Source organism: Mirounga leonina, unplaced genomic scaffold, assembly GCF_011800145.1.
Source record: "Mirounga leonina isolate KUSES-001 unplaced genomic scaffold, KU_Mleo_1.0 Mir_129, whole genome shotgun sequence".
NCBI lineage: Eukaryota > Metazoa > Chordata > Mammalia > Carnivora > Phocidae > Mirounga > Mirounga leonina.
Window position 1 is genome coordinate 61,304,330 of NW_023270323.1, and position 65,315 is coordinate 61,369,644.

The window sequence follows — 65,315 nt, forward strand, 5'->3', positions numbered from 1 at the left end:
TCTCTCGCTGTCTCTGTCAAAAAATAAATAAAAATTAAAAAAAAAAAATAGGGAGAAAACCTAGGTCATCTGGGTGGACCCAATGTAATCACAAGGGTCCTTAAAAATGCAGGATGGATGCAGAAGTCAGTGTCAGAGCTGTGTGATGGGAAAAGCATTCAACCTCTTGTCGCTGGCTTTGTAGATGGGAGGAAGAGGGCTTCAAGTCAAGGAATGTGTGAGGCCTCTAGAAACCGGCAATGGTAGGAAAACAGACTCTGCCCTAGAGCCTCCAGAAAGGAATGCGGTCCTGCTCACCCCGTGATTCTAGCCCCGTGAAACCTGCATCAGACTTCAAACCTGCAGAACTTTTAACATAACGGATCTGTATTGGTTTTGTCACTGAAGTTTCTGGCCATTTATTACAGCAGCAATAGAAAACTAACACAGATCCTTGAGACTTTCCAACAGTATGGTGTTTGCCATAGGGTTTTTGTGGATTTGTTGTCTGTTTGCTCTTGTATTCCTTCCAGTTTATTTCTGAAGTGTATTTTTAACTCTCATATTTGCTCTGAGCCCTGTCAGCTCTCATTTTATTTCCTTCTGTTGCTTGCTATCTAATCTGAGCTTTTCCAATATTGATGTTACAGCCTTCTTTCTTAAGCTTCTATCATTCCTTGAATTTCTTCATAATTTTTAAAAATATTAGATCACAGATTTCCTCTGCTTTGCAAATGTTTTCGGGTATCTTTGCTTTCTGTGGGTATGTTACACAGGTCGTTATCCTTCTCTTAGAGCACAGTGTAAGATGTGGGTTGTGTTTAAGTGAGAAGGATTTCCCTGTCTTTTTAGAAGATTCCTGTGTAGGAGGTGAGGTAGGCCAGAATTGTTTCCTAATTTTGTGGTTCGAGGCTTCTCTCTGCTGCAGTTACTACGCAGGGTTGGAGAACATGGTTTTCTGTGTACCGCGTTAGTACTTTCCATATTCGGTCTCCTTGGGTCCCCTCTTCCACCCGTGTCCGAACCTTCTCTCCTGTACCTGTTCCCGCGCAGTCCTTCCTTTGCCAATGTGTGCTCCACACCCATCATTTCCCTCAGGCCAGGCCCACGTGCTCCCCGGGGCTACTTCTGAGAACTCTGCAGACCAGGTCGCCCTAGCACTCTCGTACCTTTCTGCGGGCTCCTATTCCCAGCTGCCAGCCGAATGCTCAACAGACCTGTCCGTTTCCCCACCACTAGTCCCCTTACTTTGCTTCTGCTCACTTCTCTAAAACCTCTGTTCCCCTGTGATCTTACTGCTATTGATGGTTTTAGCCCAAACTGCTCAGATTCTGGGATTCACAGGGTTACTTACCACCTAATTTTAGTGAAGATGGTGTCACGGTGTTTTCTTCTTTTGTTATAACATAGCACCTGGGGGTTTGGGGAGATTATAAAACCACCTGCTGTTGCTACCATGGCGCCTCCTAAAAGTGATTTTTTATTTTAAAATGATTTGTATTTTTCTATTATAATGCCCAGAATAGGGCAGACTATGCTACAGCAACACATAAATTCCAGACTTCCGTGACTCAACACAAGCACTTGTTTCTTGCTCACGTCAGTCGGCGCGCTCTCCTGGTGGTTCCCTAAGCCGTGACCGACAGGCCCCGGCCGCGTGCATTCCGTGAATTCTTTGTATATATGCCAACAGGAAGAGAAGAGGTGGTCAATCATGGCCACTGCAGGTGAAGGCAGTGAGTTTTACTGCCAGATCCAGAAGTCACGTCAATCACTCGTCCCCACGTGTCATTGGCCCTGGACGAACTGCAACAGAGGCTGGGCAGAGGTAGAGCAACACTTTGTCAGTCTTTGCCACAACCCTGTACCGTTGCCCAAGCACCTGGGAGAAAAGACGGACTATCAAACGTAAGACCCTGCCTAGCTCTTCATGCGTCTGTAAGAGGGTTTCGGATGTAATGTGATTAAAGAACACTCGCTATCTGTTTTTAATAAGGCTTTAATTCCATCAGTACAGAACTTTAAATAAAAAAATTGTGACTCAAACTGTTTTCAAGTCTGCAAAAAACCTTCCACAGGTTTTCCACAGCCTCCAACTGCTGACAAATTCGGAGGAGAATAAGAAAGCATATAATTAAACAAAAGTAAAATGTCTCCAATTATAAAGGTTCCAGTTACATATGGCTTTTAGAATTTTAAAGAATTAAACTATACCACTAACATACGAGGGAAATGGTGGTTTGGCATCATTCATAAACATAAATGTGTTCACAAATATTCTAAATATTCAATATATGTACTTCAGGAGAACCGTGACCTTAAGCAATGATTAGTCTACCAAGTTTGACACTATAAATATACTCATTGAAAAAAATTAACACAATATTTAAATAAGAATCAAGTTCATGAAAATTTACAAAATATAACCAATGTACTCTGACTTATGATCATATCTTAAATATTTCAACTTTACTCTTCTAGCCTGATGAGGCCATTTAAAAAATAGTTCCACACTATTTTTAACTTCAGGATATAAAACAGTAGGAATTTACTAAGTTTTCCATTATAAAAATTAATATAGCAATTCTCAAAATACTAAAAAAACCATTTTATGAAAGCAGTACTCACATCGTAACTACTTATTTCTTTAAGAACACATCTTCAAAAGGCACATTTTAATCACTAGTATTTATCTGAAGATGGTAGTTGAGTTTTGAATTTCCAGTCAGTTTCCCATGCTCTCAGCATGAAGACGGCAGGAGGTCGGGAGAGGCAGGGGACCACGGTGTCTAGGGGGCGTGTACTGAGACAGCAGTGTTCTTATTCGCCATATCCAGAGACCAGGAGAAAGAGGTGAAGGAAGGGGGATCTGCAGACCTGTCTTCTGTCCTAATTTAACCTTCATGAAATATTTTTTACATGAAAATATTTAATTAAAAAAAAAAATCACAAGACAGAAAGCTAAAAAACCAAAAGGCCCAGAACTCAAACTGCCAGTTTAGTTTGAGTGGTAATGTTACTTGTTTGGGGCCTGAAGAAAAGAATGAAGCTTCTGGTTCCTTGTAATCAAATCTTTGGACTGGGCTCGTCTCAATTTAAATCACTTGGTAAGTTAAAGGTGCTACAAAGTCCTAGGATGTCTGGTATACTGATTTTCAAAATCAAATTATAAATGACTTTACGGTTATCTTTGTCATGTTCCCCGTTAGTTAGGGCTGATATTTTAAAGTTGACTGTTAATTAAACTAACACTGGTAATTTCAAGTACCCTACAATATGACTTATTTTTAAGGACTTACGCCCTAGAACCCCAAAATGCAATCCAATATACACTTTGAGGTATGGTTTACTTTTCAGTGAAGTTAATACCAACTGAACTACTAAAGTGAGTAAGATCAGTACTCTAAAGTACTAACTCATTAAGTAACTGATCCCATGCAAGAAACAAAAGGAACTTTTAATGCTATTTTGGAATTTCAAAATATTGGAGATCTGCCTTAATTTCATGTTAGTCCCCTCCAGTCTCAGTTGAGTGTTTCCATTTTTTTTTTTTTTTAAAGAAGGGGGAATATCTTTAGATTTGTTTCCTTACTATAACAAAATAATTGAGCAAAAATATTCTGAAGTACAGAAAATAAAATGGTCACTTTTTACTCAACCAAAATATAACTTTCTGGTCCCTAACAATGGTCACTTTAGGGACTTATTCAAGTTCTAAAATAGCAGCTTTTTCAATTAAGGCAACATTGCTCTATTCTTACCTGTTTTTCTATTAACCACTTATTAAAGTCTGTAAGAGCAGTTTCACCCTCGAAGGCCTTTTATAATGTAAGAAGAGTGAACATGAACATCCTTCTCAATGTTTAAAAAGAATATTAAAAGTTATTCAAAGTCAACAAATGCCTTATTTTTCTACTTGGAATTCCAAAGTAGTTACAGTCATTTCAGAACGTATAAACTATGAAATTACCTTTTAAACTAACATCAACAACATAAAATACAATTTTTCTACAAAAATACAATATAGAAGATTTATCACTGCTTCCCTGAAATAGAAATTTAATATTTGGACCAAAAAAACTGTAAACTTTTGATTACATTCAAAAGATAACCTTTTAAAAAGACTTACATTATTTGAGGTTTTGGCAATGGGAGCTCTGAACAGCAGATCTGCATTACTGTATTGTTTTAACGACATTGTGTCAAACGGTTTGTTTCTTTTACTCTTACATCTGCTACCAGGAGGAAAAGAATGGCTTCCTGCAGTGGACAGTCTGGGTGAACGCACTGCTCAGATGGACGATCCGACCCTGACTTCCACCCTGACTGCGCTCCACGAGCACACACGGCATCTGCACCAACTGCACAGGACTCTTCCCGTCTTTCAGTGCCTGGGTAAGATTTAAGATCTGTGCGAAGAAGAGATATTTTCACTAGTTCAAGTAAGATAAAAAACCTTCCCTCAGTTCACTGACATGATTTTAACCATTTATTCATAACTACAATTTTTATTTCATCCATTTATGCCCAACAGACCGAGTAAAGTAAATGGCTCCACATTCTCCATTTGACATAGAAGCTAAACGAAGACTGGTCTAAGTTGTCTGCTTGTTCCATAATTTGGCTATTGTTGATAGTGCTGCTATAAACATCAGGGGGCATGTAACCCTTCAAATCAGTATTTTTGTATTCTTTGTGTAAATTCCTATTAGTGCAATTGCTGGGTCGTAGGGTAGTTCTATTTTTAACTTTTTGAGGAACCTCCGTACTGTTTTCCAGAGTGGCTGCACCAGCTTGCATTCCCACCAGCAGTGTACGGAAGGAGCCCAAATGGCCACCACTGATGAATGGGTAAAGAAGATGTGGAATATATATATATATATATATATATATATATATATATATATATATATATAATATACAATGGATTATTACTCAGCCACAAGAAAAAATGAAATTTGCCATTTTCAATGATGTGGATGGAGCTAGAGAGTATTACGCTAAGCAAAATAAGTCAGAGAAAGATAAATACCATATGATTTCACTCATATGTGGAATTCATGAAACAAAACAATCATGGGGGAAAAAAAGAGAGAGGCAAACCAAGAAACAGACTCTTAACTATAGAGAACTGATAGTTACCAGAGGGGAAGTGGGTGGGGGGACGAGGGAAATAGGGGATGGGATTAAAGAGGGCACTTGTGATGAGCACCAAGTGTTGTATGGAAGTGTTGAATCACTCAATCGTATACCTGAAACAAATATTACACTGTATGTTAGCTGGAATTTAATAAAAACTTAAAAAAAAAATAGTCTGCTTTTAACTACATACTTGCCTTATCCACTCATCCAACAAAAAAATTATTGCATGCCTACTACGTGCTAGGCTCTAAGTGCTGGGGCTACAACAGGAAAAAACCAAACAAAACCCCTGCTTCCATAAGGCTTACATTTTAGCAGGGGGAGGAGTCACGAAGCATGAATCAGTAAATTATACCAAGTATATTACAGGGTAAAAGTGTGATGGGAAAGCATGAGGCAAGGCCAGGGGGTTAAAGATTTAGGGAAGGTAGCCATTTAAAATAAAGTTTCATTTAAGAGTTTACTCTTAAATAGAAAAGATAAAACTAGGAAGAATAAAATATATTACATTCCATGTTTAAACATACTCTCAGAATTGCTACTTGACCACATAAATAAGGTTATGAAATTCAATGCATAGCTTACTCTACTCTGTTCAGATAAAATAAAATTTTAATAATTCATTTTCTTTTTTTCCTGCATATCAGGTAAAAAACTCCCTTTGTTATGTACTTTAGAAACAAAGATGTCTCCTTCAGGTATTTGAAAATATTTAATATACAGATAGTATATATTTTAATGGTTCTTGTAAAGATTATTTAATAGTGATAGCATAAAGGTTTCAACATAAAGCCATACTAATAAATAAAATTCAAATACTGTGAATAGTATAAAACTGGACAGTTTAGATCCTAGAAAATCTGAAGTATTTAACACCTCAGGGAAATAAATCTTTACTAGCTACAGTAGTTTTACTCACTGTATTTAGGATCCCTTTTAAGTTCTTCCCTTAAAATCTTCTAGGCTGGCTATACTTGGATAACAAGACACAAAGAATTCATGAAATTCACATTTATAAGCATTGTTTTTATCATGAAAATAAATGTGGGCACATTTATTAGTTTCTTCTTCTGGTTAGTTTCTTCTTCTGGTTTTAAAAATTCTATTCTAAAAATGTTAGTCTAAACACACTAATTTAAGTAATATCTAATATTTTCCTGACTCTAAAGACATGACTGTTGTAGAGAATCTGGAAAATAGAATTGTATAAAGAAAATGAAAGTCATTCTACAAGCTTAACAATTTTTAAATATATAATAGCAAAAATTACTCAATCCTAAAACTATCCTAAATATTAATGTTTCTTTGAAAGCTGAGAAGACACTTGATGATCTTGGATTTACTTATTAAAGAAACATCTATGGTGCATGCACTGTGTTGGGGCAGAGAGAAGACTGAACAGGAGAAAAAAACCCATATGAGCCCTTAAAGTACACACATTCTAGAAACAAACAGCCATACGAACAAATAACTAGAATAAAAAGCAATGAACACTTTAACAACAGTGGACCTATGCCCTGACTTAAAATCTGACCCCCTCTCCTAGATATCACCCATTTTTTTCATTTCTGAAAGAATAAATATATTATTATATATTTAAATCAGAGAAGACTATTTTTAGAAATAGACTAAGCACTGCAGGCAAGGAGAAACACTCTAGTCTCCATCGATGCCACATTTGAGAACTGGGTAGGGATGTGATGGTTAGGCCAAAGGCAGATGATATAAACTCACAGACTTCCACATACAGACTTTTGTTCTTCTTTAGACTGGTTCACTGGTCCTCAAATTTTGGTGGGTATAAGAATTACTGCACTATGTAAAACCACACCTATTTTCTGGTTGATTTTAAGTGATAGTAAGCAATAGTAATATGCCCAACATGCTGTTTTAACATCGGATTTTTGAGTCAAGGCTGACACCAGTGTATTTCCAGGGAGTGCTGCAGAAAACAGAACTCTGAGCCTAGGAAGATAGGGCTGGAGCTTGAAGGAAAACCGTCCTCCAGAGGAAGAAGAAAAGGCAACTGAGGAGTGGTAAGAAGGCACATGAGGGCGCCACTGGGAAATGGGAAACGGGAGGGAAGGATGGCTAGGAGTGGCCAGGCTTAGGGGAAGCCACCACTGCCGAGAGATAAGGCAGGTGCATGGGATGGATGCAGGAAGAGTGCCAAAGGTCCCGTGGCCTGTGCTCTAAGTCGGCACTGGAACCAATGCACACCCAGGAGTCATGGAGTCGTAAGTCACAGGAGACGTGATCAGATGTGCTTTTAGAGAGATGGTTCTGGACTACTGTGAAAGACAGGAGAAGAGGTCAGGATACCACTTACAAGATCATTAAATCCAGAGAAGAGATGGGAAGGGTCGCAGGCAGAGGCAATGCCTAAATGCAGCTGATGTGCCAGACGAAGAGCTCCTTATTTTACAGACTTAACATGTTACTTAACCCCGTTGAGCCAAGTTTCCTCCACATAAAACGCAGAGAACTATGGAGAGCTGCTGTAAGGATAAGTGATACCAAACATCACAGGGGTAAAGTACTCAGGAGCTACTCAAGTGTTCGTTTTCTTTTCTTCAACATCAATTATTACTGAATCTGCAAGTGAGCTTCTGGTTTAAAAGTCACTGAATAGGTGTTCACTGTGTATTCCTAGGGCAGTTTTATTTATTATTTCTGCCATTTTTTCAGACCACATGTAAAATACATTTCACATAAATATGTCCCAAAGTCCAGTGTTCCCAACAGGCACAGTAATAGTAATACGCCCGGCAGAGATAGAACACAAAATGAATGACCTTAGACTCTTAACGACAGAGAACCAACTGAGGGTTGATGGAGGGATGTGGGTGGGGAATGGGCTAGATGGGTGATGGGTATGAAGGTGCACACTTGTGACGAGCACTGGGTGTTGTCTGTCAGTGATGAATCACCACACTCTATTTCTGAAACTAATATTGCACTACATATTAACTAACTAGAATTTAAATAAAAACTTGAAACATAAAAAATAATAAAACAAAATGAACGGTCTTACTGACCCTGATCATGACCTACTGTATTTTTTTTTCTTAAAGATTTTATTTATTTATTTGACAGAGAGAGAGAGAGAGAGAACAAGTAGGCAGAGAGGCAGGCAGAGGGAGAGGGAGAAGCAGGCTCCCCGCCGAGCAGGGAGCCCGATGCGGGGCTCGATCCCAGGACCCTGGGACCATGACCCGAGCCGAAGGCAGCGGCTTAACCGACTGAACCACCCAGATGCTCCATGACCTACTGTATTTAAAGTAACATTCAAAATCTTTAACTTTAATAAACATTACCAGTCCCAGACTTAAAAAAAAAAAAAAAAAGCCTTCATATAAGTTCTTAGTTCCAGTCCACATCTTTATGAGAAGAATTAGAACATGTCACTGATTATGTGTGCAAAACTAAAAACTTAACCATAAACTAGGGCAAAAGATTTGGTTGTACCAAAGCACAAATCTGAAGTTAAGTGGAAAACTGGAGGGCAAAGAGGTTTAAAGAAAATTATAAACAATAGAAATAAAATAAGTATTTTGATTTATTTAAGGAACCGGCTGAATAATGATTTTGTTACTGGGAACACAGGTTGCTGTTATTTGTTTTTGTCTGTTAGGCTTCTGTTTCAAAACACTGATTTACTTTAGGACATAAAATACTATCTAACTTTCCAAACAAACTTTTTTTAAAAAACAGTTAAAACCAAAAAGCTATATACATATAATCATGTACATGGTCAGGGTACCTTATTCTTTTTGGCTATCAGAAAGACAAAACCAAATAAAATTTAAAAAAACCAAAACAAAATCAAATTAAAACATATAGCCAAGGTATCATTTTATCTTTTTCTTTCCCCAGATCTTGAGCTTGTCATTTTTACATATTATACACATTTGTGTAATACCTTAACTCATTTGTGAATGAGACATGAATAAATAAACTTAAAATAGCAGGTAGCCTCTGGTCTAGCTTTGCGACAGACCTCAGAACTGGAATGCCCCCATATCTTGTCAGACAAGCATTTTAAAATTTATATTTAAATTCCTCGGGTACTGGCTTTAATCTATAATTAAAGCTGACACAATTATTTACAGCTTTTCCTTAAAAAGAATTCCTAAGATATATCTTTAGGGATAAGAGAATTCTTGAAGATGGAGCATACTGATAAATCAATTTTGTTTCAAGCGAAAGGGTCAACTTAGGGGATAATTATCTATGCCAGAAAACTTAGCTCAACTATAGTTTGGGATGGTAACACTCTTCAACATAATTATAACCACCGATCACTTGAGCCCTTCATACCTGCCTGAATTACCTCACTCACCTCCCTGCAAGGCTCCCTGGCTTCAGCCGCCTCTTCTGCTGAGCAAATCTACACCTCACTGTCCAGCCTCACCTTCTGCAGTGATCCTTAATCTTTGGGTTACAGACTCCTTTTGCTGACATATAAATCCTATTGCCTGTCCCCCACCCTAAAATGCACATATAAACAGAATTTAGCAGAAGTTCAGGGAGTTCACAAAAGCAATCCAGGAGGTGTCCTCTCTAGAAATATTGTCTCATCACACAACATTTCTGAATGGTAGTCTCTCACGGTTCTAATCCCTTCCACATGGAATCTGTATTCTGGCACTTACGGCCTCCAAGATCTGGCTATAGCCTACTTCTCCAGCCATTTCGCTTACTATTTAAAACTTATGATTCCAGCAAAGGACTGCATACATACAATGGAGCACAGAGAGGTGTATGAAGTAATAATCCATCTCTTTTCCCTGACTCCTGGCCTTGTCATCACAGCACATGCTCCAGGAAAGAAGGAACTGGGTCTTGCTCATGGTTTTATTTCAATCACTAGAACACTTTCTGCCACTAGTTCTGTCAATAAATGTTTGGTGAATGAATGATTTTCTAATTTAATTATATATATTTGTTAAAATTATATAATGTATTAGTACAAAAACTAGACTTCTTTGCCCCAGGTATGCATGCAGCAAACAGCTACCTTAAATTAAATGTGTACTTTAGGAAGAAAAAGTTAATTAGTAAGTCACTAAAAGACAATGTTTGCAGTAATTTATTTGTTTACAATATTTACAAAATTATTTACATTAATTTATTTTCATGTCAAGTCTTCCTTTTGGAATCTAAATACTACTAATAGAGTGGAAGGACCAGACATTATCAGTAGGTCAGCCAGCCTACAGGTCCACACCAGCAGACCTAACACCTTATATTCCTAAGTAAAGGAGGTAAGGAGGGACAGGACTGAGTTACAATCAGTATTTTTATGCCTCAATCAGTGCTCAACCTTGGTGATGTGATGATTCACTGACTGCTCCAGGAAAGGCCAAACACGTTCTATGAGAAAGACAATCAACAGGCAACGGAACTTGGTATTGAAACATCCAAGCAAGTAGATTTGAGGAGGAAAAATATAGTAACACTCGGGAAAACAGTTATCAAAATGAGGACAAAGAATTCACAGGAGGGGAAACTGGCTAACAAACAATAAACAAAAAGGTAAAAAAAATATCTAATTTAGAACACAAGGAAAGCCGCTACTGAAATCCACTTCATTTTTAATCACATGAGCTATTTTGGTTCAGCATAAAAGAACTGCCTCTTTGGGTCACCATGGAGAAAAAAGTTAACAACTGTTTCAAAGAGATTTTTTTCTTAATGAACAAGATCATAAAAAGGTTAACTTACCTGACCCCTCATCACAGACATCTGACTTTCAAAAGTGGCTTTGTTAAATCTTCTGTCAGTCTTTCATGGAACAGAAAAAAAACCCCACATTATTATAATTCCAAAAATCAAGATCTTTGAAACAAATATTTCAAAAGAAATGTACTCTTCAACTTAGCACATAAGGCCATTTTGAAGCCTTCCTAATAGATAAAATAATGTTTAAAGAGTATTTTTCCTTGATTTATTTTTGGATGCCTCTAGAATGACAAGAATAGTTTATTTATACTCCAACTGGTTCCAAAAGGATTTAAAATGACCTTCCAGCCAATGGGTTTAGGCTTTTTTGAGAAGATTCAATCTTAGCAGCTCACCAAGCATTTATTATAAATTATAGGGTACTTCTGTAAAAAATCAACTTTTGAAGAAAACAACTTGTCAAGTTTTAATACAACCTCACGTCAGAGAACACTCATAATCAGTGTAACTTCACAAATTTATGCTCCTGTAAGGTAAAACTGTTAATTCCTTTTTAAGTCAGGTTCTACTGCAAGTAGTGATACCAGAAGCAGTAAATTGCAAATTAGCTCTATTAAGAAAATCTCCTCTAAGATTTATTTCATTTTCCGCAATTAACTAAAAATTTACCTTAAAAAGTTCATGAAGATCTTCACATAAATCTTGCACAAAGTTCATGTCAGAAATATATGGTAGAATTAAGTTTCTTATTTCTTCAGAAAAAGGAACTTTTGCTTGAGGAAGCCAAGCCCAGTGAAATGGATCTAACAAAAGAGAGAGAGAGAGAAAGAAGTTATCAGAGAATGATCATCCCGATTCCAAGTTTGGTTGGTTAATTTAGACGGTAAAGCACAATCACTTCTTAGCCTTTTGGCTAAGGTCAAGTGTGGATGGTAAAGCACAGGGAGGTATTACTGGTACTAATTAATTAGGTTCCTGAGTTTTAAATAGTAAAGGGTAAGAATTTCAATAATGAGTCTATCTCAAACAGCCCTACATCAAAAATATATCTGAATCTCTGGTTCCTGAGTTTGGAAATTACGGGACACCTATAATTTATTCACAGCCCCAGATCAAATACCATGGCTGACGTTTCCCTGCCCTCTTACTCACAAATCATCAGGAATTGACCACTTGCATACGCACGTAAACATATGATGTTCGAAAATTTTAAGTCATTAGTAGGTAAATAGGTAAGTGGCTTTAAGGGATCAAAGATCCATTACTCCAGGCTAATTCTAGTTTTCTCCTAAGAAGACCGTTAAATATATGCAGTACTAGGATTAGAAAGATTTGTAAAGCAGTAGAATCTTCTAGAGAGGGTGCATATTCAGATTCCTGCAAGAAAGTGTAAGGCTTGTAACAATATGATCAACCACAAAACCACTGTGGGTTCATATGATGACGACCTCCAGCTTTGATGGCTCCTACCACTTAGAAAGCCCTAAGGAAAAAATCTATATCTACAGTCATTCCTTCTTACTTCTCTTTTACTATATCCTTGTACACTGTGGGAAGTACACTGTCCATTCCTCTGGCCCACATCTCCCTGAAGCTATATCCAATTTCCTTTTCCCTGACCAATCACATAAAAGCCCTATTCCAAGCCTGCTTTTACTTCCAATCCCTATCCCTCAATTTCTATTATCACCATTCAAATTCTCTCATTTAGGGGCACCTGGGTGGCTTAGTTGGTTGAGCATCTGACTTGCGATTTCAGCGCAGGTCATGATCTCAGGGTTGTGGGATTAAGCCATGCATCAGGCTCTGCACTCAGCGCAGAGTTGGCTTTCCCTTTCCCTCTGCCCCTCCCCTGCTCAAGTGCACTCTTTCCTTAAATAAAAAACAAAACAAACAAAAAACCTCTCTCCCCTAAGACCACCAGTCATTTCATAAGAGTCTCTCCAAAGGCCCATTTGTTCTCATGCTACTTATCAAGTAGTACTGTTCTTGATCATCTCCCTCTGTAAAATTCTCTGTGTGGCTTTGGAAATACTACTCTCTCAAAGTGTACCTTCTATCTTTTAAGCCACTTCTCTTGTTTGCTGGCTCTTCCTCTCGTCTTCAATGCCACCATTCCCCCTTTCTCTCCTTCATTTGCTAAGCATTCATGAAACATTTACTGAGTATTTGTATATCTCATATTGTCCTAGTGATGGTATTTGTTCACCATGACCTCCCTGGGCAGTAACCACTACCACAGCTTCCACTACCACGGTGACAATTTAAAACTATATCCTCAATATCAATTCCTTATTTAAGTTCCAGATCCTTAATTCTCATCTGCATACTTGGCAAAATTTCCCAGATGTATTGTAGGCACCGTAAACTTAACACTTTTAAAATACGATTTGCATATAAATTCCAAACTATTAGAGGAAAAAAAACAATGAAACAAAGACATCTTAAGTCAGTTCAACAAAAGATAGGAAAGGGAAAAAAAAACAACTGGAATTTATGGTCGATAGAAAAAACCAAGATGGCAGGAAAAGTTCAAACACATCAGTAATTTATTGAGACTTTAACTAGAGTTGAGTATACCTATTAAAAGAATCTCAGATTGGGTAAAAAAAATATCCAGTTAGGTGTTGTTTATAAGTCATATACTTAAAACAAAATGATGGAAGTAAAAAATAAAAGTATAGAATAATACCAGGTAAATGCTAATAAAAAGAAATGAGGTGTAGCAATGTAACAACAGATAAAATAAGAAAAGTAAAAAACACTGAGGGATAAAGTGGGATATATTTCACACTAATAAAAGAACAAGCCACCAGCAAGATAAAATGCTGAGCCTTTATGTACGTGAATACACAGCAAAAAACGTATAGAAATGCAATAAGAAATTGCCGGAGTCAATCACAGTGAACTTCAACTCTCTCAAAAATTAATAGATCAAAAAAAATTATGATTTGACTAACAACTAACAAACTTTAATTAATAGACAGATGCAGAACTTTGTGTCCAAACACATTCTTTCAAGTGCCTTCAAACTGGCCATCTTCAAGATTATAAAGGAATTACTAACAAATTTCAAAGAGAATTCATGCAGCTGCATTCACAGATCACAAAGCAATAAAACTTGAAAATGAAAATGGCGATTCTTTTTTTTTTTAATCAATTGACACAGAAAATCTAAAACCAAACAAAATCTTCCTAAGTTACTCCCACCAAAGGGTAAGTCTCACAGTATGAATATGCAGAGCAGAACAACAGAGCAGCCCCTATCTAATCTATGGCTCAGCCAAAAGGATACCTACAGAAAAATATATAGGCAAGCAAAATAGGATGAACACAACAGAAGAAAAGAGTAACGATGGAAAACACAAATCAATGAAAGAGAAAAAGCAAACAAAATGAAAACCTGATCAATACAAGGCCAATTATACGAAAACAATGAATCGTGGATCACTACATCAAAAACTAATGATGTATTGTATGGTGACTAACATAATAAAATTAAAAAAAAAAAAGAGGCCAATTATCTTAAAAAAAAAAAAGTAGAAAATAAATAAGTGTAAAAAGGCCAATGCTTTACAAGTCTGTGGCAAGCCTAATGATAAAAAAAAAAAAAAGCCCACTAATAAACAGTAGGAATTTAAAAAGGCACAGTCATACATACAGAGATTATTTATTTTTTACTTATTTTTTAAAGTAAGCTCCACACCCAGCATGGAGCCCAATGCAGGACTCAAACTCACGACCCTGAGATCAAAACCTGAGCTCAGGTCAAGAGTTGAATGCTTAAATCAACTGAGCCACCCAGGTGCCTCGATAAAAGACATTATTTTAAAAATATATTACATATATTTCAGAAATATAAAAAAATTTAAAAACTAGTACAATGAACTCTTATATTTTGAATAATCTAACTATTCCCAAATTTTTACAGAACGTGTTTCACCTATCCCTGTTTTCCCTCCCCCTAAATATTTTAAGGCAAATTAGATACCATTTCCTTTCACACCTAAATACTTAATATACATACAGGGGATTTTTTTTTTAATTATAAGACAATTCTATAAAAAACTTTGTACCCATAAATCTAGATCTCAAGATGTCATGAACAATTTTAAGCAAAGTAAAAATGTCAAAAATTAGCTCAAGAAGATGTAGCAAACCAGACCAGTAACCACAGGAGACTGAAAAGGTAGATAAAACACTACTCACTTGGAAGGGGGTAGGTAAGTCTAAACTGTTTTGTAAGTGAATACTACCCAACACATTAAAGTTAAATTCTACCCAAATATTAAAATAGATGATTCCCAATTTGTTAATATTTAAAAACTTATTCTAGAAGACTAACACAAGCCAAAAAACCAAAACCAGACCCAGTCATTCAAAGCTAAGCAAACAATACATGGCAAGGCCCACGCAATACACATTTCTGCATCCCCAGACTCTAGACCAGAGCCCTAATCAATGGTTATCCTTCACCCAGGTTTTCTTCTCCTTTTTTGATATCTGTAATTTTTGTTCCCTTCTTATTCTGGAAAAGGGTAATTACAGAATCTATAGGTGGTTCTAAATACTCACATGTTCTCCATTCATCAGGATGCTTAAAAGGAAATGCCAGACCATTATCAATTGCAGCTATTTTAATAAGTGATTCTTTATTATCAATCCACTGCGTTTCCTAAAGAAGAAAAAAATGGTCTGCCGATAAAAAATTTGTATGAATATTTCCAAAAGATCAAGTATTAAATAAATTTTTAAAAATTACTAAGGTTTAAAGACATTTTATTTGAAGAGTCTATAAAAATAAAAAATAGGTTGCCAGAAAATATAAATTTTTACCCTCAAAAGGAAGAAACTGTCTTATAAATCAGTAAGAATTTCATAATCACTGTTTTTTTTTTTTAATTTGTTATTATAAATTTAGATAGTAATGGTTTCATTTTATTTCCTCTTTGGGGAAGAGGACCTGGAAATGCTAAGACTTAACAGTATGTTGTTCCAGGTAATTTATTGCTATATGCACTGCTTAAATGTATGACATTTGCAAAATACTGGTATTTTTAAGAGAACAAAGCTAACTTATTAAAAATTTAGTCTTTCCTAGGGTCCCCTAGGATTAATTAGTCCAAATACAAAATGTTTCTAAATAAAATTACCCAAAGACCAAATATAATAAGGTCCAGTAGAAGGAATCTCAAGATGCTATTCATGACAGAATGTAGGCCATTCCTAACTTCTACATTTTCCCATAGCTGAAACAAAGACCTTGAGAGCAAGAGGGTTTTCATGTTAAGGGGTATGTAAAGATAGATGGCTGCCAACATATTAAGTGGCCAACATAAAAGCAAAAGGTGAAAAAGATAAAATTAAAAGTATTAGCATGAAGGTCTGTTTGATATATGTCTGGTTTTTTTCTTTTAGTTTATATCAAATATCTGACCTCAATGAAAATGCACAAAATACTTAAAAGAATGAAGTTTTCAGTAAAATCTAATTGCTTAAGATATACCAATAAAATATATTTAGAAACTATTTTGAATGTGTATATTTATGTGTGTATTTTAAACCCATTTCTGCTACAATTGCCATTTCTTTTTTTTCTATTTACAATGTCACTGAGGTATAATTTACACACAATAAACTTCACATATTAAAGTATTCAATTTGATAAGCATTTGCAGATGTGAAACATTCACCAAAAGTTTCCTGGTGTCCTTTGCAGTCCCTCCCTCCCTCTGCCCCACCTGCAGGCAACCATGGTCTGCTTTCTGTCACCAGGGATTAGTTTGCAGTTTCTAGATTTTTATATAAGTGGAATCAGACAGTGTGTTCCCTTTGTGTGTAGCTTCTTTCACTCAGCAGGATTTTGAGATTCATCTGCATTATTGAGTAGTCTTAAGACTCAGAAAGAAACGAATTACTAAAATATAAACATGCTGACCAAAAATACCAGAAGCCTTTATTTTTATTACATAAAGGCAAAATAAATCTAGTGGTTCTACAACAAAGTCCACAAGTTCTAAAAAAAAGTTTTAAAAAAATACAACATAAAAGCTACATAGAGATTTAGAAAAATAGAATTTAAAAAATGCAATGTAAACAGAGGAAGAAAAGAAGATGAGAAAAACGGAAAAAGGAGATAAAATCAAGGATCTAAGTGAAGGAAATGAAGAATAACATAAAATTTAAGGAATCTTTTACAGAAATTGATTGTGTGTGTATGTGTATAATTTTGAAATTTCCTTACCTTAATTTCCTTTCCCTGTTTCTGCTTTTCATATTTGATTAACCAATTATCATTTCCCCTGTCTTTCAAGACAAAACAAATCTGTTACTTCATTTTTTATGGGTATCAGAGCTTAATAGAAAAAGGAATAATCTAGTCGCCTTTTGATTTTTAAGACCATGACTGGTTATCTGTGGCCTATGTTTACATATTAAAAGCTCTAATTTAACACATACAAACTAAAAAATACTTACAAATGTTAGCTAGCACTTTTTGAGAGTTTACTCTGTGCCAGGCATTGTTGTAAGTACTTAACATGTACTAATTCATTTAATCCTTACAACCACTTTGTGAGGTATGTATAATTATTATCAAGAACTATCAAATCAGGGTGCCTGGGTGGCTCAGTCGGTTAAGTGTCTGCCTTCTGCTCAGGTCATGATCTCAGGGCCCTGGCATGAGCCCCACATCGGGCTCTCAGCTCAGTGGAGAATCTGCTTCTCCCTCTCCCTCTGCTCCTCTCCCCTGCTCAGTGCCTGCTCTCTCTCCCTCTCAAATAAATAAATAAATCTTAAAAAAAAAAAAAAAAAAAGAACTATTAAATCAAGTTTGTTAAAATCAAGGATAACTTCTCTTCATCTTAGGAAGAAAAAACATCTACCTCTATTGCCAGGCAAATTTCTGGGTAGATTCTCACCTAATGTCTATATAGAAGTTCTCTAGTCTCTACATCAATTTTAACATTAATCCAGGACCATATTAATTAAAAAGGTAACTCTGGAAAAGTATAATAATGCTTTTTCAGAAACCAATATAAATGAGCAAGCATTTTGAGCCAGGGGTTCTCAAACTTCAGAGTGCATCAGAATTATCTGGAGGACATGTTAAAACAGACCGGTGGCCGCCCTTTGCAGAGTTTCTGCTTTAGTAGGGCTGGGGTGCACTCCTCTGAGAAGATGTAAATGTAACAAGTCCCCATATAATGCTGACCCAGTCGGTCCAGGGAACCACATTTGGGAACCACTGTTTCAGATTATCTACATCATTGCTCCCTTCTAGAACAGAAAAAATTAAGAGTATAATGTATTTATAGACTATACCAACAGTTCCCTAACATCAAAATAAGCATCTAAAGTAATTTACACAATCAAGTTTTAATTATTCATATTACACAGATAACATTTCTGGCTTTGTCCTACTGCCCAGAAATCCCCCGGTAGGGACAGGAACTGACCTCTATCACGGGGGCAGGAGCCTGCTAGGAGTTAGGATCTCCAGTACAGGATTAACTTTTTGCCCAGGGGAGTTAGTACTACATCTCTGTTTTCCAAGGCAGGTAGAGAAAAAGTAGCCTCAAGACTTCTGCATCAAGAGTTGAATACGGGGACATCTGGGTGGCTTAGTCAGTTGGGCAGCTGCCTTCAGCTCAGGTCATGATCTCAAGTGTCCTGGGATCCGGCCCAGAATCAGGCTCCCTGCTCAGCGGGGGAGAGTGTGCTTCTCCCTCTCCCTCTGCCCTTTCCCCTGCTTTGCTCTTTCTCTCTCTCAAATAAATTAAAAAAAAACAGAGTTGAATACAGTTTGCAAGCCAACAAGATTTGAGTGAACGAATAAGAGAACTTCAATACCTGTATTTCTGATGATGTAATCCAAAATAACTAATCTTTCAAATTGTGACTGAAATTCTTTTCTAATATTCTCAGGCAAAGGGTCAGCTTCAAATTTCCTAAGCCAATATTCAGCCTCCTTGTAACCTTCAACAAATAACTGAAAGGAACCAATCTATAATTTTAAGAACTATAGTTAGAAAAGAAAGTACAAGAAAAAAGGGATTACTTTTTCAATTTCTCAGTAGTATCATCATAAAATATGCTATATAAACACGGTAAGAAAAACAAAAGAGTTAACACTAATTTAGATAAGCCACATTTATCAAAACCATTTTTATACACTAATTTTAAATAATCACACAAAGAATACATAGCAAATTAAAAATGTTCAACCCTAGGCTTTTGAGGAGCATAGAGACTATTTTAGGATAATTAAAAAAGAAAATGCCTCTCAAGGTGATAATCTCAACTCAGAAAGCTGTTTTCTAAAAATATTCATTAAAATGACTTTAATTATGGAAACCAAATAGTACACCTCTCCTGGTCATTTTAATAACAGTGCAATTTTTTCTTACTGAAGAAATACTTCAGGATTTTTTCTTTACAACATAAAATACAGAATATAGCCTTATTTTAAAAAAGAATGCATTCTTTGCCTTTGCAGATTACAGATCCTGTCATAAATTTTAAATAACTAATCAATCATAAACTCTAGAGTGGTTTTTAAGAAAATCCTTTCCTTGAAAATATGTCCATTTTAAAATGCATTTCTGTCACTAAAATTACTACATGCATGTATGTACAGCACAGGACATACAGGTCACCTAGTTGGTCTCATAAATACAAACTACCATAAAGAAAATCTATTTCTTATCTTAATACTATGTTCTTGTTGTTGGCATGAGATTTTAACTATTTCTAAAAGGTTTTCTTTAAAGCACTTATAATTAAGTCCTAGTAGTCATAAATATGCAAATAATAATATCCTTCTTTAGTCACACTTAATTTCAGCATATCCAAGGAATAACAGGCCTTGTAAAAATTTTCAAACTTCCTGCTTACCTGGAGTACAATTTTAAAAACAATTTATGTTAGGCATGAATTTTTATTCAAATTCTTTTATCTAGACAAATGCATTGCAACCACAAAAGAAAATCACAAATATATTAAAAAAAAAAAAAAAAGCCTAAAGTTTTTCTAGAATGCTTTCCCATTAATCCTCCCCACTCTTGCTTAGCTAGCTGCTAATCATTCCTGAGGTTTATTTAAAAGTGGTAAGAAAGAATAAAATCTAGTATGTAGCCAGTAACATAATTACTACCACTTACTACACTGTGTGCCGGGTACCATACCAAGGACTTGACATGAATTTCTTCATTTAATCTCACAGCCCCAGGAGGTAGTTTTTCTCACCCCTGTTTTATAGAGCCTAGGGCTTAGAGAGTAGGGGACTTGCTCAAGGTCTCAGAGCTAACTGGTAGAGAGGCTGGGAGGGAAACCCAGGTCTGGTTCTTGACCTGTGCATTTAGCCTTTACTTTAAAAAGCCATAGGTGCAAACTCCTCTTGGAAACACTCCTTAGCCATCCAAACCGAGTGAGACAACCCAAAATCTCCGACCTTCCTGCATTTAACCATCCTAACAGCTTTATCATATTGCACTGAGATGGCTTATTCACTATAAGCTCTTTGAGTATGAAAAACCCATTTTATTTACTATTATATCTGCGCCTACAGCACACACTGCTCAGGTAATACATGCTGAATTGCCCCCCAAAATAAAACTTAGCACAGTAATTTACCTTAGGAGGGAGTCCTATCCGATGGAATTTTCTACCTACTTTTGGCACTTTCTCTAAAGCATACTTTTTGCCTCTAGATTTTGCACGGTCAATTGCACTGTAGTTAAATGTCTCACTGACAAGCCAAACCACCTGGAAACATACAGTTTTAGAAAAATGGTTATCAGAATTTGCATTATAGTATTTCTACTCATATACTACATGAAATGTACTCTAAAACTGTAAATTAGCAGAGTTTAACCCTATACTAAATGTCTCAGAGAATCTAAAACAGAAAGGCTTAAGGATTTTGCAAACTCAGTTAAATGGCATATATTTCTGGAAGGGACAGTCTAAAACTGGCCAGTGGAAGCAAGAAGTAATTGTCCAGAGATGTAGAATTAGGAACGAATATTCTGAGGAAGTCTTCAAGTAAAAATTTATAAAGGCTAAAAAGAAAAAAAATAGTCTTTTGGCGCATTAGTTATCTCTACCTTCAAGAGAGTATCTAGAACCTCGATATTTTTCTGCTCTCTAAATGTTAGTTTTTTTCCCTCTTGACAGCACCATCGAAGCTTGTATGAGCAAGGGATATTATTCCCCTTGGACACTTTGTGGATCTCCACTAGAATCAATTTATTAGTTACTCATGACTCTGGATTACCAAAACAAGGGCTCAACTTTAGGCTCTGTCGTTAGAAATATTACTAAAGTGTTCACAGAGAAGTAGACTACAAATTAGAAGTACATAATTAAAAACAATTTCTCCTTTACCTTTGTTTTAGGTACAATGCCCAGATGAAGCTTTTCATCCACAAGGGAGGCTCCAGCTTCAGAAAGGTATCCCTGATTAGGAAGCAGGCAGCCTCTACCAAAGCAGCAAGGGCAGCAGACCTTATGAACATATTTGGTCCATTTCGGATTCAGTTGGCCATAAGGCTCTTCTGATTTGGGTTTAAACACACCAATAATTTTCTATATAAAAAAGTAGAAATTTTGTTAGATTTTTAATATAGAGAGACAATAATCCATAAAATGCATTTTGAGAAATCTTTTTGTATTTCTTCCCACCGGATTTGGGCATTACCCTTACATATTAAGAGGTTCAGTTTTAATTATATTTTTATATTCATTCTCATCCAATAATCTAAAATCAATAATCCTTTGGGCTAGTAGTTTTCAAACTGTGCTCTGAGAAACACTAGGGAAGGTGAGAGTGGAGATGAGAGAGGGCTCTAGGACCCCATGCCACTTAACTAGATCAACTCTGACTTCATCTGTTTTGTTACTGGACTTCCAAGTTATGAAAGGGTTACACTGATTTACAATGTTTGAAAACCCACTGCTCTAGGTCAAACGATGTTATTATTCATTATTTATTAAATATCAAAATTATATGTTTATTTGTTTATCATCTACTTTCTCATTAGATGTACATTCTAAAGGACAGAGACTTTCCTTGTTAGGGCTATATCCCAAGTACTCAGAACAGTGCCTGGTACACAGTAGGAGTTCAAGCATTTGTTAAATGATTTAATAAATCCAATGATAAAAAGTAGTCTCTAAAATACAAAGGTAATGACAGCTATATGTGAACATCTATGCTGTGAGACTCTCCTACCCTAATCGTTCTCCATTTTTTTTTTATGAATCAATTTTAAATAAATTCTCTCCTCTTAAAAAAATTGCTCATGGATGTCTAAAGTCTATAATCTTTATTACTGGTCTGATAAAATATATTCATATTAAATTTAGAGGGTGAAGTATCCTTAGACAAAATTTAAAATTTTAAGTATATAATTGCTATATAATGTAATAAAGTCTAAGTCACTAGTAAAAAAGTCAACAAGAACAAATTACAAAATCATACTTGGAATTAGGCTGATAGATTGACATTACCTACATATACATTTAAAACTCAAAAAAGACTTTGTTTTTTAAAATATATCTTTGATATTTGCAAAAAATATTAGGATGAAATCATAATCTTTTTTACTCCTGAAAAAAGAACTGCTGGCTATGTAACATTCAGAAAGCTTTCAGAGATAATAATATAGATTTCTGAAAAATTCTAGACTAAATGGAACAAAGTCCCATATCAACTTCTCTCTTCCGCCCTAGAATTATACTTTGGTTCATTTCACTATGTCACATTCCAATGCCTTCAATCTTCAGACTGCCCAGGCTCCTCTGGCATAATGCAGGAAAAAATACTCCTAGGGCAAAATAAGCCTTTGAAAAAGATCTGGAAAAGACATTAAATACGTTTTGAAAGTTTAAATTTCTACTTTGGTTGGCTAATCTAGTTACTGTAAAGTAAGGACTTAGGAATATAAACTCAACAAATCCTTTGCTGAATATGAGTATTCCATAAATGCTTGAAACCAAGTATTAAAATAGTAGGACAGCAAACTATAACTTAAAATGAAGAGCTTTATTTCTAAATAGTAGAGTGCTTTAGTTAAAAATAACAAAAACCTGATCTTTATTTTTGAAAAGGGTGCAATCAGATTTATTAGGAAAATATCTTCAGAACCTTACAGTGATTTCACATTCAAATTAGTGTTTTCCAAAATTTCTGTTATGTACACTACAGATCTGTGAAATTCTCACCCTCTTAGGATCCTTCACAAAGTAACTTCCACTTGAACCTTGAGAGATTCTTTCTGGGAAAACTCCAAATTCTATTGCTTGCTCTGCTTTCAACACAATATCAGCAAATTCAGGATCATCCAAGAATGTATTCAATGCTGAAGAATCAACAATTATTGCATTAAAAAAAAATCAATGTTAATATAGAACATGAAGAAAAAAGAAAGGCCAGCTATGAGAATGCTCATGACAGGGACCTGTAATACTGGGTTAGGTTATTAGCATTAGGATATTAAGGTACAGAAAAAAAATGTAATCAAGCATTGTATGGGTTGCTTGGATCCTTCCTTTTTTTCCCCTAACCCTACTTCCCTTTAAACTTCAAGTAATGACACATGAAAAACAAAATCCCTATTTGTTGAAATAATTACACTAATGAATATCTCACATTACTCTGAATTCCTCTCTTCCAGTGATTTTGTTCTCCAGCCTATCTCAACTTCCAACTGCACAGTCATACCTCAGATCTGTCATTACTAATACCTGCAACCTCTCCATACCTTTCAATTTCAAGCACCTTCTATCTCCTAGTTCATTCCCTCTGGTACCCTGAATCCAAAAATTCTTCCACCCCGCCTAGGGCTTACAAAGCACTGATCTACCATGTTGTCAACTGATCTTTGTGTCCTTATGTCCCTCCTTGGCCAGCTTAAATTATGGTCAGTCATCACATAATCACTCTTCCTTTCCTCCCTCCCCTCATCATGGTCACCTGGAAAAATATCAGTCCTGGTTAAACTCAACTGTCTGCGAAGTATGCCTAGGCCCGGAGAGCTAAACTCGACTAGACAAACATACACAAACACAATGCCCGATGGCTCACTTTAATTTAAATTCATCACCAGAAATCTCAGGTGGGCCCTTCATGGTGCCTGGGAAGCATACCACATTCCTGTTATGGACAGACTGTCCTCCCAAAATATGTTGAAGCCCTAATTCCCAATGGAATTGCATTGGGAGACGGAGTCTTTGGGAGGTAATTATGTTTAGATGAGGTCATGAGGGTAGGGCCCCCACGACAGGATGAGTGCCAAGGGCATGCTCTCTCTCGCCCTGTGTCACATGAGGATACAGCGAGAAGGTGGCCATCTGCAAGCCAGGAAGCCAGCCCTGATCATGCCAGCACTCTCATCTTGGACTTCTCAGTCTCTGGAACTGTTAGAAATAAGTTGTTTAAACCACTTCGTCTATGATATTTTGTTCTAGCACAACTCCCGGTATATAGTCTCTCCCACTGTTCTGGGCAACTCTCACACCCTCCCCTCTTCTCAAATTTCCAACACCTCCTCTCTCTCAGATGAGCCTTATGATATGCAATCAGAAAAAACTATCATCAGCCCTCTGCACCACATCTGCCCACGACATCCTCTGCCTTCCACCTAGTACTATATAGATGAACCACCTAAGTTCCAAGATTAGCTCATTCACTTTGTGTACCAGACCCTATCTCTTCCTGACGACTCCTGGGCATTTCTTCAGCAGTCCTTCCCTACATCAATATTTCCCTCTTTATTGGATCATTTCCATCACCATACAAACCATGCTATAATTCTTCTCATCCTAAATCTAACTCCCACAATACTCCTAGATGTTTCTTCACTTTCTTTGACCCTCTCTATAGCAGAAGGCCTCTATAGTTATTTATATTTACCATCTCCAAATTTTCTTCCCTGATTTTCTCTTAAACCCATTTAAATCAGGCTTCTGTCCCAACCATTCCATTGATAAAAATTTGTTGGGGTATGTAGTCGTCCATATTGCTAAATCTAACCTTAGAACTTACCTTTCTTGCCCAACTCCAACATATGACCCTGTTGGTCACTCCCTCCTCCTTCACTTGGCTTCCAGGATCCCCCTTCTCCAGGTTTTCCCACTTCATTGGCTCCTCTTTTTCAGTCTCTTTGCTGGCTCATTTTTATCTCCCTGACAGGCTGACTTTGCAACACCTCAGATTCAGTTCATGGTCCTCTTCTCTTCTTCATCAACACTGATGACTCCCAAATTTATATTTCAAGCCTGGACTTCTGCCCTGAACTCCAAACTACTATACTCAACATCTCTACTTGGACGTTTAATGGACAGCTCAAACTTTACTCCCCAAAATTCAATTCTTATCTTCGTCACCCCTCCTGACTGCTTCCCTCCCAGGTTTCCCTATTTCAGTTGTTGGCAACTCCAAATCTTTCAGCTGCTCAGGCCAAAAACCTTGGAATCATCCATGATCTTATACTCTCACCTCCAACATCCAAGCCATAAGCAGGTTGCCTGGCTCTACCTTACATAAACACCCAGAATCCAACCATCTCCATTCTTCTAATGTGATTCAAGTGACCATCAACTCTCACCTGGATAATTATAAGTCTTTCACCCATGCCTTCTCTATACTCGACAGAGAAGCTATAGCAGTAATCCTTTTAAAACTTGTCAGATCTGGGGTGCCTGGGTGGCTCAGTTGGTTAAGCGCCTGCCTCCGCTCAGGTCATGATCTCAGGGTCCTGGCATTGAGACCCAGTTGGGCTCCCTGCTCAGCGGGGAGTCTGCTTCTCCCTCTCCCTTTGTCCCCCCACCCCCATCCCCTGGCTCATGCTCACTCTCTCAAATAAATAAAATCTTTTAAAAAAAACCCAATGTCAGATCGTGTCACTCTTTTGTATAAAACAGCCCAATGGTTTCCCATCTCACTAAAAGTCCAGTCTTTATAATGGCCCCAAGGCCCTATACAATCCTCCCCAACTTCCACTTTATTTTCCTGTTTAGCACTTATCACCTAATACATAATTTACTTTGTGAGTTATAAGAAGACAAGGATTTCTTTCACTGCTGTATGCCCAGAACTTTTATAGTTCTTGGAACATAACAGGCACTCAATACACACTTGCAGAATGAATTAACAATTAATCATTTAAAGTGACAGACAAGGCAAAAATTATTCATACTTTGGAAGGTATTTAAAGGCTATTACATGCATTCAACATTATGAAAATTCAAAACATAAATTTACCTTAATTTAAAATTTGCCTTAATTTAGGCAGAAATAAAATGGTTATTTATTTTTAAAAGTATGTGCTAATGGGGCACCTGGGTGGCTCAGTCTTGAAGGTCTGCCTTCAGCTTGGGTCTGGGATCGAGCCCCGCGTCAGGCTCCCTGCTTGGTGAGAAGCCTGCTTCTCCCTCTCCCACTACCCCTGCTTGTGTTCCCTCTCTCGCTGTATCTGTCAATTCAATAAATAAAATATTTTTTTAAAAAAAGTATGTGCTAAGAAAAATACTACAAAAAGGGCAATTGGGCATATTTAACTTACTTAAAAGAAGAATAAATAATCCAAGTATTGTAGTTATGTCAATACAATTGATATGCTAATTCCTAATCATTCTCATTTACCCCATGAAAGTAATTAAGAATGGAGGAACTTTATCTTTCTTTATTCACGGTATATCCCTGGCACCTGGATGAGGGATCAGCATTTAGTGGGTACTTAATATATATTTAATTGAATAAATGCAGTATTGTTTATGTACTCCCTTTCGGTCTCCTCTAAAATGTGATGATCTTCTACTCAAGTTCCAGTCCTATATGAGCTCCTCACTTTTCCTAAGATATCCAGCACATCCTCTCAACAGAGGATTTGCCTATGCTATTCCCCATGTATATTCCAAGCTTCCTCCCCAGGGCTAATTCTTATTGATCCTTGAACTCCATCTCCTCACTTGTAACACTAAAAAAAAAAAAAAAAAGATCTAAGTTCCAGAAGGGCACAGATCTTTGTTTTGCTCTCTGGTATACTCCAAGTGCTTAAAAACAGTGCCTGGTACATAGTGGGCCCTCGATAAATCTGACAATTATTTATTAACAAACTATCCCCTTGACCACACGTAAGGGTTATCACTGGTCCTTTAGTAACCAGACTTAAAAACGGAATAAGAGAATCCATTTTATAAACCTTTTATATAGGTATGTGTGATAATTATCAAGTTCTCATTTTAATAAATAAGCCAAAATGAGCCCCTACTCACTTACCCACTGACCGGAATAGTCTCTAAAAAGAAAAGTGGTTAGCTCACTAGTTTGGTGATCGGAACCCTGCCCTTGAGAGTTCCAGGGCCAGCCATTTTTCAGGTATCAAATTGGATACTATTTCCTCTGCTAAGTGTTCCTTGGTCCCTAAATCCAGGGCACAGTTCAATGGAACCCTCAGTTTTCCCCATCCAAATATACCGGCCGTTGGAATGGTTTTAATTGACCATTTCCACTATTAGGCTATAAAGCTATGTGGGGACAAGGATAGTGACTGAACATGCATCTGATACCTGGTCACTACTGTTTCCCCAAGGCCTCAATTTCCACGGGCACCCAGCAGGCACTCAAGCATTTGAGAATGATGTATCTCGGCAATAAATGGAAAACAAAGAGTAGGTATCTTCTCATTACTGGCTGAAGAATGACCTCTTGACAGGGAGAAGTGGCTGCTCACTCACTATCTTTCAAAAGCTCAGCTATGGAGAACTGTCAAGACACACAGGGCATCTACTCTTCTCATGTCTTCCTCTAAATTCAGCCAGCTTATCAGTGTCTAGAATACGGATCCAGCAATACTGATAGCACCACCCGTTAGAATTTTCTTCTATTAAAATGGGCTTCAGGGAAGTTACAAGAAATGTTCCTATGAAACTCATCACTTTTATTACAAAGATACTATTCATCATATAGTCTCTTCTCCAAAAGATACATGACAGGTTTCCCTTTGTCTGTTTTGATTCAAATCATTAGTTTAACTTTATGGGCACATTGATTGTGCTCTTCTCAAGTTGCCTCCTCAGGAACTTCAAAGAACAGATTTTTGGGCTGCCTGCATCAAGCGTCTAATGTGCATTTTGTGACTCTTATTCCAACCTCCATCTTATTTATTTCATCACCTTATTTCCCACTCACCTCTCTCTTCCTTACTTTTAAGTGATGTTATTTTGTTCATACATTTATAAGGCACCATGAATCATTAAAAGGCTTATAAATACACACTTCCTTTTACTTTGGTAGTTCTTTGTGTATTCTAACACCATTCTCTAATTGTAGGTTCTCCAACAAAACTGTTAAGTGCTCCTGGTTTGTATTAACTGGGACCTTGAGAAGTCACTTCATTTCTCTGTGCTTCCTTAAAATGAGAATAACAAATAGTCACTTCATGGGGTTAGTTATGAATCAATATAAGTGAAGCTCATAGAACTATGCCCTACACATATTGCTACGTAGGGTATTAACTATTATCACTGATTAAAATGACAACTAGAACAAGGAATGCCACTAATCTTTCTACTTTGATAATGACCCAACACCACTATGTTTATGCTGGGTCTAGACTTTGTCAGTGTCTTGCTCAAGTGAAGGTTACAGACATTCTTCCACTGGTAGAGTACATAAAGCTCCTATTTACATAAACAAAATAGTTAAGCATAAATGCATTTGCATTAAGCATAAGATAAATGATGTTAATATCAATCTAAAGGTAGGAATTTCTTAGAACTAGAGAGGTGGCTTCATGGAAATTGGGTGGTAAAGGGCAAAGAAAGTTAATGGACTCATTAAAAAATAACTTAAAAATCTAGTTATATTATTCAAAAACTAACTTTTTGGAGACTGGTTTGAAATTTTTAAAATACTTTTTACAATTCAAAAACTATTTTTAAATCCATTAAAAATCCATTTTAATTAAATCCATTAGTAACCACAAGTAACAGTTATTTTATAATACTTGGGATCTACAGCAAAATGGAAAAGTACAGGGCATAAAAAGAAGAACTAGGCTCAGTTCTGGCTTTATCACTTCCTGTATACTTGACTTTGGCTCACCGCAGAAGTTCTATGACCGACTAGTCATTACAGTTTTATTCATTTTCAATCCTCACAACATGGATGAGGGTGAGTAACAACCTGTTGTGTTGCTGTGAGAATTAATGAACTATACAAAAAGAGATCTTAGCAAACTGTAAACTGTGATACAAATAAATTATTACCACTTAAAAAGGGAGGAATGCTCTTTAGTAACCCATTTGTATTCTGAGCACTATATTCTATTCCACTGTTACTTTTTCTAGCCTTAATACTTTTTTTTTTTTTTTAACAAAACCTCACTTTCACAGAACAAACACACTCAAGGTTTTAGGGTCTTTTAAAACCTAGCTACACAGGTAACTCGAGGGTAGAAAAAAGCAAGCTAGCCACACAGATCTTCGTTACTTTACAGAAGCGATTCTAGGTAGTACAGAAACAAATTACGCAGCTAGGTGAATGTGGGTCCATTTGCGATCCTCATGTTTGTTCTGTTCAATGTTGTACTGTCCATGCACCTGTTAGCTAACATAATGGCATAATGCATGGCAGACCAGTCTGCTAAAGCTTTATTCATGAAACACTTGAAGGGGAAAGTTTGGTTCTCTGGGGCCTCTTCGATTTACCTGCCTGAGAGGATGTTTGAATGTAAGTTCAACTACGACTTGAATAATCTATTCTATCCCAAATTCCTTAAATTGTAGGAGCTCCATTACTGTACTGGTAGCAGGACATGTACAATCTAAAAACTCCAGGAAAACTAAGCAGCATTAATTAAAGTGACACTGTCTGTGGCTTTTCTTTAAGCCATCACATTTGGACTTCTACTACAGGCACAGCGCACACACCATCTCCCTTAAACCATCCCAACCGCCAACAAACAGATGTTATCCTAAGTTTACAGACTAGCCCGTCTCATCTCCAGCTAGGATTCATACAATTCCACCCTATTTTACTATCAAAGTAGCCTACCTCGACTCAACTTGCCAAAAAACTTACTTTATCAACAAATACCCACGCTTGCAAGAGCATGCCTACACTTTTACTAGTTTTCAACATCATATCGTATCAGTTACCCTCTTTTCCACCTGAGGCTACCAGTCCACCTCTTACAGTATAAGAACAGAAATGACTCAAGAAAGAAAACTTCGCAACAGAGTTGGCAGCTAGAGAAATTCAACTGCCTCTGCCCCCTCTGGCTAACGTCACAATAACACTCACCAGAAAAAGTTTTGAAAACGCGTCCCAATGGCACCTAGATACTCTTGCTGGGCATCTCTCTGCTGTCACCCACCTGCCTTGCAAATTCACAACCCGGGGAACTTTCCTGATAGTTCAGGGTTCTTAATCCAAACCTCAAGCCCAAACTTGAGCAAACAACCGACGTCATTTTATCGTGCTAAGTTTTCCTCAGGGTCTGATTTCAACAGTTTAGGCTTACTCTTAGGGGAGGCCCCAAGGATCAGTTCCGAGACAACCACAGGCCTTGGGTGACGTGGCCAGTGCCCCCTGGAAAAGGTGCGAGGAAACCGGGGAGCAGAGAGAAAGGCAAGGGCTCCGAGGTTCGACCGGCGACGCGCCCCCTGGCCGGTGCTCTGGAGGGGAGGGTTGCCCGGCTGGCTGCCTTTCCTCCCAGGCAAGTGCTGGTGCGGGACAGAGATGGGACCCCGGAGGGGCTGGACTGCGGGGTGGTGGTAAGGGCCGGGTCGCACCTGCACCTCGGGGGCGTTTCCGTTTCGGGCGGGTGGGCGAGCTCCGGAGGCCACTCACGCTCCCGGAGGGCCCGCTGGGCGCGTCCCAGGACGGGAGCAGCCGTTCCTTGTCTCCAGCCTCGCGAGGGGAGGCCGCGCTCTCCTCGCCCGCAGCCTCCACGAGCCTGACGGCGCTCCCCGGGGCGCCCTTAGGTGGCTGGGCCCAGGCGATCCGAGGCAGCAGCGGTTCCCGCTCCTCGTCGTCCTCCTCTTCCAGGCTCCCGCCGCCGTCCGCCGACGCCAGCCGCCCGGGCTCGGAGGACTCCGCCATGGCCTGCCTCCCTCTGTGCCCTCGGCGTTGAGACCGGCTCAGAGAGGCGAGCTGCCCGCCTGTGGCCTCGGCATCGCGGGGGACCGCAGCCGCTGGGGCAGGTCGAGGACACCTCACAGGCGTACCACCCCGCTCCGCGCCAGCCGGGCGGTTGTCCCCGCGCAGCCGCCAGTCGCGCCCCACCTCGCGCCAACCCTGCGCCTGCGCGGAAGGGCGGGGGCGGTGGTGGGCGGGGCGCGGGGCGGGGCCGTCACCTGCGGCGGCGGGAGCGGGAAGACGCGCGGCGGGGTGGATGGCCAGGAGGAGCGCCTGCGTTAGCGTTAATTTACCTCAGCCCAGGAGCCGCCGTCCAATCTAAATCAGTTTCCCCTCCACCGCAGAATTCCTTCATGGAGTTTACCACAATTCATAGCGACACATTTATTTCTGTGACTAACATTTGTTACCCCCACTATAAGCCCGCGAGAGTAGAGACCTTGTCTTTTGTTCAGACATCCTGGACATTGGTTGGTTGTATACTCTTTTTTCCCCCGACTAATTTAGCGAGAAGTTTATCATTTAAAAATTTTTTTTCCAAAAAGCTGTCTTTTGGTTCCAATGATTTTGTTTTCTAGTTCATTGACTTTTGAGTTTTATTATTTCCTTCTTGCTACTTAATTTCTATTTGATTTCCTCTTCTTTTGCTAGCTGCTTAGAGTAGAAGAGTGTACTATTGATTTTGGACCTTTCTATTTTTAAAAAATATAACTATTTAAAGCTATGCTGGGTTGCCTGGGTGGCTCAGTCATTAAGCGTCTGCCTTTGGCTCAGGTCGGGGTCACAGGGTCCTGGGATTGAGCCCCACATCGGGCTCCCTGCTCATCAGGAAGCCTGCTTCTCCCTCTCCCACTCCCCCTGCTTGTGTTCCTTTTCTCGCCATGTCTCTATCCATCAAATTAATAAATCTTTTTAAAAAAAAAAGGCTATGCCTTGCCCTCTAAGCACTGCTTTATCTGCATTCACAATTTTTGCTATTGTGTTTTCGTTTTCATCATTTCAAAATAGTTTTTTATTTCCCTTATGATTTCTTCTTAGACTCACTTCTTTGAAGTGTGTGTGTAATTTCCAAATATTTACGGGCTATTCTAGAAATTAGTAATTATTTCTAATTTAATTATGTTGTGACCAGAGAAGATACACCAAGATTTAAACTTTTTTCGAAATTTATTGAGATATTTCATAACCTAGCATATTACCTACATTAGTGAACATTCTATGTGCTCTTTAAAAAGAATGTGTATGCTGCGGCTGAGTGGTTCTATAACTATCAATTGTTTCTATAAATATCAATTCAGTATTGATAGTGTCATACCCATTAGCTATATCCTTATGGATTTTTTAAAAAAGATTTTATTTATTTATTTGAGAGAGACAGAGGGAGAGAAGGGGGAGGAGCAGAGGGAGAGGGACAGGCAGACTCCAGCCTGAGCACAAGTCCCACGTGGGGCTCAATCCCAGAACTCTGAGATCGTGACCTGAGCCAAAATCAAGAGTCAGATGCTTAACTGACTGAGCCACCCAGGCGCCCCTATCCTTATGGATTTTTACATTTAGTTGTTCTGTCACTGACTGTGATAAGGGTTACACTCTATGATTGTAGATTTGTCTATTTCTTCTTTTAGTTTCATAAAGTTTTGCTTTATATATTTTTGAAGTTGTTATTAGGCGCATACACAGGATTTTTATGTCTTCAGTTGGGTTTTAATTTCTACCTGATGATTTGATTTGACCCTGTCCTTTCTTTCCTTCCTTCCTTCCTTTTATAATGAATGGTCCCTCCTTATCTCTCCTAATACTCCTGCCTTGAAGTCTATATAGTCTGATAGTAATATAACCACTCCACTTTTCTTAGGCTTACTGTTTGCCTGATAAATCTTTTTCCATCCTTTCCATCCTTTTCAATCAGTTTGTGTCTTTATGTGTGCATGTTTGTAAATATGTATCTCCTCTAATAGCTTATAGTTGTTCTTGATTTTATTATTTACATTTAGTCTGATAATTTCTGCCTTTCAATTAGAGTTTTTAGTCTACTTACGTTTAATGTAATACTAATGTGGTTGGATTTAGATTTACTGTCATTTGCAATCGTATTATATTTGTTTCATTCTTTTTTTGTTCTTCTGTTCCTCCTTTCTTGTTTTCTTTTGGGTTAATGAATATTTCTTCGTATTTCATTTTAAATCCTCTATTGACCTTCTGCTAAATCTCTTTACATAAATTTTGAGTGCTTATTCTAGCACTTACTGTATACATCCTTAAATTATCTCAGTGTACATAGAGTTTATATTGTTGTACCTGATGTAAAATATAAGAACCTTGCAAAAGTTTTGTTCTATTTATCCCCCATACTTTATGTTATTATTGTCACATATATTAGGTCCACATATGTTTAAATAAAGTGAATATTTTTTGTCTTAAACATTTACAAGCCTTCTAAAGAAATTAAGAAACCAATGTATAGTGTTTTATATTTACCCACATATTTACCATTTCCAGTGCTCTTTTTTTCATCCGGTGCTCTTCATTCTTTTCTGAAGATCTGAGTTTCCAACTAGTATAATTTCCCTTCCCTCTGAAGAATTTTTTTAAAGCATTTTTTGTAATAGAGATCTGCTGGTGATAAATTCTAAGTTTTCATTTATCTGAAATTATCTTTATTTCACCATCATTTAAAAAAAATACTTTCTCTAGATATAGAATTCTGGATTATGTTGTCCCCCTGCTCCCCCTCCAAGTTCAAGTCTAAACATGTAATTTCATTGTCCTCTACCCTTCATTATTTCTGAATTCTGTCCCTCCACCCACCCACCCAGTTTGCACTGTCATTTTCTCTAGTTGCCTTTAAGATTTTTTTCTTTATCCTTGCTTTTTCAATAGCTTGAGCATGATGCTCTTGATATAAATTTCTTTATATATATCCTGCTTGAGTTTTGCTTGGGTTTCTTGGATCTGTAAATGTATGTATTCCAACAAATGTGGAAACATTTCAGTCATTATTTTTTCAAACTTTTTCCTGTCCCATTCTGGGATTCCTATTATATATATGTTAGACTTTTTAATATTGTCCTAAAAGTAAATAGGACTCTGTTAATTTTTTTCAATAGGTTTATCTCTGTTTTTCAGATTATATAATTTCTCTTAATCTGTTTTAAATTTGCCAACCCTTCAGCCATTTCTTTTTTTTTTTTTTTTTTAAGATTTTATTTATTTATTTGACAGAGACAGAGATAGCGAGAGCAGGAACACAAGCAGGGGGAGTGGGAGAGGGAGAAGCAGGCTTCCCGCTGAGCAGGGAACCCAATGTGGAGCTTGATCCCAGGACCTTAGGATCATGACCCAAACCGAAGGCAGACGCTTAACGACTGAGCCACACAGGCGCCCTCCTTCAGCCATTTCTAATTGACTGTTAAACCCACCCAGTGGGTGTATTTCAAATTTTGTACTTTTCAGTACTAGAATTTCCATTTGACTCTTCTTTAAGAGTTTCTATATATCTGTTAACATTTTCCATCTGTTAATTTATTATGACTGTATATATTTTTAAGTCCTTGAATATATGTAAAGTGTTTGAAAATCTTTGCTAATTCTTACATCTGAGTTATCTTAGAGTCAATTTCTATTGATTATTTTTTTTTCTTGACTATGGGTCAAATTTTCCCATTTCTTTACATATTTGTTATTTTTTAAATTGTATATTGGATTTTGTGGATGATATATTGTAGAGCCTCTAGATTCAATTTTCCTCTGATAAGTGTTAATATATTCTAGTATGTAGTTAAGTAGTCTAGAGTCAAATTCCACCTGAAATTTTTGATGATTTCTTTCAGCAATCCTGATGTTGCCTTTTGCTGGGCTCCTTGGAGTCTCCTTCATGCAGAGTTCAGGAGTCAACCAAGAATTTGGGTAGGGTGTATGTGTAGATTTTGGAGCTCTTTCCCTCTGTTACTCCTTCCTTTTCAGGATTTCCCTTTTCAGTTTCTAGCTGTTCTGATAGCCAGACTCCATCCTTAAGCTATTAAGACTGTGGCTTTCTGATTGGCTTCCAGGTACCTTCCACAGTACAGACTGAGTAATCTCCCCACATGAAAAGATGTATAAGCATAAATCATACTTGTTGTATTTCAATTCTTTGAAGAGTGGCCATCCTTTCAATTACTGCCTGCCTGATTTTGACTGCTTTCCAGTATCTTCAAATAATTGTTTTTTTATTTTCCCCAAAGTTTAGCATTTTTATCCATAAAGGGGTTAGTCTGATATAACCTCCTTTGACATATTTTATTGGAAATGTATCCTTTAATGAAATAAATGGTACTATATTTTTGTCAGTAGTTTACATGTTAGTACTGGACTATTACTTATTGCTTGATAAGGCAGGATTCAGCATCAGTTCTATTTGTAGTTTTAGTTTTTATAGACATAAATGCTGAGAAAATCTGTTCAAATTAATAGATGAATATGGGAAACATTTTATAATGACTATGTCACTCAAATCTTTGATCTTTCTTTCACCACTTTCATTCACATGAATATGGTAAAATATGTCCCTGTGTCAATATCTCAGTTTTGAAGGCTCTGTTACCTTCAGTGTTTCTCACAGATATTTACTTTGTTTCCATGGCATATTCCCTTAGGGGGGTGCATTTTTCGATAGTATAAGGTCTAGAAGAAGCAAGATCTTTAAATGAAATTTGTCACCACTCCCACAATCTCATTCTACAATATCTATGTATTCAGAACATCCTAACACAGGCCTAAATGCACCATGTGTAATGTTGCCATCACCTTTAAAATGATGCTTCTTTAATAAGAAAATGTAGGAAGTATTGCTGCTACCTTATGGGGCCTTTGTTTAAGGAGGCTTTTCCAAAACCTGTATTTTAAATCTAATCTTTGTTGGGAGCCTCAGGTTTTTTATACCCTGAAGCAAGGAGGCTTTGGATGATTCAGGATAGACATTCCTATACCAACTGGTATACCACAGTTCAATTCTGGCACTAACCATCCACAGTTAGCACAGATTCCACAAGTTAAGGAGTCAGTCCCCCACAAAACTGCCCTCACTTCAGATGCCAGCCACATTTCAGGCATTTATGACCAACTGTCTACAAATTTGGGGGGATCCTATGACTCCCCCAGATTCTATAATTTGTAGAACAATACACAGAACTCTGCAAAGGGCTCAAGGTTCTTCCCCTCATGGAGATTATGAAGACATGGAACTTACAAAGAAACAGGCAGTTACAATATAGTATGCTAAGTGCCTGTGGAGGCTACTATGAAGTCATGTAAGAGGGCCAAAGATCAGGAAAGGTGGTTAAGAAAGAGAATCTAGGAGTAGTGGAGAGACTTGGCTGGAGTAAAATCCCACCTGAAATTGCTGACATTTCTTTCAGCAATCCAACTGTTGCCTTTTGCTGGGCAAATAGATGACAGGGGAAGCCCTCAGGGCAGATGACATTTAGTTTTATTGTTTTTTTTTTTTTTAAGATTTTATTTATTTATTTGAGAGAGAGAGAGCAAGAGTGAGGTAGAGGGGCAGAGGGAGGAGCAGACTCTCCCCTGAGCTCTATATGGGACTCGATACCAGGACCCTGGGCTCATGACCTGAGCTGAAGGCAGATGCCCAACCGATTGAGCCACCCAGGTGCCCCAAGGGCAGATGACATTTAGAAGGAGACTTGGGGGCTGAAAAACAGCTGTTTGTGAAAAGAATGGGGGAAAGAGCAATCCTGGCATAAGAGGCAGCTTGAGCAAAGGCCCTGAGGAGTGCGTGTTGTGCATTAGGCACCAAAAAAGAGAACAGAGTGGAGGAGTGGTGGTCGTGAGAGAGAGAAGCATGACACTGGGTTCAAAAGGTATTCTAGGGCTTCATTGTGTTGCCTTTCAATACAAATCTCATGCCAACATTTTCACCCTTTTGCTGAAGGTCCTAACCACCCCTCCGCTCTCTGGCTAGAGCCCAGGGTGGAGAATAACAAAATATGAGATTAGAGACTTAGGGCATTTATGAAGCTGGGCTTTGTGGGTCTGAATAGAGCTTGGATTGAATTGGAAATCCAGTGAGTCCATAGCCCTCTCAAAAAGGATAACAACTTTTGCTTAAAGGTATTTTAAGGATAGCTTAAAGGATTTTAAACAAAAGTTTGATTTTTCTAATAAGTGAACAGAACACATAACTCTAAAATACTGTTGAAGATTAATCTTAAGTACATATACATGCATTGAATGTTTTTGGAAATATACACAGAAGAGTAATAACCATGGTTGCCTCTGGAAAGGGAATGTGAGATTACAGTTTGGGGCGGGCAGAAGATCTGCTTTTCTCTCTATACACATGGCAGGACCATGGGGGGCTTGTTGCTACGGTTGGACTCCATCAGTAACCTTCTTTCCTCCAAGGCACCCCAATCTAAGTAGAAAACCATACTTACTAAGCAAATGCAGATTCAAAACATCCTAGTTCCTCCATTCATTCATTCAACAAAAACTTATTCCCCTACTGTGTGACAGGTGCTATTCTAGTGCTAGAGTGGGAGGAGTGAACCCATCTCTGGTCTGAAGAAGCTCCCATTCTCATGGGGGAGATAAACAATAACAAATAATGAAGAGGATTTAGCATATGAAATGATAACACATGCTATGAAAAAGGACAATGCAGGAAAGGGAATGCAGAATGATGGTGGTATGAATGGGTAGGTGCTATCTTACATAAGGTAGTTGTAGTGGGTTTAATAGTGGTTCCCCCAAAAGATATGTCCACATCAAATCCCTGGAACCTGTGAATATTATTTTATTTGGGAAAAGGGTTTTTGCAAATGTGATTAAGTTAAGAATCTTAGGATGAGATCATCACAACAAATGTGATTAAGTTAAGAATCTTGGGGTGAGATGATCTTGGTTGGCTTTAAATCTAATGACAAATGTATTATAAAAGAAAGGCAGAGGGAGGTTTGAGAGAGAAGACACATGGGAGCAGATGTGAAGATGAGGCACAGATTGGAGTGATGTGGCCACAAGCCAGGGAAGCCAAGGAATGCCAACAGCCACAATAAACAAGTACAGTAGTCAAGCACTCCAGGAGAATCTTGATGGAATTGAGTGTGATAGTGATGGCTATTAGGTTAGCTGGGAGAATGTTCCAAATACACTAAATTCTTTCTATATGAAAATTCTGAGGAAAAAAAAAAGGAAGAAATTCTGGAGCTTCTACTTTTGTATACCTTTTCACACTATTTGAATTTTTTTAACCAAAAAAATTACATTCAAAATGATTTTAGTGCATTACAAAGTTTTTATAGCAATGGGGGAAAAAAAACAAGAACTATTTGACTGAGGTGAAAGTTTTAATTAGATGTGATTTTAAAGGTCATGGTTCAACTGCTGTGCAATCAGTAAGTACAGAAAACAGAGAACACTACTGTTTAAGTAAATCTGATAATAGCCACTAGATTAATAATCTGGTTTTGGCTTTGTTGATCTAGCTGCAGTGAACTTTTGCTTCATAGGGAATCTATTATTACGTTGAGAAAACACAGAGATCTTCTAGATGAGCCCTTCAATCTGTATTCTGCTTCACTTCAATATTTACATGTGTATGTTGTGATTTGAATACAGATATATTTAAGAAAAACTTAACTCCCAGTTTCCTGTCATTTCCAAAGTTTATCTTATACTAATATTGGATCTTGCTTTAAGCAGGATCTGTTCTCAAAAACTTATGTACAAATAAAATGCTGCTTTAGTACAGTTTTTTTTTTTTAAAGATTTTATTTATTTATTTGAAAGAGAGAGACACAGCGAGAGAGGGAACACAAGCAGGGGGAGTGGGAGAGGGAGAAGCACACTTCCCACGGAGCAGGGAGCCCGATGCGGGGCTCGATGCGGGGCTCGATGCGGGGCTCGATGCGGGGCTCGATCCCAGGACCCTGGGATCATGACCTGAGCCGAAGGCAGACGCTTAACCGACTGAGCCACCCAGGCGCCCCTGCTTTAGTACAGTTTTAATGAAGGCTACAGTTTATTGAAAATCAGCTACTGTTCCATGTACTTCTAATTTTTAGCATATGCACCCTCACAGCAACTTATAGAGGCAGGGGTTCTTATTATCCCCACTCTACCTGTGGAAAAACTAAGGCATAAAAAGTTTAAGTAATCTGTCCCAGATCACCCAGACATAAGTGACAGAATTAACACCAAATACAGGGGTCTGGCTTCATCTTCTTAAGCCACTCTATTATGCAGCCTCTCTTCACTTAGGATACCAGTGGAAAGTTCCTTCAAAATCATAATTCTGATCACTGTCACTAATTTCTAATGCTATCCTGTTGCTTGTCAAAACACAAACACAAAAACAAACTAACAATGTACTATGGTATGTAATTCCTCCCAAAGACTGGGCTCTAATCTCTGACATAAGCCTTATGTTTTACCTCATCCCAGCTACAGCCATCCTGAACTTCTCCCTCTTTCTAGAATCAGTTATTTCATGTCTCTGTGTCTATCCTTGCTGTTAGGATATCCTTACCCTCTTCTTCACTTGATCCACATCTACCTGGCATCTAAATCCTAGTTGAACGTCAATTCCTTTGGAATACTGTCCCCAGTTTCCTAAACAGAGATCATCATGTCTCTGCCTTGTATTCTCCCCAAATCCTCGGTCTGACCTCTGATGGAGCCCTCTCCCACTGAAGTTGGATTATTTCCCTATTCAAAGGTGCCATGAAGATATGAGCCCCTTGAAAAGAGAGATACGTTGTTCTCTTCTCCATAGTTCTCTCTCTTCCTCTAGTTTCCAGTAGGAGAGTGACTAGAACATAGTGTGTGCTTGACAAAAGTTTTGGAAATTAATAAACAAATGAATGAATGAGTAAAATTATATTTAAATGAATTCTGTAAATGAATTTTGTAGTAGAAGCCATCACCCCCAACTCCTCTTTGGTGGCATTGATAGCCGCTCTCCAAATATCACCAAGACAATTTGTGTTGGAGGTTCCCAGGAGCACCCCCAGGTTTGATGATTCACTAGGAGGACTCACAGGGCTCAGTATATAATCATACTCATCATGACTTATTATAGTGAAAGGATACAAAGCAGAATCAAGAAAGGAAAAAGATACATGGGATGAAGTGCCGAGGAAAGCAGGCACTCATTTCCAAGAGCTCTCTCCTTGTGGTATCACACAGGACTCTCATACCTCCTCCAAACTATAAGTCATGACAACATTTGTGAAATATCGTCTCTGAGGGAACCTCATTAGAGACTCAGTACCCAGGGTTTTTATTGGGCCTGGTCATATAGGCACCCTCTGCCTAGCATCTATCAAAACTCCAGATCCCTAGAAGCAAAGCAAGTGTTCAGCATAAACCATATTGTTTCCGCAAGCAGTTTGGGTACAGTGAATCACTCTTACCAGGAATGGTTGGAACTCTCCCAAAATCCAAGTTCTCAGATGTCAGTTAAGGGCGATCATGACCTTTTCAGAGATGATCACAACTACCAAATGAGAAGAGGAGCTCCTGCAGGGAAGGATACAGCTCAGCAAGAAAAGAGGGAGGGGGTTGGTCAGCCCCGAGCTCCCGAATGAACAAAAAGGACACAAGCCTAGTTCCTCAGGGACGAACTCAGAAGGGAGTTAAGAAAAGAGTTGTCAGATTTGCTTTTCCAAAATCCTGGTTTGGGATAGGGATGGGGATTGGTTCACGGGATGCATAGCTGTGGTGGTTGTTAAAAATGCATGTACTTCATTAAAATGCACTGGTACTTCCTGTTTGTGCAACTTATATTAAGAAAAATTTAAAATATTTTATAACCGTATAGATGTAGACAACTCAAATTTTGTTTTTTCATTTCAGCAGAGAAAAAACTAAAATCCCCAAGTGCCAGTTTAATTGCAGGCGCTAGATAAATCCAGGAACCAGAGAGCTGCACTATGGTTTAACAAGTTTTATAAACTTTCTCATTTCCCCAGGATCCTTATTTCTGTTGTTGCCTGTTTGTCTGTGGTAAAGAACAACAACAACAAAAAGCCACTGAAAACAAGGAGAGGGCTATGAACTTGTCAGCAGGAAAATGGGGAGCTGGGGAAACTGGGTACCACCCACTGCTGGGCTTGGGGGAGAGCAGATGAGTGGGTGACAACAGGTGCTGAAAGAAAAGGAAAATAGGTCAAATCCTTAAGTCCCGAACAGAGAGAAAGAAACAGGTGACAGGTTCGGGCCTCCAGAGAGTCTGCAGCTCAGCCTTTGAAGCCTGTATTCATTTCCTGGGGCTGTCCTTACAAATTATCCCAAACTGGGTGGTTTAAACAACAGAAATTTATTCTCCAACAGTGGGGGCCATAACTTGGAAATCAAGGTGTCAGTAGGGCCATGCTCCCTCCAAAGGCTCTTCCTTGCTTCTTGCATCTTCCAGGAGCTCCCACCATCCTTGGCCTGTAGACCCATCACTCCAATCTCTGCTCCAAAGTCACACAGCCTTCTCTCTGTGTATCTTTGTGTGTCTTCTCCTCTTCTTATAAGAATACCAGTCATTTGATTGAGGGCCTTGCCTAATCCAGTATGACCTTATCTTAACTAATTATATCCGCAAAGACCCTATTTCCAAATAAGGTCACATTCTGAGGTTTTGAGTGGACATGAATTTTGGGGATGGGAGGGTCGAGGGGAGCTATGGAATCCACTATAAACTGCCATCACAGTAACTTGCACCTGTTATCGGATGGAAGTTTCCCCCATCAAACCTTGGTATGTGTATTAGTACAGCTTTACAAAAAAGGAAAACATTAACCAATCTAAAAAGTAGTCACAAGACAGAACGAGCAAAAGCAAAACTGCTTCCGGCATGTGACCAGATTTATGTTTTTTTCCTTGGATGCAAAGACCATGATTCTAAACTTCACAATGAAAGCTCTTTGTTGAAGGAAACCTGCCAGAAAATTTGCCTACGAAACACTACGAGCCGAATGTGGTTCCATTCATTTGTTGGGACATCTCGAATGCTCTCCGAGCTTCCTCACACAGTACCCCCCTCACTGAGTGTGTGACAGGCCCACCTGCTGGGATCCAGGTGCAATCAAAGGCTAAGGAGGGAACAGGATGCATATGCTCATAAACATATCCAAACCTGTCCAAGCCATCCATGAAGATGTCCCACCTATGCTAAATGACCTCCAGCCACCCTCTTCTAGAAGCTGCTCCTCTGCTAGGCTTTCTCATTAAGCTGGCCTCAGAATAAAGGACAAGTTTATTTGTTCGAGAAAGCTCTGGCCATTTGGAAATGGTCACTCTCAGCTCTGAGGAAACCCTTGAGAGTGGCTGCGTAGTCATTTCTGCTCCCAGTTAGACTTCTTCTGGACGCTGACATCGATTAACAAAGAAAATTATGTGCTGATACTATTTTTAACTTTGACCTTAGAGTTGGTATTGTTGGCCATTGAATTAGATGCAAAAGAAGCTCAGAAGTACAATGCAATCATTTGTGTCCCGCAAGAAATTTTCAAATGATATATTAAGCTATTAAGAAATTAGCATAGGCTGGGCGCCTGGGTGGCTCAGATGGTTAAGCGTCTGCCTTTGGCTCAGGTCATGATCCCAGGGTCCTGGGATAGAGCCCCGCATTGGGCTCCTTGCTCAGCAGGGAGTCTGCTTCTCCCTCTCCCTCTGCCTCTCCCCCTGCTTGTTCTCTCTCTGTCTCTCTCGCAAATGAATAAATAAAATCTTAAAAAAAAAAAAGAAATTAGCATAGGCTAAATATGTTCTGCCAAAATTCATATGGTGGTATCTAAACCCTAATGTGATGGGATTTGGAGGTGCGGCCTTTGAGAGGTAATTAGGTCATAAGGTGAAGCTCTCATGAAAGGATTTAGTATCCTTACAAAAAAAATATCCCTGAGAGCTCCGGTATCCCCTTTCACCACATGAGGACACAACAAAAGATGGCCGCCTATTGCCCCTTTCACCACATAAGGACAAAACAAAAAGATGGCCACCTATGAATTAGGAAGTGGGCTTTCACCACATGCCAAATCCACTAATTGGACTTCCCAGCCTCCTGAAGTGTGAGAAATAAATTTCTATTGTTTTTTTTTTTTTTAAAGATTTTTATTTATTTATTTGAGAGAGAGAGAATGAGAGAGAGCACATGAGAGGGGTTAGGGTCAGAGGGAGAAGCAGGCTCCCCGCCGAGCAGGGAGCCTGATGCGGGACTCGATCCCGGGACTCCAGGATCATGACCTGAGCCGAAGGCAGTCGCCCAACCAACTGAGCCACCCAGGTGCCCAATTTCTATTGTTTATAAGCCACCCAGCATATATTTCTGTTACAGCAGCCCAAATGGACTAGGACAGTCATTGTCAACATGGACGGCACTTTCCTAATGATTTAATCTATCCATCCCTCCATCCACCCACCCTTCACCCTGTTGATTCTACTCCTGAAATATCTCCTAAGTCATCAACTTCTCTTTCCCTTCATCACTCCCAGCCCCGTCCAAACCATCATCATCTCTGTCTTGACCACTCTAATAGTTTCTTAACTAGACTCTTACTTCTACTCTAGCCCCCCAAATAGTTAAGATGTCATAGAAAGCAAAAACAGAAATCCCAAAGCAAACTGGTTTAAAAGAAATTCATTATCTTGCAAAGGAGGAAGGCCACCAAGTGGGCAAGTTTGGGAGCTGGTTGACTCAGGGACTTATCACTGTCACCAGAGACCTGGGTTCTTTACCATTTTAGCTCATGCTTAGTTTGTTGGCTTTACTCTCAGCTTGCCACCCTTATGGGTGAAAATGGCTATGCAGCTGTTGTAAGCAGCTTCAAACCCAGACATGGCCATATCCAGAAGCAGGAAGAGACTGTCCCCTAGTGCATTCCTACAAGTGAAAATACCTTTCCTGTAAGTCTCCCATGATTGACCTCCCCTCAAAGCTCATTGCCAAGAACTGGTTCACATGCCTACAGTGGAACCAGTCTCTGACAAGGAGAATGAGACCATGGTACTGACTTGGACAATCATAATTTATCCTTGAAGTTGGGAATATGACCCCACTTTCCTGAGTCACCTTGAAGAGATGGACACCAGAGCAAAGGTAAGAGGTAAGGAAGGAAAAGATACCAGCCACAGGAAGTGTCAGCCAGACCTTCCATTCCATGTCTCTCTTCTCAATTTGCATTTGTAATTATGTTCCCCCTCTGCCTAAAGCTTCAGTGGCTTCACCTGATACTTAGAATGTAATCCAAGGGCGCCTGAGTGGCTCAGTTGGTTAAGCGACTGCCTTCGGCTCAGGTCATGATCCTGGAGTCCCGGGATCGAGTCCCGCATCAGGCTCCCTGCTCAGCGGGGAGTCTGCTTCTCCCTCTGACCCTCCCCCCTCTCATGCTCTCTCTCTTATTCTCTCTCTCAAATAAATAAATAAAAAATCTTTAAAAAAAAAAAAAAAAAGAATGTAATCCAAAAACCTTATTTGGGTTGACAAAGCTTTGCAAGCTCTGGACACTTCCCTCTCCACTTTCTGTAGCCCATCCTTCTGGTTTCCTCTCTCAGGGCTTGCATCTGTACCTGCACATGGACTGTATCAGTCAGGGTTCTCCAAAGAAACAGAACCAAAGGGATAGAAAATATTTATTTTGAAGAACTGGCTCATGTGATTGTGGGGGTGGCAAGTTCAAAATTTGTAGGTCAGGCCGGCAGGCTAGAAACTCAGATAGGAGTTGATGCTGTAGTCTTGAATTTCCTTTCTGGGAAACTTCAGCATTTGCTCTCAGGCCTTTCAACTGATTGGATGAGACCCACCCACATAATGGAGAGTAATCTCTTTCACTTAAAATGAATTGATTATAGATGTGACCCATATCTCCAAAAAACCTTCATAGCCACACCTAGACTAGTATTTGATTAAATAACTGGGCACTGCAGTTTAACCAGGTTGACACATAAAAGTAACCATCACTTGACCATTCTTCTCCTCCTGTCTAGCCAGAACATGCCCACTCCCTCTTCCAGGTCTCAATTTCCTAGGGAAGACTTCTTTGCAGGCCTCCTTCCCCAATCCAAATAAACTCTCTAACTAGCACTAACATCATCCAATATTGTAATAAGCTGTTTGTCTGATTACCAACTAGAACATAAGCCTAAAGGGCAAAAACTGTGCTTAGTTCTCTGTCCTACCCCCATCAGCTAGTACAGAACTTGCCACATAGCAGGTGCTCAATAAATAGCTACCAAGGGAACACATCCGGTGCAACACCATTTTATGGTAAAGTAACAGGTTTTGAGATGAAAAACACCTTACTCGTGATTACCCCACAAATCAGTAGCAGAGCGGGTGCCTGGGTGGCTCAGTTGGTTAAGCGACTGCCTTCGGCTCAGGTCATGATCCTGGAGTCCCAGGATCGAGTCCCGCATCGGGCTCCCTGCTCAGCGGGGGGGTCTGCTTCTCCCTCTGACCCTCTTCCCTCTTGTGCTGTCTCTCATTCTCTCTCTCAAATAAATAAATAAAATCTTTAAAAAAAAAAATCAGTAGCCGAGCTTGATTAGACCTCATGGCTATAACTTCAGGTTCCTTTCCCCTTTGCTCCTCCTATTTGTGCAGGGAGGTTAAGGTCCACCAGATGTGACAAGGTTTAGTTTTTAAAGGAGTGTGTGTGTCTAGCTCTTTTGTATTAAAAAGGGGATTCACACTCAGGTTCCTGCAATAGGGCTTTGTGGGTTTGTTTGTTTGTTTATTTGTTTGTTTTTTAAGTGTATACATGATGATAGGAAGCTCATGTGACAGAAACTACAGTCTAGCTGAACTTGAGGGAATCCTGGCTAGGAAGTAGCTTCTCTCTCTGCCCCCCAGCACCAAGGGGTCACCAATTCCTGCCATCCTGCTGATTCAGCGATGCCCAATCTCATCTGTTCTTTTCCTGCTACCTGCCGACTCCTCATCTGGTCGTGCTTTCCTGACCTTGTGGCCCCTGCAAATGAGTACTATGGGCTCACTCATGCCTTCTCCTTACAAGTTTCCAGAGTCTCTTCCTGCCACCCAATTGACTCTCTCTTTGTGTTTTCTAAATCTAATTTCCAACAGGGCACTCTGGTTGGCTTCTTTGTTACTATCTTTCCTGTTTGGATAGAGTTTTTCATGCCTCATCACTTCAAAGTTTAGCCCATGAATGGGCTGCTTTTAGGTCCAGTCAGTTGTGGTGGAGGTGGTCTGGAGGCAGGCATATCACGTGGCATAGAACATTCTGGAGACTGCAAGGGGGCATTTTTTTTTTTCTTTTCCAGTGACCGAGAGTGAGGCAGGTACCTTCACTGACCTTTCAAATACAGCAGAAAAGAGATGGCCAGAATTTTCGGATAATGGTCCAAAGTATTATCTCATGGCAAGGTATGGTAGTATTTTAAAGAGGCTCAGGTGCCTCATTTCTGGCACATGGTGGCTTTAGATTTTCCTTTTCAGGTTAAGAGGCTGGGAGTAAAACATGCTGGGGGTAGTGTGAAGAAAATGGGGAAAAAATGGAAAATGGAAAGAAGTAAAATAATCCTGAGATTATAACATTATTTGACTTGGACAATAACAAGTGAATTTAAATGAAGCTAGATCTCAAAGTGATTTCTATGAAAACAGACAATGACATTTTATTTTTCTTCCTTTCTTTTTTTTATAAAGATTTTAATGTAATCTGGTAGAGTAGAAGAAAATAACTCAATGTTCTGAAAATAAATTTCCCAGAGGAGGCCATTAAGGCAGGCCTTTTATTTCCTGTCATACTCTGAATCAGTTACAAGGACAAACTCTATTTGTTTGGGTACATTAATTTTTCTCAATGGCCTTTCTATAAAATGAGCATCAGATTGATGGGACTGGACCTCAGCAAAGAAGAAGTTCCAATTTTCTCTGGATGGATTATTCTGGACGTGCAGTGGAAAATTATTATTAATAGCGATTCATGTTTACTATCCAGTGAGCATGGGAGAAAAATAAGAGTTTAGAAATGCAGCTGTATCCAACAAAGCACTGAGCATCATAGGGCAAATTACTAGGGAGTGATGACCCCAATCTTTGGCTCCTGTGTGGCTGGTCTGTCTGGGCCACATTTGGTGTGTTGGATCATCGGTTTTCTCTGACTATGCCTTGGTTTGGAGACTTCAGGGAAGTAAGATAGGTTTTTGATAAGATCTAGTCATGTGAGTTGTCTTCTTGCAGGTTCCATGTGGTGCTTATGCTCTGGATGCATCCATGTGTTTATTTCAATCATTCAACTGAGCTGAACAGACATGCTCCCTTCCCTCATGGAGTTGATATTTTAGTGATTCAATTTGGTTCCTAGGTCTTTCTGATTCTGATTCAGCCTTCAAAGATCAAACAACAGCAGAAGCATTTCGTGGCTTTGGGTTTTCCTTTCCAGGTTAAGGGGTTGGGGGTAAACCATGTTGAAAGAGGGTGTGAAGAAGGAAATATAAAGAAGTAAAATAACTCCATCTTCTTGGGGCTTAATCAGAACCCAGCTAGTCTCTGTGGTCAGTGGGGTATGGAGAGTTGCTATCATGCTCATTTCTCATAAATGTATGCTTTTGTCACCTTTGTTATTTGCATTCTGTGCTAAGCTCTCTCCTGAGTTTATTTTTCTTTCTCTTCTGCAGAGTAAATGAAGACAAACCAAATGAGAACAGGCAAGGTGTCTTTATTTAGAGCTTGCTATAGCAAAGGAGTCAGCCACCACCATTTGCGCTTTGGCAGAGACTGAAAGGCAGGCAGAGGAGCAGGAAAGTTTCATAGTGAAACAAAGGGAAGGCTTCAGGTATGTCCTGATTGGAGGCTGTTGGCATGGGGAAGCTGGAGGTAGGCTAACTAGAAGGGGGCATTCTATGTATTGGGCTGTCTTTGGCTAGTCCAAAGTTAAAAAATAGGGAAGTTCACTTACTAATCAAGTCCTGGCTGTTTTGGGTCAATTGTTACAGAGACTGTTGTCTAGCCTAATGGCTGGTTGACAGAAATAGTCATCTGACTTATAGATAGAAGGTTGGCTTCCTGGGCTAGTTACTATAGATAATAGGTTGGTTTCCCAGGCTGGTTGCTGCAAATTGTGGGTCAGAGTCTGTTTTTATATATGGTCTGGCCATTGTCTGTTTGTATATTCAGTCTCTCATCCATTTGTTTTACTTAGGGTGCTTCATCTGTTTTAACTTTTAAATCCTTTAGTTTTTACATATTTATTAGTAGCCATCAATTCTGCAACCTTCATCGTACATTTTCAAGAACTTTTAATGAACAAAATAATGCATGTTCATTGAATAAAAGGTTTTAAAATAGAAATAAGGAAATGGAAAAATAATTTTATAAACTCGCACCAACCATGTTCCTACTGACAATTTGCTATATATTCTTCCTATGCATATATATCAGTATAATCTCATAGTACTTTGTACATTCATAACTCTCTTATAAAGAGTAGTTGGTGTGTATTTCTCCCACTGAGGTTTTGCAGAGATGGAGTGTGTTTCTCATTCAACCGTTACTCCCCAAACCTTGCGTAGTGCATTGAATAATAGTATTATTATATTACAGTATATACACTATATACAACAAGTGTTAATTGAATATTTTATATTGAACCACATAAAGTTGTCTCTTTTTTAAGTAAAAAAAAAGGATCAAATAATGGCAACTCAATGTGGTTAAACCTATTGGATGGATGATTCAATGGACGGACAGATAGACAATGGATGGATGAATTATAATGCCTTGTCAATTTTATTCCGCATCAAAATTCTGGATGAATGTGTTGTGGCCTCTTGACAATGATCGGGAAAATTCTGACTTCTGCTCTCAACTTAGTTATTTCTTCCCTTTGTTTATGACTGTTATTTAGCCAATTACCAAATGGCAGTGTCAGTCCTTTTCAGCCATATATGCATTCAACTTTTTTTTTTTATAAGACTTCAATCTCCTGGTCCTGAGTAGATGGATCATTTCATTTTTCAATTATTTGAGCTTCCGTTTAGGATTTTGACTAATGGGTTTGCAAGACGTTGATTAGAAAGGTCTTTTCTTTCCTGATTAAAAGCATATATGAAATCCTTTCTCCAGCTCTCTTTTATTTGTATCTAGTAATTGTGGATATAAATATACGGACTCTGGTGATCTGTCACATATTATATTACGTGAATTTTTCGGGAAGCAAAAATTTTTTTTTTAATCATTTCAGAAGATTGTCATTAGTCAGACTAAGGATTCTGGAAGTAAATCTTAAGTAAAATAAATTGTTTTCAATAAAACAGTATAATAGCAAATCACTGCTGCCAACTCCTATTTAATATTCCTCCTATTATAATATCTGTGTATAATATCTGGAGTAGAGTTGCCATTAAATTATCTTTAACGCTGTGATCTTTAGGGCTTGGTGTTTAAAAACTACAACCAGTTGGTGATTGAGTATAGTGGGTAAAAGTACAAGGTTGGGGGACGCCTGTGTGGCTCAGTCGGTTAAACATCTGCCTTCGGTAGAGGTCATGATCCCAGTGTCCTGGGATTGAGTCCCGCATTGGGCTCTCTGCTCCAGAGGGGAGCCTGCTTGTGATCTCTCTCTGACAAATAAATAAATAAAATCTTAAAAAAAAAAAAAAAAAGCACAAGGTTGGCTGTCCTTAGTTCTCTTTTCTTCCATGTCCGTCTCTTACAAGTCCTGCTACCTCAGGCATGTTACTGTTCCTCTTGGAGTCTCAAGTTACCTTCTCTGTAAAATGGTGCTGCGGTTCAAAACCAGCATGTTGTAGTTGGAGGAAAGAGTACTTGGGTCCAAGTCTGTTATTAGATCTTGGGAAACTTCTTTTTTTTTTTTTTTAAAGATTTTTATTTATTTGAGAGAGAGAGAATGAGAGAGAGCAAGCACATGAGAGGGGGGAGGGTCAGAGGGAGAAGCAGACTCTCCACTGAGCAGGGAGCCCGATGCGGGACTTGATCCCGGGACTCCAGGATCATGACCTGAGCCAAAGGCAGTCGCTCAACCAACCGAGCCACCCAGGCACCCAGATCTTGGGAAACTTCTGAGCTCTTTCCACTCAGTTCCCTCCTGGGCAAAAGGTAGATAATGGCTTCAGCCGCTCTCACCTCCCAGGATTGTTGAGGCAGTTACTTACACCTGTTAGCAGTTTACATATGTTATCAGATCATCAAACGAGATTAATTCTTTGAATGCCCTTTATAAACTGTCAATGTAGTAGTGGGGATTAAGAATCTTAAAAAAAATCAAACTCAGGTTGGTTTGAAGAAAGCAACGTTTTTTCTGGTTTTTTGGTTAGAGCGTTAAACATTCCCAGAGGAGTTTTGGAACTCTTTCCTTCACCTGAGGAGAAAAACGTATCCACAGCATTTCTGGAAGGCATCACTCTCCACTCTGCTTATTAATATTAATTGGAATACATCTTAAAAATACCTGTACCTGGGTTTCTCACCCCAAGCAATTGCATTGCAGCCCCTGGGGATAGGATGTTTAAAACAGTTAAAAATCACTTCCAGGTGGTTCTACTGCGCAGCCTGGGCCGGGAAGCACAGCCCCAGGAGACGTTCTTCTGCATTCACTTCTGCCTGTTGTTTTGCACATTACAATTGTGCCTCGGGGGCGGGTGCTGGTTTGCTCAGCCTCCCTGCACCTTCGAAGGGGGCAGCTATGGCAACGCTTGAGTGCTTGGGCGGTAGGACAGGGGACCTGCCCTCTGCTCTTACAAACGGCATCGCCAGCATTTCATACGCTTTACAGTAGTTCTAAAATCACCCATAATTGAATTGCTTCACACATTACAGAGTGCTTTCAAATGCATCATCTCATTGAAATAAATTTATTTTTTTTTCAGATACAAGGAAACATATGCTCATCAGAGGAATTTTACAAAGTATAGAAAAGTGAAAAAAAAAAGGCATTAAAAATCTCTCCGGTCCCATTATCCAAAGACAACCATTGTTAATATTTTACAAATTTCCTGCCAGCTCTTTCTAATGAGTTACAATCTTATCATAAAATTATGCATATTCATTGTGAAAAGTCAAATGCAGGGTTTATAAAGCAAAAAAAAAAAACAAAGTCCCTGTCCTCCCCTAACCCCCAACCACCCAACTCCAACAACCACCTTGCCAAATCACATTCTTTTTTTTAAAAATTTTATTATGTTATGTTAGTCACCATACAATACATCATTAGTTTTTGATGTAGTGATCCACGATCCATTGTTTTCGTATAACATCCAGTGCCCCATGCAGTACGTGCCCTCCTTAATACCTATCACCGGGCTAACCTATCCCCCCACCCCCTCCCCTCTAAAACCCTGTTTGTTTCTCAGAGTCCATAGTCTCTCATGGTTCATCTCTCCCGCCAAATCACATTCTTTAGAGGCAGACATTGCTAATGTTCTTTAAATGCAAACACTTTCAGGCTTTTTCTTTCTATAGGCCTAAGTTAAAAAATTTTTGCTTTTCATGGTTGTATTCTTTTTTTTTTTTTAAGATTTTATTTATTTATTTGAGAGAGAGAATGAGAGAGAGAGAGAGAGAGCACATGAGAGGGAGGAGGGTCAGAGGGAGACGCAGACTCCCCGCTGAGGAGGGAGCCCAATGCGGGACTCGATCCTGGAACTCCAGGATCATGACCTGAGCCGAAGGCAGTCGCTTAACCAACTGAGCCACCCAGGCACCCTCATGGTAGTATTCTTAAACCAAATTCAATTTCATTCCATTTCAGCCCATTGAAAATTACATCATAAGCTTTCTTGAGTATAATTTCTAATGGCTGCCTAATATTCTACTGAATATATGTATTATCGTTTGCTTAATTATATGCTGTTGGATAATTAGGTTGTTTCCAGTTTTTCACTATTATAAATTCTGCAATGACTCTCTTTGTACATAAAGACTTTTCTGTTCTACTTAGGCAATTTCTATAGAAAAATCCACATTCTGGGAGAGTACATTTTGTAGTAACACAGAGAAAGCATCATGGGCTTTGGGATCAGATACACTTGTATTCAAATACCATTTTTGACATTGATTAGCTGTGTGACCTTGGAAAGTAACTTAATCTCTCTGAGTCTCATATCTGCATCTGTAGTATGTAGATAGCAATGCCTACTCGATAGTGTTACTAGAGGTTATTTTGTAAGGCACTTTAATAGCTTCCCTAAATAAATACTGAGTAAAAAAATGTTTCGGGGCACCTGGGTGGCTCAGCCAGTTGGGGGTCTGCCTTCAGCTCGGGTCGTGATCTCTTGGTCCTGGGATCGAGCTCTGCGTCAGGCTCCCGGCTCAGCCAGATTGGGGGGGTTCTGCTTCTGCCTCTCCCCCTGCTTGTGCTCTCTCTGTCTGTCTCTCAAAAGAATAAATTAAAAAAAAATCTTTTAAAAAAATGTTTCCTGTACCTCCTTTAAAAGAAAAACAAAACTTTTTTTGGCCTTAGGAAAAATTGAGGCATAACATATACAGTAAGGGGCACACCTGTGAAATAGACAGCTTGACAATGTTTTATGTGTGTATAAACCTACCTAATCACAATTCAGATCAAAATGTAGAACATTTTTATCACCATAGGCGATTCTCTCATGCTCTGTACCCCTCAATAACCATCCCCACCTCCCAGAGGTAACCACTGACTTCTATCACCATGGATTCGTTTTTCCTGCTCTTCAACTTTATTTAGTTGAGTCATGTAATATGTACTCTCATGTGTACAGTGGTTTTTGCTCAATATTATGTCTGTGAGAGTCATCCATGCTATTGTATTAATAGTTTGTTCTTTTATATTGTTGTATAGTATCCCAAAGCATGAATATTCCAACATTTACTTATCCATTCTCCTGTGGATGGACATTTGAATTGTTTCCAGTGTGAAGATGTTATGAACCCTTTTCCACATGTCTATTATAGACACATAACACTTATTTCTTTTGGATACATACCTAGAATTGCTGAGTCACAGAGTAGATGAAGATTTAGTTTGAGTGGATATTTCTTTTATCTTCTTTGAAGACAAATTTTGAAAAGTTAAAACCATTCATTTATTCATTCAATAGAGCTTTGTTAAGTGCCTAATCAGCATCAGGCACTGTTCTAAATCCTAAGGTAGAGGGGTGCCAGGGTTAGTTAAATAAGAGCTTCAAAGATGTCATTAAAAACCACTCTTCCTTTTCACCACCTTAGAGGGTTTTAGAGTATTCAACAACGGGTTTATACCCTCAGTCTCAAGAAGGCTGCTGCAGCTCCAGTATCACATCATTACAAGATCTCATCCACAAACAACAAGTAGGGAGAAGAAGGGTGCTTCTTGTGTGTATGAATTTTATTTATTATTTTTTATTTTTGTGAATTTTATTTTATTTTTTAAGATTTTATTTACTTATTTGAGAGAGAGAGTATGAGCGGGGCGGGGGGGAGGGGAGCGGGTAGGGGCAGAGGGAGAAGCAGACTCCCCGCTGAGCAGGGAGCCCAACATGGGGCTTGATCCCAGGACCCTGATATCATGGCCTGAGCTAAAGGCAGATGCCTAACCGACCGAACCACCCAGGCGCCCCTGTGAATTTTATTCTTTAATAAGGGAGAAAACTTTCCTCTAAACCCCCAGCAGACTCTCCTTCAGGCCCTATTGGCTAGATTGTCATATATTCATGCCCTAGCAGGAAAGAACTCTGAAATAAAGTGTATTCAGAAGTTTCAACTTTTTAAACGAGAAGCATGTTCAACGTGCAAAAAAAAAGGGAACTAGCTGTTGGTGAGCAATAACAATGTCTGCTATAGCTATTTTACATCTGTTCAAACTTGGGTCAATGACTTGCAGTCTTTGAGGCTTGCCCATCAGAAAAATGGGGGCAGTAACACCTGCTCTAAAGTCCGGACCAGTATTAAGTGAAATAAAAGAACATGCGATGTGATGGGCAAATAATAGGCGCCAAATAAATGTTAATACTCTCCCTTTAGGCTGTTCTTATGCCTATGCCCATGTCACTCGATGTTTGTGGGGGATTTCAAAAAGAACTGTTAAAACGAAAGATCGGTTGAGAAAAGTGAAGAGGAGAAAGGCAGGGGATGCATTTCATGTGGTGATATAAGTCTATGTAATTTAGAAATTATATGGCTAGGGAAATTGTAGCTTATTATTTTAGGATGCAAAAGAGAATGTGGAAAGCTAAATCAGTTACAAGGAGATGTAGTGCAGTTAGCCAAATTTTGTTGCTTCACAAATACATGAAAAAATATGATCACGTGAAGGCTATTGGATACCAAATGGGTTTTATTTTTTTTTTCTTTTTGGGCTTTATTTTTAACTGTTTGTTTTAATAGCTCATGAAAATATGGTGGTGCTTTTTATGGCTGTAATGAATTTTAAGGATATGAGACTTCACTTCAGCTTTCTAGTACTAAATTTTTTTAGTAGAGAGATAAGATACTCAGTATGCTGGTATCTCTCCATGCTCCTGGTGGCCAATTCCTCCTTCTGTCGCTATTCATGCTTTTCTAAAAATTGCAGGCTGTGAGTATGCATAGACATGATGATAATTTCGCTTGCAGTTGGTGCCTAGGAAATTGGTCTCATCCTCTGTGAGCTGCATTTGCCTTCTTCAGGTTTATTCTCATTTCTTAATTTTTTTATTTTTAAGATTTTTTTTTTTTTTTGAGACAGAGAGAATGAGAGAGAGAGAGCACATGAGAGTGGGGAGGGGCAGAGGGAGAAGCAGGCTCCCTGCCGAGCAGGGAGCCCGATGCGGGACTCGATCCCGGGACTCCAGGATCATGACCTGAGCCGAAGGCAGTCGCTTAACCAACTGAGCCACCCAGGCGCCCCTTAATTTTTTTATTTTTAAATATTTTATTTATCTATTTGAGAGAGACAGAGGGAGCAACAGAGATAGTGAGAGATAGCACGAGCCGGAGAGGAGAGGGGAGAAGCAGGCTCCCCACTGAGTAGGGAGTCTGACTCGGGACTCGATCCCAGGACTCCAGGATCTTGATCTGAGCTGAAGGCAGATGCTTAACCGACTGAGCCATCCAGGTGCCCTGGTTTATTCTGATTTCTTAAATAGGAACCTTTCTCCTTCCCTCTGTAGTTTTCTTAAAGAGCACGAGCTATGGAACTGAAGTGCCTGGGCTTAAAACCAGGCATTTCTAGCCCTGGCATTACTGGCTGTGTGACTTGGGGCATGTCACTTAACCTCACTATGGCTCAGTTTCTTTATTTGAAAAATGGAGATAATAATAGGAATTGTTGAGAGAATTAAGTGAATAATGCACATAAAAATACTTACCTGATAGACTGGATCTCTAATCACCTATATCTTAATCATCTAGGGGAAGAATGTATCTCCCCAATCTCCTTTGAAGTTGTGGGGCTTGGCCTTGTGACTTGATTTAGCAAAAAAAAATATGAGAGGAAGTGACACATGTTCCTTCTGAGTGGAAGCTTTAAAGGCTAGTGTGTGTTTTGACATATGCTGTGTAGCACAGAATTTGGCCTTGCCCAAAGAAAGGACTGGCCTTTGCCCTCAGCTTCAAGCAGGTGCTCAATGTCCTACTTGATAGAAGTGTCTTTGGTGAGGGCGGGGCTTGGCCATACCAGAGAGACCAACCATGTGATTTAGGATGGGGACTTTGGGTTACATGTTATGAGTCAATGATTCAATCAATCCTTAAATCATTCAATTAATCACACCTCTCTAACCTCAATAACAACTCTGGACACAGAATCTCGGATGAGCTGCCTTGGTCGGTAATATTCTGCGTGTATCATCGAACATCGATGCTGGGAGGGTAATGCATCCTGAAGACTGCATAGCTTTGTGTCTGGAAACTTCTCAGGTTCTCTCCTATGTGTCTCTTCCCTGAGCTGATTTTGATTAGTATCCTCTCCCCATAGAAAACTGTAACTGTGAGCATAAAAGCTTTCAGTGAGTTCTCTGTGTCCTTGTAGTGAATTATTGAACCTAAAGGTATTTGGGGGAACCTCTGAACTTGCAGTTGGTATCAGAAGTGAGGATAATCTTGGGGACTGTGCCCTCCAATTTTTCAGTTTGGTTAACTCTGGGTATATGCTTTTGTTTTTTTTCTTTTGATAGGGCACTGGCAATGTTCCAGATGTTGGCAGCTCTATCAGCCCGGCTCTTAGGATAAAGATGATATGCTGGAACACAGTCCTTGGGCCAACCTGTGTACCATGAGTGAGGAATAAACTCTAATTAATTTTAAATAAAATTGCACTTATTTTGGGATTGGTTGTAGTCAGAGTGTAACCTAACCCATTCTAACGGATGAAGCATGGCACAGGGCCATGCTCAATATTAGCTACTAGAAATTAGTACTATAACATAAACACTTTTTTGAAACATAAGCATATATACAGATCAGCTTTAAATTACAAAAAAGCTTCCTACTAGTGTCCGTTCTTTAAATCTTGGGAGGTAAAAATGTATAATTTCTGAACAATGTTCCATAAATAACAAGTCCCCTTTAAGTTCTTTGTACAATGAAGACAATTGATCTTTGGGAGCGCTGAGGATTTAGCATTACCAGCAGAGTAGCTGTTTTTCCAAGATCCAGAGCCTCTAACCTCCACCCAGGAAAAAATCTGGAGCAGGTTTTTTTTTTTTTTTAATTGTGGGAAAATACACATATCATAAAATTTGCTTTTTTTCTTTTGAGAGAGAGAGAGCACACGCATGTTGGGGGGAGGGGTAGAGGGAGGGAGAGAGAGAGAATCCCAAGCAGGCTCCACACTCAATGCAGAGCCCAATGCGGGGCTCCATCTCATGACCCTGAGATCATGACCTGAGCTGAAGTCAAGAGTTGGATGCTTAACTGACGGAGCCACCCAGGCGCCCCATAAAATTTGCCATTTTAACCACTTTTAAGTGTTCAGTTCAGTAGTGTTAAACATATTCCCGATATACCCCTCACCCTGGCCTCTGGCAACCACCATTTTACTCTCTGTTTCTATTAATCTGATACTCTACCTACCTCATATAAGTGGAATTAAGTGGTATTTGTCTTTTTGTGACTGGCTTATTTCACTTAGCATAATGCCTTAAGGCTCATCCGTGTTGTAGCATGTGTCAGAATCTCCTTCCCTTTTATTTATTTATTTTTTTTAAAGATTTTATTTATTTATTTGAGAGTTATGAGAGAGCACATGAGAGGGGGGAGTGTCAGAGGGAGAAGCAGACCCCCTGCTGAGCAAGGAGCCCGATATGGGACTCGATCCCGGGACTCCAGGATCATGACCTGAGCCGAAGGCAGTCGCTTAACCAACTGAGCCACCCAGGCGCCCGAATCTCCTTCCCTTTTAAAGCTGAATAATTTCCCGTCATGTGTATGTAGCACATTTGTTTATCCATTCATCCATCAGTGGACACCTGGGTTGTTTCCACCTTTTGACTGTTGTGAAGAATGTTGCTAATGAGTGTGGGTATTCAGACACCTCTTTGAGACCCCACTTTTGGGTCTTTGGTATATATACATAGAAGTAGAATTGCTGCATCATATAATAATTCCATGCTTGATTTTTTGAGGACCCACCATACTGTTTTCCATAGCAGCTGCATCTTTATATTTCCACCAACAGCCAAAGCAGTTTTAAAGTAGATTCTGCATTGAAAGCAAGCAAGGTGCACTTTAGAATTAGCCCAAGTCTACGCTTCCTAGGATCTGTTCCATCCTAGAAATATGGGGACTAAAAAGAATTTTCTTCCTAGATAATATACGGGGGAGGAGAATTCAGGGAGATTAACCAAAGGAAGGAAGTAAGCCACCACCTTAATTTGACTTCCTCAAAGCCTCACCTTTTTTATACATGTCTACCTCCCATGTAGTCTTAATCTCTCATCCAGAATCTGCAAAGAGGACAAGAGCTTGACAGAGCTTCCATTTTTTATTTGCAACCATTATTTTTCCTCCTCTTTTCAAAAGGGAAATGTTTTCTTTAAAGGATTACATGCTTCTTTTTTTTCTCCATCTATCTTACCAGTGTGTGGGTGGCTAATACCCCACGCTAACTGCTGGTTATTTATCACTGTGTAACAAATTACTGCCAAACTCAAAACAATGACCATTTAATTATATGTCATGAATTTGTGGGTTATGAATCCAGGCAAGATTAGTTGGATGATTCTTCTACATGATGATTGTCAACTCAGGTCACTTGGTGGCTTTAGCTTGTGGATGACTGCTTTGAAAGGCTTCATTCACTTGTCTGGTTTCTTGGAAGATGACTGGCAGGCTGGGACCACCTCCCCCCCTGCTGTTGGGGGCTCCCACACAGAGCATGGTAGTCTCAGGGTGGTCAGACTTCTAACATGGCAGCTTAGGGCTCTCAGAGAATGTTCCAGGGACCAAGAAGTGTATGTTTCCAGTCTTTTAATGCCTACACCCAGGCCCAGAGTGAGCTTTGGTCGTATTTTATTGATGAAAACAGTTACAGAGCCCACCTAAATTGAAGGGGAGGGCACATAGACCTTATTTCTTGATGGGAGGCGTGGCAAATAATTTTTGGCCATTTTTATCTTTTGCACTATTTACATAAGAAGAAGCTAACAAGACCATGACTCAGGTAGAGTCTGAGTTTCATAGTGATCAAGGATGGGAGGATTAAAGGACGAGCTTAGGTTCAGCAGAGCAAAGACTGACGTTCCAAAAGGTTAGCTATAGCCAAATCCCAAAACAGTGAATGAAAGATTAATAGATTAAGCTAATTAAATATTAAAATTACTGAAGAGAAAAAAAATATACAAGAAAAATAATATATTTAATAAAAGGTTACTATCAACATAGAAAAAACTTTACAGATTAATGGTAGAAAATACATATGGAGAGATGCCTGGGTAGCTCAGTCAGTTGGGTGTCTACCTTCAGCTCAGGTCATGATCCCTGACTCCCAGGATTGAGCCCTTCATCGGGTTCCCTGCTCAGTGGGGAGTCTGCTTCTCCATATGCCCCTCACCCCCGCTCGTGCTCTCTCTCTCTCTCTCAAATAAATAAAATCTTATAAAAAAATACATATAGAAATGCAAGGGGCCCAGAATATACAAACAATCCTAAAAAACAAAAAGAACAAACTTGAAGGACATACTCTTTCTGATTTCAAAAATTACTACAAAACTATTGTAATTAAGACTATGTGGTACTGGCATAAGATAGAATATAGATCAATAGAATAGAATTGAGAATTCAGAAATAAACCAATTTATGGTCAATTAATTTTTGAAAAAGGTGCCCAGAACAATTCAGTGGGGAAAAGATTAGTCTTCAACAAATAGTGCTGAAATGACTGGATATCCACATGCAAAGGAATGAAGTTGGATCCCTACCTCCTACTATATACAAAAAAACAACTCAAAATGAGCCAAAGACCTAAATGTAAGAGTTTAAGCTATAAGACTTGCAGGGGTAAATGCTCTTGTCCTTGGATTGGGCGATGGTTTCTTTTTTTTTTTTTTTATGTTATGTTAATCACCATACATTACATTATTAGTTTTTGATGTAGTGTTCCATGATTCATTGTTTGCATATAACACCCAGTGCTCCATGCAGAACGTGCCCTCTTTAATACCCATCACCAGGCTAACCCATCCTCCCACGCCCCTCCCCTCTAGAACCCTCAGTTTGTTTTTCAGAGTCCATAGTCTCTGGGCGATGGTTTCTTAAGATGTGAAACCTGAAGCGTAGCAACCAAGGAAAACATAAATTAATTTGGTTTCATTAAGATTTAAAAACTTTTTTTCTTTAAAGAACACTATCAAGAAAGGGCAAAGACAACACATGGAATGGGAGAAATTTTTTCAAGTCATATATTTAATAAGGAATTAGTTTTCAGAATATATAAGGAACTCCTAACTCTACGATAAAAAGACAGATTACTCATTTGATAAATGGGCACAGGATCTGAATAGAGATTTTTTAAAGTAGATATACAAATGACCAATGAGCACATGAGCACATCATTCATCATTAGGGAACAGCAAATCAAAACCACAATGAGATAGCCCATCACACCTACTAGTATAGCTATAGTAAAAGACAGATAATAACAAGTGTTGATGAGGATCTAGAGAAATCAGAGCGCTCATACATTGTAGATGGGATATAAAATGGCAGAGCTGCTCTGGAAAACCATCTGATAGTTACTCTAAAAGTTAAACATACGTATACCAAATGATTCTCAATTTTACTTCAAGGTATATACCCAAGATAACTGAAATGATATAAACTGCTATAACATTTCTAGAGAGCAGATTAGAAATAGGTATCATGACTTTATTTTATTTTACTTTATTTTTGTTTTTATTTTTTTTTTAAGGTTTTATTTATTTATTTATTTGACAGAGAGAGACACAGCGAGAGAGGGAACACAAGCAGGGGAGTGGGAGAGAGAGAGAAGCAGGCTTCCCGCTGAGCAGGGTGCCCGATGTGGGGCTCGACCCCAGGACCCTGGGATCATGACCTGAGCCGAAGGCAGACGCTTAATGACTGAGCCACCCAGGTGCCCTTTTATTTTATTTTTTTAAGTAGGCTCTACACTGGGTGTGGAGCCCAATGTGGAGCTTGAACTCACAACACTGAGATCATGAAAGACCTGAGCTGAGATCAAGAGTCTGAGGCTTAATTGACTAAGCCACCCACGCACCCCGGAAATAGTTATCATGACTTTAAATGTGTATACCTTTCAACCCATAAATTTCACTTCTAAGAATATATTCTAATGAAATATATTAAGGCATGAGTGCAAAATACATGTCTAAGACATTCCCTGAAGTGTCATTTAATAGATTTGGAAATAAGGTAAAATATCTAGAAATAGAAAGTCAGTTATGACATAATTTCTATTAGTGGGACATTTAGCACTTCTTTAAGAGGATATGGTGTTGCTGAGCTTTTTTTCCTGTAGTTTTCCCTATCTTGTGGAGATGAAATGAACAGACCAGGGCAAACATCTTTTTCTTTTGTAACCTTAGGCCCAATTCCCAGAAGATGGACTGTGTATTTGAAGCAAAGGAGGAGAATGTGTGATGTTTGCAAATTCCTTTTTGACAGTTCTCCTAGGTTGGGGGGTGATGCTGAGTTGCTTTTTATGTGTCTGTTTGAGAGCTGGGGTAAGACAGATGCCCCTCGGTGTCCTAAATGAGAGCAGAGGACTGTGATCGGGAATGGACAAGTTTCACAATTTCATCCTGGAGAAAGTTCAATAGAAGAGGTGAGGGCAGCTCCCGCCTGGGAGAGGGAGTCCCCATAAGCCTGCAGGATACCAGAGGTTGCTTGCTGTCTGCTCCCAAATCACGAGACAGCTTCCCTGACTTGAGGCCCAGCATCCCTTGGCAATCTCTGCATCTCACCTTTAGGGAGATGCTTGGAACCGTATGGGCTATTGCCTAGACTTGGCTTCACACTGAGCGGGACTTTGCCCCTTTTGGCCCTGAAAATTCCACTTCATTGCAAGGAGTCTAAGTAAAACTTAGCTCTGGGTGGAGGCAGCATTGGCCAGCCTGAATTTTAACAGGTCCTATGATATCTATTTACAAAATAATTATATCCATAATATATTAAGTAGGAAAAACAAAGCTGAAAAATTATGTATGTTGTGATTTCTATTTTTTTATATTAAAAAGCATACAAGTATTGGTATAGGCAAAATATTTTTTTAAAGATTTATTTATTTTATTTTAGAGAGAGAGAGCACACGTGTGTGCAATGGGGTGAGGGGGAGCAGAAGGAGAGGGAGACAGAGACTCTCAAGCAGACTCCTTGATGAGTGGGGAGCCCGATGTGGGGCTCAATGTCACAACCCTGAGATCATGACCTGCCTGAGCCAAAATCAAGAGTCAGAGGCTTAACCAACTAAGCCACTCAGGTGTCCCTAAGACAAAATATTTTGATAGGCATACAACTAATATGGTAACTGGCTACCACTGGGTGGTGTGTTTTCAGAGGTGATCCTTATCTTCTTATTATATACTTTATTTTCTTATTATACTTCACCAGTGTTTGATCTTTTTTTTTTTTTTTTTCCTGTGAGCATATATTACTTTATAAAAGGAAGAAACAAAACTTTTTTTTTTTTTTTAGGTATGTCAGTGTGAAAGGGTTAGGTAGATATTACTGGTCTGAATAGGTGGACTTTGGAGCCTGGCCGGTCCATGATGACACGTGGAAAAGCACACAACACAATCTGACTGCCGATTGCAGGGCAGAGGGCATTTACTTTCTGGTCCACTTAATACCCCTCTCTAGATGCTAGCGGTCATGTTTCCTTGTGTGTCACATGGCAGTAAAAGGGATGTCAGAAACTGGTTCTGCTAAAGGAAGAGTGTTATGAGCTGAACTATTTTACCCTAAAATTCATATGTGGAAGCCCTAAATCCTAGCACCTCTGAATGCGACTGTATGAGATAGGGTCTTTAAAGAGGTAATTAGGCCAAGACGAGGCCATTAGGGTGGGCTTTAGTCCCATCTGATTGGCGTTCATATAAGAAGAGGAAATTAGACACACAGAGAGACACCAGGGTGTGTAAGCACAGAGAACAGACCATGTAAGGACACAGCCAGAAGGCAGCCAAGGAGAGAGGCCTCAAGAAAACAAACTTGTTGATGCCTTGATCTTCCAGAGCTTCCAGAACTCTAAGAAAATGTCTGCTTATGCTGTGTTATTACAGTAGCCCTAGGAAATGAATGCAAGGATATTCATGATTTTAAGTTTTTGCATGTTGCAATGTGTAAATTTTTCAGCCCAAATATTTTCACAAACACTGACTTTTTTGCCTTCACTGAGAGTACTTTTCTTGGACAAATATTTTATAAGAAAAACCTCATCAAAGAAGTTGTCTCTATTTATGATGTTGCATAATTATAGGCCTCCTACATTTCATTTCATTCCTGTTCAGAACATAAATTGGCCCAATTAAAAAGAGGTGCTTTAGGGGCCCCTGGGTGGCTCAGTCAGTTAAGCGGCTGCCTTTGGCTCAGGTCATGATCCCAGGGTGCTGGGATCGAGCCTCACGTCTGGCTCCCTGCTCAGCGGGGAGCCTGCTTCTCCCTCTCCCTCTGCCTGCCTCTCTGCTTACTTGTGCTCTCTCTCTATCTCTCTGTCAAATAAATAAATAAAATCTTTTAAAAAAATAGGTGCTTTAGTAAATGATTTATCTTACAAGTTGAGATATTTCAAAATGCAATTACAGAATTTCAGTATCAATATTGTACACTCGTGGAAGGCTCATTGTTTAATTTGTTGAGAACCTCCTGTGCTTAGGAAAGGATAAATTTCCAGGCTCTCTGTTTACAAGTCATGCTTCCAATAACAATTTTGGAACTTGATTTGATAAATACTTTGATCAGAAATGTTCATAAGCACATGCTAAGATGTCCAATTTTATTGATCATCAGAGAAAAGTCCATTAAAATCACAATGAGATACCACTATATCCTAGGCTGGATAAAATAAAAAAGACAGACACTACCAAGTGTTGTCAAGGATATGGTGCAATTGGAACTCTTATACACTGCTGGTGGGACTACAGTCTCTTTGGCAAACAGTATGGCATTACCTTACAAAGTTAAAGATTCATTACCATACAAGCATGCAAGCAGAAATTTACTTCTGGCTATTTACCCAAAAGAGATGAAAACATACATCCTAACAAAACACGTACATGAATGTAGCAACATTATTCATAATAGCCCCAAACTGGAAACAAGCCAATGGTCCATCACTGTTGAATGGATGAACAAAATATGGTGTATCCATAGCATGGAAAACTACACAGCAATAAAAAGGAAGGAACTTTTTTTTTTTTTTTTTTTTTTGGAGAGAGTAAGAAAGAAAGAGAGAGACAGAGAACAGAGGGAGGGGCTAGAGGGCGAGGGAGAGAGAGAATCTCAAGCAAACTCCCTGCTGAGCCCGAAGCCGAATGTGGGGCTCGATCTCATGACCCTGAGATCATGAGCTGAGCTGAAGTGAAGAGTCAGACATTCAACCAACTGAGCCACTCAGGCACCCCAGAAGGAAATATTAATACAGACAATAACATGGATACATCTCAAAATATTAGACTAAGTAAAGTCAAACACAAAGATTCCAAACTGTATGACTCTATTTATATGAAATTCTGTAATACGCAAAACTATAATGATAGGGACATCAACGGTTGCCTGGGGCCAGGGTAAGGGGAGATAAATGAATACAAAAGGGTCTAAGAAAACTTTTTAGGGTGGGAGAACTGTTCTACTTTCTTGAGTGTGGTAGCGGTTAAATGATTGTACAAAATTACAAACATTCATCAAACCGGCCACTTAAAATTACTGTATTACCTTGATTAACAAAAAAGAGGAAAAAATTTCCAATTAGTTTTGAACGACATACAATCAAAATTTAGAGGACTTGTTTACAAAAAAATGTTTGACACACTGGTATCAGGACAAGCAGATTTGATATCAGATTTAGTGGCAGATCACTTGGTTGTTGGTTTGCAGCCTCAAGGGCTCCCTGGGTGAAATTCAAAACTGGCCTCCATTTGCAAAGGGCAAGCAGAGACTGAAGAAAGAGGCATGCCACTGCAGATGGGTAGGTGGCCGTTTTAATAAACAAAGGAACTAAACAGACAAAACTTGTCTTGGGCAACGGGAAAATGAGTAGATCTCTGCACCTGCTCACCAGAATCTCAGGAGTTTATATAGACACCTTAGTGGGGTTCAGTCATATGTAGAGTCCAGATGGTCTCAACAACACCTACTCTCTCAAGGCTACATTCTTGAAGTGGCTCTTGCTGTGGGAACAGTGGGCAGAACGTACATTCCAAGCACAGGGGAAGGAGTGAGGAGCCTCCAATGGCCCATGTCCACCTGTGCCCGGGTCACTCAGGTCACGTCCCCTTGATGACCTCTTCCAGCATGAAGCCATTCCACCAACTCTGAGAAAACATGATCTTCATTTTGAAGATGATAAAGCAGAGGTGCGTTAACATGAGTAACTTGCCCAAGGACATAGCTACTAAGTGGTGAGGCTGGGATTCAATTACGTCTGAGTTCAGAGCTCACTTCCATCTACTACAAACCTTTGACTTCTTAATTGGACCTGACATTAGTGTTTAACATGATCTTTTGGGGCCACTTGAACATGCTGTGAATAGTATTTAATGAGAAACCTCCTTTTTAGCCTGTTTTAGATGTTGTTTTCCTATCCCATCCTCTACTACAGCACTATGCTCTATCAGCGGTCCCAGAATGAGTCTCAGGGGTCCCTCCTTCACATCTGGATCTCCTTCGCTTCATTTTTTAAAAGAAGATTTATTTATTTATTTATCTGAGAGAGAGAGCCCTCACAGAGGCAGAGGGAGAAGCAGGCTCCCTGCTGAATAGGGAGCC

General features: G+C 39.0%; 1 protein-coding gene across 5 annotated transcripts; it reads right to left on the minus strand.

Moving 5' to 3' along the window:
- Nucleotides 1-388: 388 nt before the first annotated feature.
- Nucleotides 389-31,098, minus strand: PI4K2B (phosphatidylinositol 4-kinase type 2 beta). 5 transcript variants are annotated; one of them, XR_004679282.1, is made up of 11 exons: nucleotides 30,607-31,096; nucleotides 23,032-23,168; nucleotides 21,193-21,393; nucleotides 20,440-20,571; nucleotides 18,658-18,811; nucleotides 17,051-17,112; nucleotides 15,382-15,481; nucleotides 11,476-11,609; nucleotides 10,849-10,908; nucleotides 4,109-4,388; nucleotides 389-1,797 (listed from the first exon to the last, which is right to left on the minus strand). XR_004679282.1 is itself a non-coding variant. In XM_035005201.1 (10 exons), exons 1-10 carry the CDS (start codon nucleotides 30,914-30,916, stop codon nucleotides 4,215-4,217), a joined length of 1,449 nt encoding a protein of 482 aa, XP_034861092.1. In that variant the 5' UTR covers nucleotides 30,917-31,098; the 3' UTR covers nucleotides 1,963-4,214. The 5 variants fall into 5 exon arrangements, 4 of the variants coding, with proteins under 4 accessions (XP_034861092.1, XP_034861091.1, XP_034861094.1 ...); XM_035005201.1 differs by lacking the exon at nucleotides 389-1,797 and having other exon boundaries at nucleotides 1,963-4,388; nucleotides 18,658-18,796; nucleotides 30,607-31,098; XM_035005200.1 differs by lacking the exon at nucleotides 389-1,797 and having other exon boundaries at nucleotides 1,963-4,388.
- Nucleotides 31,099-65,315: the final 34,217 nt, after the last annotated feature.

Excerpts from the sequence above, each read along its gene's own strand:
- PI4K2B (XM_035005200.1), bottom strand. The coding sequence starts at position 30,916 with ATGGCGGAGTCCTCCGAGCCCGGGCGGCTGGCGTCGGCGGACGGCGGC. Across the intron at positions 17,113-18,657 it reads TTACATCATCAGAAATACAG|ACAGGGGAAATGATAATTGG; the intron begins GTATTGAAGTTC and ends TTGTCTTGAAAG. Across the intron at positions 4,389-10,848 it reads TGTCTGTGATGAGGGGTCAG|ATCTTAAATCTTACCCAGGC; the intron begins GTAAGTTAACCT and ends TTCTTCGCACAG.